Source organism: Phyllobates terribilis, unplaced genomic scaffold (assembly GCF_046119375.1).
Source record: "Phyllobates terribilis strain yellow unplaced genomic scaffold, ASM4611937v1 Scaffold_5__5_contigs__length_657084704, whole genome shotgun sequence".
NCBI lineage: Eukaryota > Metazoa > Chordata > Amphibia > Anura > Dendrobatidae > Phyllobates > Phyllobates terribilis.
Window position 1 is genome coordinate 134,837,982 of NW_027362765.1, and position 72,089 is coordinate 134,910,070.

Consider the following 72,089-nt stretch of genomic DNA (forward strand, 5'->3'; position numbering starts at 1 on the left):
AGATCTTGGAATAACAATAAGTTCCATAATTGGATGTGTTAATAAAAATGTTCCTGTGCCGAGATAATCTTATAAATGTCCCCTGCTGTGTACTGTGTAATGGCTGTGTCTGATCGTACAGGAACATGGTCTGATCATACGACATCTCCTGGGCAGGGGAGGAAGTAGAAGAGAGTATACAGATATTACACCATGAGATTGCGGGACTGTGAACCACGAAGGGTCTCAAACTCTTTCTGCCTTATGGACTGTGTAGCTGGAAGGGACTGTTGTTCACAAAAGGGGGAGGGGAGGAAACGGATGATCCGAAGATTCAAGCCGGGTCAGGACTGTATGGACTGTGTTCCAGAACTGCTGCAGCTACTGAAGTGTTGGCCAATGGGTCTGTGATTAAAAGGAAGTTAGACATGCAGTGTCAGGATCTCCAAGCTGGCAAGACTAGGGTCATGAGGATCAATGAAGAAACTGGACTATGCCCATGGACTGTCAGGCAAGTGTTAATGTGTGGCCTGCTCCTGGCTTCTAGTAGCATCCAGCTCCCTGATGTCTTCACTGCAGTCCAAAGTGCGGAGGCGTAGCCAACTCCCTGCTTCTAGTAGCAGCCAGCTCCCCAATAATGTCTCCTTGTCTGCATGGCTACTAGCAGGGAGCAGGCCCCCTCACCTAAGGTTCCCTTTAAATGATTGCTCTCGCCATGAAGCACCTAGTGCTGGGAATAAGTGTAAATAGTCAGTCTGTGCTGACAGAGTCCGTTTTTAGCTTCTCAAATCAAACAGTCCGTAAAAAACAGACAACACATGGATGACATTTGAGACAACACCCGTCATGTGCCTTTAACAGCCCCGCAGCTGATAACAAGTTAAATTCCGCTGTCAATCTCATTTAGCATGCGCCAGCAGGGGCGCAGGACATTCCACGCGCCTGTGACGTGATCGTGGGGAGCCGATAGGTTGACATGACAGCCAGGGTTCTGCTGAAGACCCCCATGCCTGTCATTACAATCCTCCTGTGAACACCGGCACGTGGCTGGTGTTCATAGAAGATTGTGGTTTTATCTATACATAGCAGCGCTGACGCACAGCTATTTATAGCACAAATGAATCCTTATGTTTGACCCCAATAGTACAGGGCCCTCCTTAATAACTAGAAAAAACGATATAATAACAGGAGTTTACAGGCCAAATAATAAAAGATAAACCCTTATTAATGAGATAACAAACATGATAAAAACAAATAAAAGGAGAATGTCAGCACATTCTGCATGGGCCAGTGTGCAATTTGGCACTCCTCTCTGGACTTTCTTTGATCATTTACATTGTTTATGTCTGTCTGTTTAGGCTCAATAGCCGCTTGGCATTTATATTTAGACTTCAATCACACTTTTTTCGATTTGATTCCTTTGATAATTTAGTGTATTTTTTTTTTTTTTTTGTCGACATTGTTGACATAATTTATTACTCATATGTTTTGCATGATACCAGTATTTGGGCTTACCTGTTGGAATAACCTCCTGTACTGACAATCTCCTTTTATTTGTTTTTATCATGTCTGTTATCTCATTAATAAAGATAAATAATAAAGCTCTTTTATTTGGCCTGTAAACTCCTGTTATTAAATAGGTTTTTCTACTTATAGCACAAGTGATCAGATGATCGCAGCTTCAAGTCCCCTAAGGGGACTATTAAATAAAAAAAATAAAAAAAAGTTTTAAAAATATGAAAAAAATAAAAGTTCAAATCACCCCCTATTTGCCCCATTAAAAATAAAAAAAATAAAAAATACACATTTTTGGTATTGCTGTGTTGATAAGTCCGATCTATTAAAATATATAATAGATTAATCCGAGAGGTAAACGCCGTAAGGGAAAAAAAATCGATCAAAACGCCAGAATTTCATTTTTTTGGCCGCCACAACATTGCAATAAAGTGTAATAACAGGCGATCAAAACATCATATCTATCTCAATATGGTATCAATAAAAACATCAGCTGCAAAAAATAATCCATCACAGCCCCATATCCGAAAAATGAAAACGTTACAGGTATTGGAAAATGGCGACAAAAGCAAAAAATTTTCTCTTACAAATTTCCAAAAATGTTTTCACACGTAAATAAATAAAAAACTATAAATGTTTGGTATCTGCGTACTCGTACTGACCTGGAGAATCATATTGCCTGGTCAGTTTTACCAAATAGTGAACATGGTAAATAAAAAAAAAACAATTGTGAAATTGCACTTTTTTTGCAATTTCAAAGCACTTGAAATTTTTTCCCAGCTTTCCAGTACATCACATGATAAAATGAATGGTGTAATCCAAATGTACAACTTTGTCCCGCAAAAAAAAAGCCTTCATAGGGCTAAATTGTTGGAAAAATAAAAAAAGTTATGGCTCTTGGACAAGCTAAATGCCACTGTCAATCACTGACAGCAGCATTTAACACGTTTCGGACGGCAGTGAGTCACAAGTCCTGCCCATCAGCGTCCCTGTCATGTGATCGCGGGGCGCAGATGGGTTGTCACGACAGCCAGGGGTCTGTAGAAGATCCCCATGCGTGTCATTATGATACTCCTGTGAACACCAAACAATCGCTGTTTCAAGTCTTCTAAGGGGACTACTGAATAAAGGAAAAAGTGAAAAAAAAAGTTTTAAAAAATATAAAAAAAAAACAACAAAAAAAAACCACAAAAGTTCAAATCAGTAGTTACTAGTTATTGCAATCAGGGCTGTGGAGTTGGAGTCGGAGCCCATTGTGGTGGAATTGGAGTCGGTATAAAATGGACCAACTCCGACTCCTAAAATATATAAATTGGGTACAGTAGTTCAATGCAGTTTTTGTTGAATATATTTTTCATAAGAATTTGGGAAAGTTATGAAATGTCCTATAAATGTCTGTCCTATTCCTGATCTAAGGGTCTAGACTTTTAGCTGAGATGAATCTGTGCTACAGTAAATTTACCACTTAAACATGAACCATGTATGAGGGAGTCGGAGTCGTGGAGTCTGAGTCGGTGTCATGGAAATTGAGGAGTCGGGAGTCGGATGTTTGGCTTACCGACTCCACAGCCCTGATTGCAATAAAATGCAATAACAGGAGATCAAAACATCGTATCTACCCTAACATGGTACCAATAAAAACTTCAGCTCAGGGCGCAAAAAATAAGCCATCACCCAGCCCCAGATCACGAAAAATGAGAACATTAAGGGTCTCGCAAATGGGGACAAACGCAAAAACTTTTTTTCATACAAATTTCTGATTTTTTTCACCGCTTAAATAAAAAATAAACTATACATGTTTGGTATCTGCCTACTCGTACTGACCTGGAGAATCATATTGCTAGGTCAGCTTTACCATATAGTGAACATAAATAAAATAAAACAATTGTGAAATTGCATTTTTTTGGCATATTGTACAGGAAATTTTAGTCTACTGCGTTTTCATACCGAAAACAACCCACACATTTTTTAACAATGGGACCTAAGGGAAAACACATACCAGTGTACAGTGGTATCCTTCGTAGCTTTCCATCAGAGGTGTATGCATCTTACGTTACATTCATACAGCTGTTTTCGTTTTTACATCCATCAAAAATGGATTGTTTTCCTCTCTTGTGTCACCCGCTTTGTCTCCATTTTTACAACCTTGTTTTTAAAAACTGAAAGCGGTAAACAGTCTAAACTTTCCTTTTAATTGACACTTAGCAATGGATACCGGAAATGAGGTTGGAAAACTAACAAATAATGGCTGAGCCTAATCCACACAAACTGAGAATAGGACATGCACTGAGTTTAAAGGGGTTGTCCACTACTAGGACAACTCCTTCTCATACCCCACGCTTGGCCCCGATAAAATAATAAAGCTTATACTCACCTTCCGTGCCAGCTCCATTCCAGTGGTGTCGGCACTCGCGTCCTGAGGCTCTCGTGCTGTTATGGTGACACGTTATCCAGGCACCCAATCAGCACAGGCATCACTGTCTCTGCTTTCGTAAGTTTGAACATATAGAGGAAGTCTGGGATGCAGCTGATCTCTGACTTCCTCTTGATGTTCAAATGCTATGAAGGAGGGGACAGTGATGCCAGCACTGATTGGGCACCGGGGTCACGTGTCAAACGTACAAGATCCCCTGGGAGAGCGAGTGCCAACACCGCGGCAACGAAGCCGGCACAGGTGAGTATAAGCTTTTTTTATTTTATCAGGGCAAAGCGTGGGGTATGAGAAGGTGTAGTCCTAGTAGTGGACAATCATATATCTTAAAGAAAAGAATAAAGGTAGCACTCACCGATATATCTGAAGAGATCCTTTTATTACCACCAGTAAAACATGCTGGTTAGTGGCTTGGGATGACAACCCCGAAGGAGTGACCTGGGACCCGTTGAAGCGCCGGAAGACAGCGAAACGGCTGTCGTCCTCAATCTCACTCCCCCGCACACCCTTTGGGGTTGTCATCCCAAGCCACTGACCAGCATGTTTTACTGGTGATAATAAAAGGATCTCTTCAGATATATCGGTGAGTGCTACCTTTATTCTTTTCTTCAAGATATATGATTGCTCACTTGGTGATGCACCACCGTTGATCTGGGAGCTTACTGAAAGGTGAATTAGATTGGAACAGAGGTGGTGCCGTTTTTACTTCTCTTTGCACGTGAATCGCTAGTAGTGGACAACCCCTTTAAAGAAACAGACATATGTATCTGTTAAAAAAAAAGTGTAACTGGTTCCATCAAACTCTTAAGGTCAGTGTGCTGTCTGTAATAAAAACGGTCAGCACATGGAAGAGAAACGTGGATGTGGGTATGTAGCCTAAGAGAAAGTACAGACGTGATGTGAACTTAGCCTTATCTGTAAAAAGTGATTTCTGGTTTCCCTATACTTAAAAGAAGCAAGGTAGACAACGCCATGTATACTATGTTTTTACTTTAGATGACAATATTTAGTTGTTACTTTTTTCGTTCTGATATACAATGTCTATTTGTGACATGATTACTGACTGACAGTTCACTTTTCCTTATTTTGCCAGCTTTTGTCTGCTTTGGGATGCTTTCAGCACTACTGGAAACAAACGTTTGCCTCTGGGGTCTAATATTGCCAGCACACTGTATCTTAGGATCACTGATTAACACATTCTTTGTTTGCTGACAGTTTGTTGATTTTTTCTTACATCTAACATCCTGAGTTTGTTTTGGTGCAGATTGGTGTATGTCCACTGTTCCAGAAACTTTTGAGCAGTTTTTCCGCAAACACGTTGCACCATAAGGTTCCCGGTGGGTATATTTTTTATGATAATTTTTATCTTGTCCGGTGCTTGTTTTGGTGACATTGTCTGAATTAGATACATTTTTACTGGGCAATGAACTGGGCCATGGTTTACATTTACCTGGAGATTTTCCATTCCGGCATGGTGCAGGAACTGTCTGAGGTCTCGACTTTCCCATTTTTGTCTTTTCAGACTGCACAGTTTGCCTTTGAAGACATTCTAAATGGAGAAGACGGTCAACATATCTTTCTAGAGGGGCTGAAGCTGTGGATTGTAATGTATTTTTACCTTCTTTATTTACATACATGGAGACCTCAGGAAGGTTCCAGGTGTTATAAGGCGGAGGAAGGAAATCAGGATACTCATATTCTTTGCTCTTATGTTCTACATATTGACTGAAATATTCAGGTTTGATCTCTTCAGCACGTAAATTCAGTTTAGGAGGTGTAAGTGGTGATGGTGGGATGGGAACTCTTTCTGAATCTGAAAGGTCACTGGCACTGTCCTCATCTTCTTTCGAGAGCCGGACCGATTCAAAGTCCAGGAATAGTTTTTCCAAAGATTGTCTTCTGTACTGAGAGCAAGTCACATTCTCAGCGGATGGCATATTCCTTAGAGCCCATGAAGCCCCCGGCTGCTCCCAGGATTCAACAGGTTGCAGCAAGCTACTGTCTGCAGTGTTGGAAAAATGTTGTAATCTGTTTTCTAGAGAAGGGGTGTCATTTATATTCTGGTTTCCATAACAACATTCATTTAATGACTCCTTTTTCATCTTTTGCACTTCACTTTTTTCATAAGAAGAAAAAGCAGAACTGGGGAAAAAAAAAACATCTTACATAATAGTGAAAACATCAACATTTTTATATTTTTGTTTAATCAGTTCTCTTTATTAAAACTCATCATCTCTGGTGCCTACACACTGTACTCTTATGTCACACATTGGTTCAGTTATAGAAAATCTGTCTGTACAACAAATATCACAAATGATCATTTTCACATGGTGGTTATTTCATATACATTGAAAAAAAAGAACAAATAGATTTTATTATTTAAAACAAACCAGAAAGGAACACACTGGCGCTTCACACAACAAAACGTGGGAAAGCTGCTGGTAGTGAGTGGGCCCTGTGTGTATGCCCGCTTAAGATAATGCAAATAATAACAAACAACTACTACCACGCTAACCCAAGGATCTCCTCTATTAAACTGATTAGTTGCTTACAGAAGCAAAAAAGAAGGTAGTGGTAAATAAACAGGTACAATAGCGTCCTAATGTTCACCTATGAAAACTAAGAATAGTTCTGTCCGCACTGTCACAAGCCTATACTTAAAGGAGATGCACTTTAAATAGGGATTGGTGTTCCCTTAAAACTGCTGATATTAGACAACAGATGCTGGGTACAGTGTAAACTGGGAACAGTAAATAGAACTACTTACTGAGAGAAGACAGGTTAGCTCCTAGAGAAGATTGACCCAGGTAATCAAATCCCAGGGAGGCAGGGGATGGCTGTCAAATGCAGAGATGCGACTAGAATCCACGGTAGAGACTTTGGTCCATAGAAGGCCCGCAGTGGATATGTGCAAGTAGGCTCAGGCCGGCAAAGTGGAGACGGGAGCGTCCTTCCGTGGAAGTTGCTCCCTGCAGCTCTACTGAGATGTGTAAACAGCAGCGCGCTCCGGCAGTGAAGGGGGACAGCGTCCTGCCCGGGTCTCTGCACATTCTAATTTATGGCTCATCTTTTTGCTCAATTTGGATCAGGTATATGATTTTACTTATATCAATTATGATATTCTCTTCATATATTCCTAATGTTTATTTCATTATGATTGGTTAAACTAATCATGCTGCTTTAAATATTCACTGCATATACGGATTTCATATTAACTAAGCTGGTTTTCATGTATTGGGGCTTATTTCATTTCCTGAAGGGGTTTGCGTCCCCTCATTAATTTTATACCCCATGCAGGTCTTTTTAGCTAGGTTGTCCTAAATGTCAGTTTGCAGATGTAATTGCAGCACATATTGATATCTCATGACCATTACGATTAACTGTTTCTATTGATTTTCTGAGCCTACTATATGTGATACTATTGTTATATTCTGGGCAGGAGCTATTCCCCTTATACTGGGCACTCTGTTCCTCTATTTTAATTATATGTTGTATTTATTACTTAGTCTGGTTTGATATTTTAATTGATTGACTAAATAAAACCTTGTTTTTATATTAATAGATCTCTTTGATTTTTCTGCACTTAAACGCAGTGTGGATGTGGTGATTTATGGAGAAAAAACTGTAGCCTCTCTGGACAAAACAAAATAAACATAGGAGACATCTACACAGCATAAAAAAGAGAATATAAAGTTAAAAAAAAGGAAAAACAAAAAAGAAAGCCTCCAAAAAAAAATTAGAGAGATGATTAGTATCGGAGGAGAGGGTACAGTCCACCGAGTGGGAGACTTGATATTCTACATAGTGTCAGCCTCCTAGTAGCAGATCCTATACCCACAGTGCTGTGTCCTCCAATGTTAATGAAGTGAAAATTAGATATGTATTGAAGATGCAAAATTTACCTGAGCAAATAAATAAAGTTCTAATCTATTTAAATTATATTAAAAGGGTATTCCCATCTCAGCCATTCATGGCTGGGATGGGAATATTTGTCACCATGCACTGGCTAAAAGTAGTTGGAGCTAAAGAAACAGTTGAGCAGGCTGATACTGTCCATAACTCCCATAGAAGTGAATGAGAATTACGAAAACAGAGTAGCACAGTGAGCCCATCTTTTATTCGTTTGGCAGATAAGCCACTTCCAGAGTTTCTTTTAATGTGACATGCACTATATATAAGATGTGCTCTCTATGGAACTATTGTTCAACTTATACCATTGCCAGGAAGTGTTATTCAAGTCACAATTTCTCTATTGTATATATTTTTCTATTGTATATATCGCTTGTTTGTTTCCATCTACAGTATGTATAATGATTTTGCAATTATTTTCTTGTTGTAGTATTTGATGAAGGTCCAGATTTTGGGGGCGAAACTAGATCGACGCTTTTTTTTTGATTGCTAACAAGAATTTAAAAAACCCTGAATGTACATTTTTTTATTTTTTCATTATCCTGTTGAGCGCTAAGAACTCTTCTATTTTTTTCCACTTCCAGGGTAGTCTAACAGCCTACTCTATTCTCCCATTAATATGAACATGCTTCGTTGTTTAGGCATAAAGCAACTGTAATGAGAAAATAACCTATTTTTCCCAACCCAGAAATCCTGTTAGTCTGCTCCTGTTTCCATTGCTAATAAACGTTCAGACCAAAGAATATATGACAACATCTGAATTTTCATGGTTTACCTTTACTAGACAAGATGTGATAATTCAGCATGAGGTTCCAGATTTTATATTGACTTTACTGTAAGTAAATGCTGTCTAATAAAAAAGTAAACAGTTTTGGTTCCAATTGCAACCTTAATTGCTAATGTGCCCAGTACAATTCACACTATACCATAGGCAATTGATTTCAGAACATTATCCCCATAGCCTGATACTCAAGAGCTATAATGATGACATTGTTTAACAAAAAATCTCCAATTACAGGTATATAAAGTGGTGAAACAAATTGCTTTATGGCCTTTCATTCATGAATATAATATGAAAGTGGTAATGAATGCTTTATTGCGGTTCACTCAAGCAAGGGAGTAACAAGACATGAGATACGGATAGAGGACGGTCAGCAAGAATACATGCGATATCAGCTGTTGAGGATTATCCAGATAAGACTTCATGTTCACAGAAGGTTTAGTAGGGAATGAATTAGGAGTAACTTAAACAAGCCTCCTTTTGAACCATAGAATGTGAACATGAGCATAATATTATAATTTTAGATTCAGACATGGCAGTTGGAGGTTATGGGCCAAATCTTAAGACTGTAGTGCTGAGAGATTCTGCAGACAACATGTCCTTTTGTGATGTCTATAAAGGTAAGGGTGAAATCAAAATTATTCACCTCCCTTGTAAATTAGGTTTATTAGCAAAACATTCAAACTTTCTTCTGTTTGGAATAAACCAATGAAAGAAGAGCAATTTCAATATCTCAATAAATCTAATATAACAAGTGGTTTCATCAAATTCATCTGAAAATGCCACTTTTACTGAACACCGCAGTCTCAAAATTATTCACCCACTTCATGACAAGCGTCTTTAGTACTTAGTCGAGCCCCTTTGGCTGTTATGACCTGCTGTAAAGGTGATGCATACCAGACACCGGCTTCTGGCAGCATTCCTGGGTAACCTTGGCCTATTCGTCATCGACAATGACCTCGAGTTCTCTAATATTCTTGGGTTTGTGTGCTGCAACCACCTTCTTCAAATCCCAGCAAAGATTTTCTATGTAGTTCAAGTCAGGCGAATGTTACAGGCCACTCCAAAATGTTTCCGGACTTCTTCTAACACCTTGGTGGACTTTGAGGTATACACTAAAACTTCAGTAAATACTGCCACCAAATATTGCTGTAGGTCTTTTGCAATCACTTGATGGTTTTCAACCACCAGCCTCCTCAGCAATCTTGTCCAATTAGTGTCTGCAGCCACTCAATGTGCCTACAGACTTCTGAACCATAACATTGTGTGATGAGAACACTGTCATGATTCTCCTATAGTCCCTATGCGAATGCGTAGGTCATACTTGCGGGGATACGCCGACTAGTCTCATATGGCTTCTCTTAATAGAAGAGAATTGAGAGAAGTTGGATGAGACTAGTTGGCACATGACTGCGAAGTGCATACTTGTAGTTCTGTGACTGCTCACTTGCACAGGGCATACAGTGAAATCATGACAGTGCATCGCACAATGTCATGGTTCAGCAGAATTCTTCTAAGACCGGACCAACACGTTTTACTTTAAAGGGAATCTGCAAGCTTTTCACAAAAGTCTGTAGTCACTCTATGTGACTGCAGACTTGTGAATCTTCTCACATCACGCACACCACATGGTGTGAGGGTTTTCCAGTGCAAGTGAATTGAGCGATGCCGCGCACGTCTAGTTGGAATGTGGCCGGGATTATGCATAACCTATACTTGTGGTCACATGACCTCTCAGTCTCATCGCTGGCACCGGAAAATTATGAAAGTGAGAGAGATATGAGGATTCACAAGTCTGCAGTCACAAAGAGTGACTGCAGACTTTTGTGAAAAGCTTGGACAAGCCGACCGAAGCCATTTCCGTTTTTGCATTTTCGCTTTTTGCTCCCCTTCATCCCTGAGCCACTCCCCTTCATCCCAGAGCCAGAACTTTTTTATTTTTCATTCAATATGGCCATGTGAGGGCTTATTTTTTGCAGGACGAGTTGTACTTTTAAACGCCATCACTGGTTTTACCATATCATTTACTGGAAAACGGGAAAAAAAAATCCAAATGCAGTGAAATTGCAAATAAAATGCAATTCCACAGTTGTTTTTTGTTTGTTTTTTTTTACCAAGTTCACTGAATGCAAACATGTATAGGTCCTTTTTTATTTAAGTGGTGAAAAAAAAATCCAAAGTTTGCTAAAAAAAAAAAAAACGGCACAATTTTCGGAGTCCCATAGCGTCTCCATTTTTCGAGGTCTGGGGCTGGGTGAGGGCTTATTTTTTGCGTGCAGAGCTGACGTTTTTATTGATACCCTTTTGGGATAAATCCAATGTTTTTCATCGCCCATTATTGCATTTTAATGCAATGTTGCGGTGACCAAAAAAACGTAATTCTGGCGTTTGGAATTTTTTTATCGCTACGCCGTTTACTGATCGGATGAATTCTTTTTTTATATTGATAGATTGGGCGATTCTGAATGCGGCGATACCAAATATGTGTATGTTTTTTTTTATTATTATTTTATTTTGAATGGGGCAAAAGGGGGGTGATTTAAACTTTTATTTTTTTTATTTTTTTATATTTTTAAAAACATTTTTTTTACACTTTCAGCTTGCTTCAATAGTCTCCATAGGAAGCAGCAGTTTTCTGATTGCTTCTTCTGCATATAGGCGACGAGCAGATCGCCTGTATCCAGTAGAAATGCTCATGTGCTATGAGCGCCGACCACTAGGTGGCGCTCATAGCAATCTTTACATGACAACCACTTGAGGCCTGCTGCAGACCCCGGGTTGCCATGCTCACCCATCAGTGACCTGCAATCACGTGACAGTGTCACTGATGGGTGGAGTAAGTGACGCGCTTCCAGCGCGGCGCTGTTAAATGCCGCTGTCAAAGATTGACAGCGGCATTTAACTAGTTAACAGCCGCAGGTGGTTCGCGATTCCACCCGCGGCTGTTGCGGGCACATGTCAGCTGTAAGAATCAGTGCAGGCTCACGGCCGGAGCCCCAGCTGAACTGGCCTTTCCGACGTGGTGCGCACTATTACTGACCACGTCGGTAAGGGGTTAAACAAGCTATGCTTCCATCTATATCTCTAGAAACATTCAATTTTTAGCTTTTTGCAACTTTTTCTTATTGTTGTTCAAGGCAATGATCTTTTCTAATAACATTTTGTAACTCTTGGACCACTTTTTGGTCATATTTCTAACTCGCAATCAAGCATCACAGTCAGAAACCCCAAGTCAGTCTAGGCATTTAATGTGTTTGTTTGATGATTGGCTAGTCTCTAGATTATTTACATCAGTCAAAACCTGATTTGCTAATGTGTTCTGTTATGAGGGCTTCTAATCATGGGGTTAAATAATTCTGAGACTGCAGTAGTCATTAGAAATTGCATTTTGTGTCAAATTTGTCAAAGTGTTTCTAGAAGGCTAAAACTACATAAAAAGTAGGAAAAACTACCTTGTATGCATGCCTGAAGATTTTTCTTTTTTTCATAGCAGTTACAATTGAACTCTTTCCTGGAAAAAAAAACTAAATCAGAAAGCAGGATAACCTTTGACAATAATGTTCTTTCATCTTCATCACATAAAAAGGAAAGCAATGAAACACTTGCAATAACACTGCATAAATAACACACAAGAAAGAGAGGGCATTAAAAGCATTAAAGGCTATATTCAAACTCCACTTGCAATGTATGTTCAGTATATGTGACCAAATAAAAACTTCCATTTACTCAACAAAAGAATACCTTTTTAGCATCCATCAATCTGGTGCTCCTTCTCTTGAACTGTAAGGAAAAACATAGTTGACTACACTTACCTATGCAAAGGTATTTTACAAAACACGTACAGTACAGACCAAAAGTTTGGACACACCTTCTCATTTAAAGATGTTTCTGTATTTTCATGACTATGAAAATTGTACATTCACATTGAAGGCATCAAAACTATGAATTAACACATGTGGAATTACATAGTTGACAAAAAAGTGTGAAACAACTGAAAATATGTCTTATATTCTAGGTTCTTCAAAGTAGCCACCTTTTGCTTTGATGACTGCTTTGCACACTCTTGGCATTCTCTTGATGAGCTTCAAGAGGTAGTCACCGGAAATGGTCTTCCAACAATCTTGAAAGAGTTCCCAGAGATGCTTAGCACTTGTTGGCCCTTTTGCCTTCACTCTGCGGTCCAGCTCACCCCAAACCATCTTGATTGGGTTCAGGTCTGGTGACTGTGGAGGCCAGGTCATCTGGCGTAGCACCCCATCACTCTCACTCTTGGTCAAATAGCCCTTACACAGACTGGAGGTGTGTTTGGGGTCATTGTCCTGTTGAAAAATAAATTATGGTCCAACTAAACGCAAACCGGATGGAATAGCATGCCACTGCAAGATGCTGTGGTAGTCATGCTGGTTCAGTATGCCTTCAATTTTGAATAAATCCCCAACAATGTCACCAGCAAAACACCCCCACACCATCACACCTCCTCCTTCATGCTTCACGGTGGGAACCAGGCATGTAGAGTCCATCCGTTCACCTTTTCTGCGTTGCACAAAGACACGGTGGTTGGAACCAAAGCTCTCAAATTTGTACTGATCAGACCAAAGCACAGATTTCCACTGGTCTAATGTCCATTCCTTGTGTTTTTTAGCCCAAACAAGTCTCTTCTGTTTGTTGCCTGTCCTTAGCAGTGGTTTCCTAGCAGCTATTTTACCATGAAGGCCTGCTGCACAAAGTCTCCTCTTAACAGTTGTTGAAGAGATGTGTCTGCTGCTAGAACTATGTGTGGCATTGACCTTGTCCGAATCTGAGCCGCTATTGACCTGCGATTTCTGAGGCTGGTGACTCGGATAAACTTATCCTCAGAAGCAGAGGTGACTCTTGGTCTTCCTTTCCTGGGGTGGTCCTCATGTGAGCCAGTTTCTTTGTAGAGCTTGATGGCTTTTTCAACTGCACTTGGGGACACTTTCAAAGTTTTCCCAATTTTTCGGACTGACTGACCTTCATTTCTTAAAGTAATGATGGTCACTTGTTTTTCTTTACTTAGCTGCTTTTTTCTTGCCATAATACAAATTCTAACAGTCTATTCAGTAGGACTATCAGCTGTGTATCCACCAGACTTCTGCACAGCACAACTGATCGTCCCAACCCCATTTATAAGGTTAGAAATCCCACTTATTAAACCTGACAGGCCACACCTGTGAAGTGAAAACCATTTCCGGTGACTACCTCTTGAAGCTCATCAAGAGAATGCCAAGAGTATGCAAAGCAGTTATCAAAGCAAAAGGTGGCTACTTTGAAGAACCTAGAATATAAGACATATTTTCAGTTGTTTCACACTTTTTTGTTAGCTACATAATTCCACATGTGTTAATCCATACTTTTGATGACTTCCGTGTGAATGTACAATTTTCATAGTCATGAAAATACAGAAAAATCTTTAAATGAGAAGTTGTGTCCAAACTTTTGGTCTGTACTGTACATAGTGCAGTATAAGTTTTCTCAATGTTAAGGCTTATGGCAATTTATACCACTGCAGGCCTCAACAGTGGTGATATATGTCACAGCTATCCATTACAAAATCAGTAGTTACACGTAACAGTAATTTTCTTTCCTCGAAAAATAATTCCAACATCAGAGAGGTTACGCCACCTGCTCACAAAGACTTTCTGCAGGCAGGTGATCCACAAATGAGCTCTTGACGAGACATGCATGTCTATTGGAAGCCATTCCAGCTGACTACCTGATGAAGCTGCTTGAAAGAATGCTAAAGTTCTGTAAATAGTCATCAGAATAAAAGGAGGGTACTTTGAGGAATCTAAAGTTTAATACACATTCTGGCGTGTTTCTTTACTACTTGTTTCCATATGTGTTCCTTAGTGATTTTGCTGCCTTCAGTCTGAATCTACAATGTGCACAATCCAATAGAAAAGAAAACAATTACATGAACAAGTGTTCTAAACTTTTAACCAATACTGTACATCTATCTTCTGAGGGTCCAGCCACTAGAGAAGAAACTGAAGAATATGGGGTAAGAGGAAACTCGGAATCCAGATCCTGAAAAAAACTGCTCTATCTTTTTAAGTTGAAAAGGATGAGAATGGAACTAAACCCAAGGTAATGCTGGAATACATGCTGTGAATTTACCCAGAGGATACATAACCTTCCGTATTGTTATTCTTGGATAAAGGAGAATATTCATGATGGGTTGGAAAATATTTTACCCCCTTTATTGAGGAAAGAATGATTTTTGAACTCTAGTGTCCAACAGAATACATAGAAAGAATCTGTAACTGAGAGGCAATTAGAGAGATGTATTAACCGTCCTAGCTTTTACAAAATACCTATGGCTCTTTGTAGCAGGCAAGTGACTGCCTCCTGAAATTCCCCTACATAAAGGAAGTTGTCTTAAAAAGGTTTGAAGATTCCTTGCACCTTCCCTAGTGTGATCCACCATTTAAGCAACACCCTTTGTGAATACAATGGAAGCAATGGAGATTCCAAAAGGATGGACACAAATTAAAGGTATAGAATCTGAGAATTTCATCTGGTACTCGGAAAATGTGTTTTTTTTTTTTAAATCAGATACATTTTTACACATATTTTCAATTACAGTGCATCCCCTCTCTCCCCTCCCTTATAAACATCAACAACAAATACTCAGAAGTACATCCTCCTTTAAGGATCATCGTCTCTCCACCCACGGTGTCCACAATGTATTGAACGTTTTTTCCCTTTTTCTTTTGGCATAAATACCTTTTTCCATATTTACAATAAACCGCTGTCCAGTATAAGTCCAGTCTGGAGCACTGCCACAACATATGTAAGATCCCGGCCTCATCAGCCTGACAACAAGGGCATTCAGAAGTCTGTCTCAGTCCAGACCTATATAGTCTTTCAGGGGTCTGTATACTCTATGGAACACATATATTTGTGAGAGTCTACCTGGCTCACTCAGTGACAATTGGGGTATGTATTCCATAATCGCCTCCCACTTATCCTCTTCTATCGGTCCCAATTCGTCTTCCCACTTTCCTTTACCCTTAATCGGGTAATTGATTAAAAAGGTGTGCATTAAGTCCTTATAAATACCTGATATAACTCCTTTTGTTCCCCCATCACTAAACACATAGTCCACCAATATGTCTTTTTGGACCCTCATAGAAACCGTCTTACCCTGCGCTATGTAAGCGTGACAGAACTGTCTATACTGGAATCTACAGATCTCACATAACTCATATTCCTCCTGTAGTTTCTCAAAAGTCACTATTCCTCGCGAGTCCTGTAATTGGGCCATGTATAGAACTCCTTTCCTCGTCCAGTTTTTAAATTAGCCAATTTTGTCAAACTCCGGCAGTTTTTCATTTTGCCATATAGGGGAATAATTAGTCAGGGCCTCCACTCCCTTAATCTTTTTAATCTCCTCCCATAGCTTGTGTATCAGGGCCGGAGTGGGGCATGACAGTCCCAATTTCCTAAAACTACCTATCTCCAGTCCTTGAACTAATGGACCTATCCCCAGTACCCGAGTCAATATCCACCACACTGAACCCGTGCCCCCTGTCTTTCTCCATCCCCTCAGCTGTTGACCCTGAGCTGCCAGATAGTAAGTCCATGGGCTCGGGAGTGCCAGCCCCCCCTCATCTTTGGGCCTCTGTAATATTTCCAATATAATCCTCGGTTGTTTTTACCCCCATACAAGATCCCTAAATACAGAACACCGTTTAGGTAACCATATGGGGGCATTGTGCAGCACGTACAACACCTGGGGCATCAGCACCATTTTAATCAGATTTTTCCTTCCCACCACTGATAGATGTAATTTACACCACGCCCCCACTTTGCTTCTGAACTTACACAGCAGTGGGACCAGATTCAGGTCTATATAGCTCGAGAGTGGGAGCAATACCTAAATGCCCAGGTACTTGAACTGCCGCACAACCGCCAACCTACTACCATCCCCCTCTATCGTAAGGTCTTCACCACTACCGTCCAGAGCTAGAATGTTGGATTTCTCCCAATTGATTTCCAGGTCCGACATAGCCTCAAATCTCCCAAGAATGCTCATCACACCGCGCAAAGACTCATCAGGGTCTTCCAGGAAAAGCAGCACATCATCAGCGTATAAAGCTATTTTTTCCTCTATAGATCCATATTTATACCCCTTGACCGAGGCTGCCTTTCTAATTGTCTGCGTCAAGGGCTCCACTGCCAACGCAAAAAGCAGTGGAGACAGCAGACACCCCTGTTTGGTCCCCCTATGAAGAGCGAATTGTCTGGATGTCTGCCCATTAACCCTGACCCTAGCAGTTGAGGATGTATACAACAGCCGTATCCACAATATGAAGGTTGATCCAAATCCCAAACACTCCAACACCTTCCAAAGATAGCTCCATTCGACGCTGTCGAATGCTTTAAGTGCATCCAGTGACACTACCACCCTACGACCCCTGTTATCCGACGGCAGCTGCAAATTAAGGAAGAGTCTACGTATGTTTATTGCTGTAGACCTATCCGGCATAAATCCGGATTGATCGGGGTGGATAAGATCTTGCACCACACTCACCAGTCGGTTTGCCATAATTTTGGCCAGAATTTTAACATCCACCGTCAGCAACGAAATGGGCCTGTAGGACTGTGCCAACTTCGGGTCTCTACCTTCCTTAGGGATAACAACTACCACAGTCTCCCTCATGGACAACGGCAGTGCACCACATTCCAAAGCATCCTCAAATACTGCCTTTAGTCTAGGTGCTACCATCTTTACCAACTGTTTATAGATCTCACCCGGGAGTCCATCTGCCCCTGGGGCCCTATTATTTGTCATAGACATTATAGCTGTTTCAACCTCCTCCTGTGTTGCAGGCTCTTCCAGTCTCCTCCTGTCACTCTCTGCAATCCTAGGGAGTCCCGCTGCCCCAAGAAACCCTTCCATCTCTGCTGATGAGGCTCCTGATTCAGAAGAATATAGCTGCTCATAAAATCGTCTAAAATTTTCCAGTATATCTTCCGTATCCACCACCTCTTCCGTCTTCATCTTGTGTACAAATGAGGATTCCCTCTGTGCTGCCGCCACTACTGATAGCAAATGCCCCACCCTTTCACCTTTATCGTAGAATTGTGTCTTCTGGAAAGCTCTTTTCCTCTCTACTCTCTTTATATATAGTTTGTTGACTCCCTTCTGAGCTTCCTTGAGCCCGTTCTGACTCTCCACTGATGGGTTCACTATCAGTTCCCTTTCCGCCCTTTCTAAAGCCTCCATCACTGCCCTGACTTCCGATTTAGTTTTAAACTTACATCTAGAAATTTCTCGAAACAACAGACCCCTCAAATATGCCTTCATGGCATTCCACACCACTCACCTATCAGCACTACCTTCATTGATCTGCCAATATTCGTCTAACTCCCCCTTTATTGCTTCCATAGTAATATGTTCCAGCCATAGTGGCTCAAGCCTCCACCCGCACCCCTGTCTAGATCTCCCCCCTCCGTCTTTTTAATAAGCAGCTCCAGAGGTTTATGGTCCGAGAACACTCTAGGGAGATATTCCACTCCATAAATCAATTGTGTCAACAATTCATTACCCAGCGCCAAATCAATTTGCAAAAGAGATCCATAAGTAGCAGGAGTAACACACCACATCCTTACCCTCCACAGGTCTACCATTCCAAGCTCTTTCACATAGTTCCAAATTATGTCAATTTCCGGCCACCTTTTCCTATTCCCTGTTTATGCCTATCCCATCCCTCATCCATCACATTATTAAAATCGACAATAATTAATAACAGTAGTCCCATATCCCTTTTGTACAACTCTTATCACCTCCTGGATCTTCTTCCCCGAGTATGGAGGTGGTATGTACATGGCCACTATACATAACAATTGTTCATAAATTTTACAGATTACAAAAATGTATTGGCCTTCACTGTCGATATGGCTTTCAATTTCCTCAAAGGGTGTGGACGCTCCCACCAACAACGACACCCCCCTGGCATATGAGGAGTACGTGGAGTGATATGCCCTACCGATCAATCTTCTCTTCAACACCTCCACTTTCTTTTTAATCTAATATGTCTCTTGAAGGCATATCACATCCGGTCCCTCCTTCCTAATATAGTCCATAATCGCCGCTCTTCGTGTTCCATCAGACAATTCCCTTACATTCCAATTAAGAATTTTAATCTTATCACCCACCATATTTCTCTATACGTATCCATTCCCAATCCCGTAGAGGACAATAATTCTCCCAAGAAACCCTAGAACTAACCCACAGCCTAAAGGGCCTCCCCACTGTTGTTGAACATAATAAACCATTACCAAAGACTCCCAATATGTTTCTCCCCTCTAAACCAGAGAGTAAGTGACTCTATACCTAGCAAACTTACAAACGCTATCTCAAAACCGTGAATTACTTTCAATCCCTCCATTTCTCCTCCGCTTATATGTGCTATCATCTATCTACAGTCCCTCCATTAACCATGAAAACTAGAAGTAAGTAACAAAATGTTTCTATATAACAGCATCATGCATCTTTCCTACTTCACAAGTATACAGCTTGCCAAGTCTGTCAGCACGTCTTCTCACTTCTCCCTTTCTTTACCAGCTCTGATCTTTTTCTCGTTCAAATCCAGCCACTTGGTGGCCTCATCCGGAGTTGGAAAAAAATGAACAGATCCCAAGGCCACAAGCTTAGCAGGATACAAAGTAAAGTACGCCAGTTCCATATCTCTCAACCTTTTCTTCACCCCACCGTACCGCATTCTTTGCTTCTGAATCTCAGCAGAGTAGTTGGGGTATATGGATACTGTTTGGCCATTAATACTCACATCCTTAGCCATTCTTGCCTTCCGTAGGATAATGTCTCTATCCCTATAGTTAAGAATCCTGGCCAGGATGGTACAGGGGGAGGAACCCGGAGGGAGGGGCCTCATGGAAACGCGGTGCGCTCTCTCCACTGCAAACAGTTTGGTCAGATTGTTAGCGCCAATTTTACTGCGGAGCCAGTCCTCAACAAATGGTGTAGGCAGAATGTCCCTTCTGCCTTTTCAGGGATACCCACCAGCCGCACATTGTTCCGGCAGAGCGGTTTTTCAAATCGTCATTTTTATCAGCCAGAATGGCACACCGCTGCAGGCAGTTAGTATGGGACTTCTGCAGCTTAGAGAGCTGGTCCTCCAGTGTGCTCACTCTTTCTTCCACCACCCCCACTCTGGTATCAGCCTTGTTAATGGCTGTCTTCATATTGATCATTTCTTCCTTTATACTGTCCACTCTTTGTAAGGGTAGTTAATGCAGTTTTGCAAAACTTAACCAGATCATATATGTCCCTCATTGTGGGCTCCCCTACTACAGGCTCCTCAGGAGTCTCCTGCATCATGCTTTCCGGCTCCTGTCGTCTCTCCTCTCCCTCTGGCCCCTCCTGTACTGCATAGTCCTCCAGATCTTCTCCATCCAGTTTCTCCCCAGTCTCCTCATTCCCTTCGGCCACCTCCTGTGCTGCTCTGTCCACCCACGCAAATCTTTCAAGTTTAGCAGTGATTTCAAGCCGCTTTGTGTATTCTACATTAGCTGCACCGGATTTCTCCACTGCCTCCTCACTGTCGGCGCCATCTTGGGCCTGGCTCCCTGCTCCCGCGTCCCTCTGCCTTCTTCTCACCATTGCCGCAGTCCTCAGTTACACCGCACGTCAGGGCCGGTTCCTGCGATCTTCTGCCACCGGTACAGGGCGGTATCGGTACTCTGGAGGTACTTTTAACCGGATAAAATCAGGATTACAGCAGAGGAGTCCTGAAAGCAGTCTGCTCACATGGAGTGCTAGGCCACGCCCCTCCGGAAAATGTTTTTTACATTCTTCATATATAGGGATGCGATAGTAGCATCCATCAAATATCTTGGTGCCAGGTAACATGCTGGGAAAAGATTTACCAAAATGTTGACTGTTTCCATTTTTATTTTTTTATATTTTAGAAACTTGTGTTTGAAGGTTTTCAATTGAGAATTTTGCAAACACCCTTCTTTGTTTGTTTGGAATTGAAATCCTCTTCTTTTCTTCAGGTGGTACAGGAGCTAGAACTTTTTTTTAGAAGGGATAAAAAATGTTTCTTTTTTATGGTGGACTTGCCTTGATAAGAGAACTGGGATTCCGTCTCCACAAATCGAGTAGGAGAAGAAGAAACTAATTCAAATTTTAAAATTTTAGTCTGAACTGAGTGATATTGGAATTCAGACTTATGGGACCAGTCTCTGTTTTTTTTTTTTGTAGAATCTCCATTTATCTGTTTTATCTCTTTGCCTTGGCTGAGATTGTTTCGGAGGACAGAAAAAAATATAAAGGGAAAACCTTCCTTTTTATCTCCAACTTTAGCCGAAAGGTCATATATATGTATATATATATGACCATATACATATATATACATATATATATGTTTTATATGAACCTCTGAATTATAAAGCGCTGCAGAATATGTTGGCGCTATATAAATAAAGATTATTATTATCATTATCTAACACTGATTTGAAGAGATAACTTAGAACCCATGTTGTCTGACCAATTTTTGAGGCATAATGCTCTAGTTGATGAATTTGATGGAGTGGCTAGCAGAATGTCTGTTTATGCCTCTCCCTCCACTTTCCATAGAATCTTATAATTAGCAGCTGTCATTTTCTATCTCAGTTAATGTGAAAATCTGTATTTAGATCTGAAGACAGATTTTATCTGTGAATTGAGAGTGAAAGATTAATCCAGGAGGAGTAAGCAGATTTCTCTGAAAATATATATTTTAATGTTGCTTATTTTCATATGTACTATTGATTTATGAAATAAAAATTAAAACAACAGTTACTCTTTAAAGGGAATCTGTCAATAGGATCAACCCTTCTGAGCAGTCTATATGGGCATGCAGGGCATAGGAAGCTGAATAAAATGATACCTTAATATTTGTAATTTGATGTCTTAATACACAGAAATTCACGTTTTTCTTATATGTAAATGAGCTGTTCGAGGCTACGAGTTCGACACTGATCTCAATGAAAATCTGCCTCCAGACATTATCGTATAAAAAAGGAGACGGTACCAGTGTGATGTGCAATGGTTACCAGTGTTACCTGTGTGAGACATATAATGGCCGCTCTCTGCTCTCCTGAACTCACTGCAGAGTAGTGTGATTAGAACTGACAGACCTGCAGGTTCCTCTCCGTTTCAGCTTCCATTAGACAAGCATGGTTGTAACATTGTTGTTATACAGCAGAGCTGTGAGAGCTGCAGCAAATGTGTTTGTAAGGAGACAACGTTCAGTTTTCCTGTTCTGTGTTACTTACTTGTCTCACACTGATAACTCCTCCTTTCATTAAAAATAATCTCTGGATGAGTGTCCGGCCTATATATTTTACCAGCTCATTTACATATAAGAAAACATGCATTTCTCTGGAATAAGACATCGGATTGCAGATATCAAGGTATCATTTTATTCAATCTCTATGACATACCTAACCCGTCAAACAAAATACCTACACAGTCCTGTCTTCCTCTGGTCCTTCTACCTTCATAGTAGTGCCTGAACCAGTTATTTTCCATGTAGGAAATATAGGCTTACCAAGATTGTCATTGTTATCAAAAGATAAGTTTGAACACACTTCTCTGCTTTCTTTCATCTCTTTCAAGGTATAGATGGCAAAAAGAGTCAGGATAACTACCTTTTTAGAAAAAGACTTTACAGCATTTCAAACCTCATTTGCTATAGATTTTATAGACATGAGAAGGAGGGGGACTCTATTTAGTTTTTTTCAATATGGGATGTGTGCCCAGATTTTTCATAACACTGTGGAAGTTTTTTGTTACATAATTTAGAAAGGCTATTTTTCCTTGCTGACTTTCTGTGCACCCCTTGCCTCTAAAATACAAAAACACAAATATTAAGGTAATACGAAGGAGCAAATATAACACACCAACCCAGAGGAATGCGCTTGGTGTGAATGGGATCAGGAAGATCTCTCTAGCTGCTATCACCAAAAACCTCAAATTGACTCAATGTTTCTAGACAAAAAAATTGCTGACACATTGGCCAGGACTCAACAGTTCAATCTTCATCTAGAACTTCCGCATAAAATAATCTAAAGCCAGTCTGGGTTTGGCCCTTGATGCCACTGCCACCTTATATCATCAACTCCCTTATTTCCTGGTACAGATGCTACACTTAAATAAGTCCTTCACCAGGCCAACACCTAGGAAAAACAGGACCATGCGAGGCCTAGCAACGGTATATGGATAGCTATTTAGATGAAGTAGATGATCTTCAGTGTCAGGAATTCCTGCATGAGAGCGGAAGATAGAGGGAGCAGAGAACCCAGTCTTATACCGCAAACCCACAGTTTTAGAGTGTTCTCTAAGGCAAGTCAAAAAAAGATTGCACCTTAGGCTCAGGAGAGCTCCAGCACCATGGCAGTTACTTCCAGGTATGTCCCACAGAGACAGGAAACCACTGAGGCTAGGGAAGGCGATATTTATCTCCAGGTTTCCATTCCCAGTGGCGTACCCTCTCTCTCATGGTGCTGTTGTGGTAAGGGAGAAAATGTGTTAATTCTTCCCAATTGATGGCTGTAAATATTACACAACTGCTAAACAAAAAAACATATAAGAGGCAGGCTGCTGAAATCAGCAAGTGTCGCTGCTGTATGCTACATTCAAAAGTGGGAAACATTACAGGCCTAAAAGGTTTGATTAAAAATACAAATCTCATTTAATTCATTTTAGAACCTAACAGTGTGAAAATCACTTACACTAAGGGCTTGTGCAGACAACGTAGTTTTGGTCCGAGTGCAATCCATCAAAACATCGGATCATACTCGAATCAATGTCATTCTATGGGGCCGTGTACATGTCCGATGTTTTCCTCGGTCCAAGTGGTTCGATGAAAAAAATTGCAGCATGCATGAATTGCTTCCAATAATCGGATGGCACTCACCCATTTATGTCTATGGGTCTATGGAAAACATCGGACCGCACTTGAATGACAGCCGAGTGTGGTCCAATTTTCACGGACAGACTGATCAGACTGAATTGAGAAACTTTTTTTTTTAATTCTCCACATCCTAGAAAAACGGATCCCACGCTGATCAGAATCTGATTAGCATACGTTTTTCTCATCCGCACCTGCCCTAAATATCAGGCAAAGCAACCCTTTTTCGAGGATGACCAGCGGATACTTCACATGTATTATAGATATTTCATGTTGATTATTGCAAAAACATGAATGCAGCTCCATAATAATGATTTTTCAGTCTTTAGGAAAACTGGACTACAATCTTAACAACAAGCCCTTCATTTCATGTGCACCATACTGTCATATTAAAAGAGAGAGAACAGAAAACACAGCTGATTTATCAACATATCCATGCTCAGTCTACAGCAATGACGCAGCATGTAGGATACCATCATTCACATTACCATGCAGTGCATCCTATAAATTGTCAATCCTGGACCTCAGATCCCATCACAGATTGCAGGAAATATGCCTCTCTATTGCAAAATCTAGAAAAGATACATAATAACATTACACTTCCTGTGCACAGACACAATGTCAGCACAATGTGCACTCTTTACTTGCCTGCCCATCTTCGTTATGTGCCATTATCCTGCCACTATTTGTTGTGCTGTCACCGGTGAAATTCTCGCTGGGAGATGAGTAAATAAAGCACACAACTCCTCCCCTCCAACCTCAAAGGGACAGGGCTGTCATTACCAGAGCAGAGGATTATGGGTTGTGCCTGGCATAGTATAGCTGGCAGGAGCTGATACCTGAGACAATGCCTTCTGCTGCTTTTGCAGTGTGCACACATAGCTGTAAGATTCCAGCATACATATGTAACGTGATGGCTCTGCAGCTGCTCTTGCTCGTTTCCTACAATCCATTTTGGTGAACATGCCAGGGGGCACGTATACGTTTCAAAGGAATCCCTAGTCTACATCATACTGATACCCAGTGACTACATGCTGTATATAATCGGGTTTTATCAAGTAATCCATTTAGCACACAGAAGATTGGATAAGAACTGCTTTTGCAAGATTCCATTTCTTGGCATCAGAATGAGGAAGGGTTCTACGCCTATGGAGGCTGGGTCAGCACAGTGTGAACGTGCCCTGTCTGATCCAATCACCAGAAAGGACATGTTTCACACAGCTGCCACAAAACAATACCATGCCCTCCCCTACAGAAGGGAAATGCGCTGGGTTGTATTCTAGCTGCTCTTCCTGACTGCAGTCCAGTGACTGCTGGTCCTCCAATGCTGCTTGCTGTCTGGAAGGTGGGAGTGTTCATTCATAAGGTCATCTGTCTGCTGCTAGTGCCTCCCAGCCTAGGGGTGTGAACAGACTGCTGCAGCTAAACCCGGAATTGGAAAAGGTGCGTTAACCCTCATGCAGTCTTCCTGATCAGGAATTAGAGGAGCATTGGTACAGATTCTGAGACTAAAGTATCTGCTGCCTTCAACTTTTCACAGGTCAGCCAAATGGGAAATGAAAGCTACTGGATAAATCCCAGCATGTAAAGATTTCCAACTCATCATCATGTCTTTCACCTTGCATCCTTCTATAATGGCTCGCAAAGAAAAAGCGGAGTTCAGCATCCCACGCAGCTTAAGTTATATCAATAACCTTTACCAACATGCACAATTGGCAGAAGGATTTGGTGGGCCAAGAGTTTCCTTTATCAAAGAGCAACATAGATCAAGCCGGCCGCCTCGGACAGAGAAAAAGGTGAGCAACAGCTGCGATCCAGAACTGCGGCCTATTATGCGGCGCAGAACTAAATCTCTGCCTAGTTCTCCGGAGAGAAAGAGTGCTGCCAAATGTCGGCCTCAGTGCCATAAAGTCAGGTTTGCTGATTCACTTGGCTTGGAGTTGGCTGAAGTGAAGGTATTCAACACTGGTGACAACCCATCCATCCCTCTCCATGTTCTCTCCCGGTTATCCATCAACTCGGACTTGTGTTGCAGTCAAGATTTCGAAGTTTCCATCCAATATTTGGAGCCCGACTTCAAACACCCTGTGGAGTGTGGAGATTTTCTGGAGCGTCTGCATCAATATTGTGTCTGCTTAGAGCAAGTTACCAGCTCGGAGGAGCTTGGCATTTCTGGCACCATTCGAGTGGTAAATCTTGCCTTTGAGAAAATGGTTTTAGTGAGGTATTCATTCACCAACTGGAAAACTCATTATGAAGCAAAAGCTACTTGGCAAAACAGCGACATCACGGTTGTTCCAGCCACAGATGTATTTTCCTTTGTTATTCCATTACCACCCTTCCTCCAGCAAATTTGCTCTGTGGTACAATTTGCCATAAGGTACCAGGTTGCTGGCAAAGATTATTGGGATAACAACTATGGGAAAAATTATTCCTTTATATCAAAAAGCCATAGACTTAAAATGCCGAAAGACTGTGAGCAGAGTTGGATCCATTTTATCTAATGTATTCAATCTACTACTGGAGAAAATGGCCCGGATACAATAATGTGTGCTTAGGTTTGTAGCCCGCGGCTTCTGAGGTCACACAGGATCATCACTCACAATCTAGAATAAGCCGTGTCATTGACAGCACTGACTGATCAGGTGGATGGAGCTGCTGGACTGAACACTGGGGTTTGCACATGATTTTACATGCCTGCTGTAACTTGCTGTCAAGGAAATATTTGTTGAATGGTGTTGCTTGGTTATAGTTAGATAAGTCTATAGCAGCTATAGGTGTTTAATAATTTGTGATAAATATGTCAGATATGTGCTTTAATTAAAGGGAACATTGTGCATACATAGGGTCTCAGCTAGATGTGCTATTGTAAAATTTTGGTGTCAAATGGCATTCACCAAGACTCCTATTAAAAAATCTGTCTGGTCAGCCAAAACTTCCCTACAGTGATATCAGCTCATTGCTGGAGTTTCAGGGGAAATCAGCTGATCACTAGGACATTGTGTCCAGAGAAGGGGGTGTCTTGTTGACTCACATATTTAAGCCTTATTTATAGGAGGAAAACCCCTTAAACTCAAAAATATGATCTGAAAGAATCATTTCCAGGTAATGTTCATTGCAAAGGTTTCTTCAACAACTATGAGGCAGTTGTGCCTCTTTTTTGATAATTAAATCATCAGATTCAACATATTAGCAATTTCTATTTGTATTATGGAGAAAACATGGGTAGTCTAAAACAAATCTCAGGTTAAAGGGAAACCTTTGATTCATGCTGCCCAAACCACGAGCAGCATGAATCAGAGCCTGGCAGCTAGATATGTTTTTCTCTTAAATTCTGCATTGTTTCAGATACGACATGGTTTGAAGAGCCAGATGGATACTGTAGGTAGAGAGATGAGTTAGTCCGGGTTATCCTCATGCCGCTACAGTTAATTGACAGGTCAATGGCTACGTACAAACATATGATCAATTAGTGTGGGGCGACAAGAAGCCCGATTAGTAAAATCTCTCACTATAGTCCCCAGCCGCCTCCTCAATCTGTTTTCTATGAAACGTCAGAGTGTTTCCGAGAGAAAATACCTGGCTGCAATCGTGCTGCCAGCCTCTGATACATGCTATCCGTGGTTTGGGCAGCATGAATTGAGTGACAGGTCCCCTTTACAGCTACCCATAAACAGTTTCAGGAAAAATCTGAGTAGTGTGAACCATTTCCTACAGTTTGTCTTTACCATGCAAATACCTCAGATGATACAACCAATCAGTATTTTATTACAAATATGATCTTAAACTATGCAAACTATGAAAAGTTTTTGTATTTGTATAGTCCCACTATAAAGCAATGTACAATGTCCCTGCCTATACACAACAATCATAATAAATACAAAGTCTTTACTGCTCCGCAGGGGAAATCCATATATTGCACCTCTATAAAATCTTTAGGACATTGCATATTACAGAATATATACATGTCATCTAACATACACAAATCAGTAGTCACTGATGGTCGTTTGCTTTGGAGCCTACCACTGTGGTTAGAACTAGAGGCCTGTTTGGAGCTGCCAAGACTACATGTTAATAGTCAAGTAGCTTATATATGATATGTGGATAATCCTTGCAGGAAAGGGAGAGAAGGTAGGGCTTTCTGAGCATAATAAGTATGAAATCAAAATGATAATGGCGAGTAAAGTATCTCACCTGATGAAGTTGTGCAGACAGGGCACAACTCCATATATGTGTGTGTTAAGCAAGAGTGGTTGCAGCCGACCTGATGTGCTGTAAGGAAATCCTCCAGGATGGATTCCAGCAGAAAGCAATCAGAGATGAGGGATCCAGGTCGTAGACGCTCCCAAATAGAAAAAAAAAGTTTAAAAATGTATTTAAAATCGCAGCGCGTTTCAGTTGCCAGCAGCCTTCCTCGTGTGTATGGAAAGCCTCATAATGAGATCATTATCCTTGAGGCTTTCCAGACACCTGGGGAAAGCTGTTCGCAGTCAAAACGCGCTGTAATTTTAGATACGTTTTTAAACTTTTTCTTCACTTTTGGATGATTTTTTTTCTATTGTTTGGGAGTGTCTACCACAGGGATTGCTGATCTATAATCATGTTGCTGCAAACTACAACTGGGACCCCAAATTGTGACTACGTTAAAGCAATGGCTGATAGTTGTTAGATTAATGAAAGTCCAACTACAGGGACCCCCACTGATCACTAGGAGGGAGGAATAAAGGGAGGAACTATGTGATGCACCATGTGCTTTGCACCTTACACAAACATGCCACAGTGTCGTAGTTACATGGCTACATTAACCAATTAGCCTTCTCAAGTATTACCACTTGTTCTGTCACATGTTTAAGGAAAAATCACCCACTTCAAAAGAATTGCTTATAGTATTTGTTTCAGCAATGTAGCATTTCACCGCATAGTGCTATAAGACTAAAGTGGTATTTCCCTTTTAAAGCTTGATCTTCTCAAAGTTTAATCTCCTTACAAAATATCACAACTCCAACATCACCTCTTGCTGTTCCCTGATAGTCTTTGCTGACATAGCTGCAGGGGTGACATCACATCTACGGCACATGACTGCTGCAGCCAATCACTGAGCTGAGCGAACATGACAAATTTGATGGCAAGAGACATTTGAGCTCAGTGATTAGCTGCAGCGGTCATGTGGTGTAGAGGTAAAGGCAACGATGTAACCATGTAAACATAGACTGATGGGAAGCAATGAAGAGGCGGCACTGGAGTGGCCAGTAGGGCTGGTTTTGTTATTTGCACTGTTATTTGCATAGAAAGCTAGCCTTGGGACAACATAAATTTTTAGCCCTTCCACCCAAGACATTAAGTTCTCCATCTTCTCAGCACCACTGCTCTTTCACACATCCGGATATTTTAGTACTGGAAAAAAACAGTACCGGAGATAGCCGTGTGTATGATACGTGTGGCAACAGTGGGCTGCATCAGTATCACAAGTACCAGCACCTGGGAGTCAGCGGTACAGTTAGCGCTGTTCCCAAGTGCCAGGTGCTGAATGCTGCCCTCATCATTGTCCCCTGCCGGCGCCGTGATCAGCGCTAGCAGGGGACAATGTTGATAGTAGTATTCTGCTCCCGCTGTCTCCAAAACCTGTAAAAATAAGAATAAAATAAAAAAATCCATATACTCACCTGTCCAAAGATGAAACAAGTGTCCCACACTGTAATCCAACTGACTACACATGCTGAGGAGCAGAGGAAAATGACCCACTGCAGCGAGCCGGCCACTGCACTGTGCTGAGCTCACTAAGCGGTGTCCTGTCACTCAGTGAGCTCAGCGCAGTACAAGGGCCCGCTTCCTGCAGCGCATCATTCTCCTCAGCGTGTGCGGTTGCCTTAAGCTACCGCAGATGCTGATGCAGAATTGTCGGTCAGATGGATTACAGCGTGGGACAGTATGTCGGACAGGTGAACATTATGGTTGTTTTTTATTTTATTTCTATTTCAAGGGACAATGGCTGCAGGGAATTGGGTGTAAAGGTGAGTTTAATGTTTTTTATTTTATTCTTATTTTACACTTGCTGGACACAGCGTTGTCAGAATACTACTCTCAACATTGTCCCTTGCTCACACTGATCTCAGCATCGGCAGGGGATAATGATGACAGAAGAACGAACTGTACCGCTAATTCCCAGGTGCCAGTACATGTCACATGGATGACGCACGGATGTCATCCGTGTGTCATCTGTGTGCATGTGTGCGGGATGTTTTGCGGCCCGTGCTGTGGGTAAAAAATGGACATGTCAGCGTGTTTTGGCCACGGACACACGGTACAGACCCATTCATTTGAATGGGTCTATGTGTGTCAGTGTCTCCAGTATGTGTGGAATGTGTGGAAACGGACACAACACGTACTCGAAAGACGGATGTGTGAAAGACCCCTAACATTCTTTCGCATGAGAGAACATATGCCCGTCTGACCCCGGCCTTATTGTGACAAAGGGATGTTCTCATGATAGATCTTCACTGCACCGCTCTCCTGCCTAAACAGATGCAACTGTGCCTCTAAAGCAAAGGAGAAGCGTTGCGGGGGCTCTGAAACCTCTTGCAGGCTCCTTGCCTAGGAAATTGGACACATCAGTGGCTGGTATCCTAGGCAATGAGCAGTAAACAATGTAACAAAAAATACTTTATTTCATGATAACAGAGAGGATTTTTAATAAGAGTTACTGTAAATTTGGAAATTTGTTTTTACAAGCACTTTACAATTTTGCACATTTAGGCTAGGGTACTACGAGTGTATAGTCTCTCATCTGAAAGAATCACACTGATTATATAAATGACACTCTGATCAAACTGTGATCATAGTGTGATCTGATTCTCTTGGATGAGAAGATGGAGAAAAACAATTTCTCCATTGTGTGAATCTGTGACAATCAGACTGCACTTAGGTGTCATCCGAGGACAGTCAGATATTTCCCTCGCACTCATTGACTTGTATGACTGAGTGCGATCCAAATATCGGATTAAACTCGGGCTTGCAGTGATTTTTTTCCCCATAATGGGTTTTTCTGAGAAAAAAATCGGACATGTGAACGGCCCCATAGAATAACACTGGTCCAAGTGCGATCCGTTATTTTGTCGGCTCGCACCCGGACAGAAAATAAAGTCATGTGAGCCCTTATGTGGATGAGTAAACCACTTTAACAAGTGGCCAGGTTTAGCGCGGTTTAGAGCTGGTTGTAAAGCATAAAACCTGCACGCTCCTTGACCATAACAAAGGCCATAATGGGACAGCAGGGCGGCTGGTAACTATGCAACGAGCAGCACACAACAGAATTAAAAATCCCTTCACTCTTGAGAACGAAGAGGAATTTTAATAGGAGGTAAATTGAAAGTTGTTAGTTTATACAAGTACTTTGCAATTTTACCCATTTATGAGGATGAGAAAACTGCATTAACGAGTCTGCATGCACATGGAGTATGTATTCACTGATACGAAGGTGTAGCTGGAAGCATCCCTGCTTTGCTTCAAAATCTATACCTATGCCTCCTAATTATTCCTCTCAGGGCGCCTGCAGATGAGCGTATGAAAAATGGTCCAAGTGTCATACAGGAAAATATGACAATTTTTTTTTCTAATTTTCATCAGATTTTCATCCATGTGCCATGCGTATGTTTGTTTTTTATGTCTGTGTTACATCTCTGTGACGTCCGTGTACTATCCGTTTTTATACAACTACTTTAAAACATGTACATGATCACATACAGTTTCTTAGGTTCATAACAGAAATCTATTGGTACAAATTGGATGCCACTATGATGGTCCATGGGGGATCCGATTTTTTTCTCGCATCCATAGACTTGAATTTGTGAGTCTCGGATGAAAGTAGTGCATGCTGCGAATATTTTCCCACGGACTCTCAGACCAAGAAGGATAAACATTCATCTGAACAGACCTACTGAGTAACATGGGTCAGTGAGCTATCAGATTAAAAATCGAATAGCACTTGTCCAATTTCTACGCTCGTCTGCAGGCACCCTAACATGAAGTAGCATGACACCACAATATACTGGACTGGGTCGCAATACATGATTACGCGATTGTGTTATGATATTTTGATAACACTATTGGTTTTAAGAGATATGTAGAAATATAGACAACAGGTGTTGGAGCCAGTAGCAACTACTGAATTAAAACCTCTACAGCTAAACTATCATTTCAGGGGTCACATTAGCGTAGAGCATCGGATGAGATGTGCTAAAGACACTCGGCTCAAACTCTGCTGCGAGTGTGAGCCGAGTGTCATGCTACTGTGCTCCGATTTTCTAGCATGAGAGAGTCGTATCACAGGAGCGGAGGAGACGGAGGAAGTAATTTCTCCATCTCCTCTATTGCCGGAGTCTGTGGTAATCGCACTGCACTCGGATAACACCTGAGTGCAGTCCAATGTTTTGCACGCACCCATAGACTTGTATGGGTGATACGATACCATTATAGAATGCAATCACAGCATGCTGCGATTTTTTTCTCATGTTGACTCGGGATTAGAAAATAAACGCTTATTGGCAATGCTCCATAGTATAACATTGGGCCGAGTGCTATCCGATAAAACATCGGATAGCACTCGTCCGAATTATACGCTGGCTATACGCCAGTCTAGGCGAGCCCTAATAGTTGATTGCACAGTAAAATTAAATAGTAATCTTTCTATGCATGCCTTAAGTACTAGATGCCTATCTGTGTGTTCAGGACAGAAATAATTAGGTACAGTTGTAAGGACAGTTTTCAAAATAGCAAAAGACTATCATTAAAGGGGTATTCCCATCTCCAAGATCCTATCCCAATATGTAGTAGGTGTAATAATAATAATATTAGCAAATACCTCCAATTAGAAATGTAGTATAGTATTTTTGATTCGCTATGCCACTTACCTCATGTGCAGGCATCGCAGGACCTTAGGTATCCACGGTTACGACCACTAGCAGCTATCTAACTAGCTGTCACTTTATCAGTGGACGTAACCATGGATACCTAAGGTCCTGTATTGCCTGCACATGAGGTAAGTGGGATAGCGAATCAAAAATATTATTATTATCATTACACCTACTACATATTGGGATAGTATCTTGGAGATGGGAATACCCCTTTAAAGATGTTATCCTTTTCCGAAAAAGCTTTTTGAGGCTGTTACCTTTAAAAAACAAACCGAGCTTTACTTATCTTCCCCAGGACCAGCTCTGTGTCTCCGCCACAGCTCTATTGCTTGGCTGCAGAGGTGATGTGATGTTAACAGCGCTGCAGTCAGTCACTGAGATCAGCGACTCTGCCGGTGTAGACTGCACAAGCCACTGAGCTCAGTGACTGGCTGACGCACTGGAGACATGACATTACTATTGCAGCCACACAGCAGAGACCTAGGCTGCGTTAGAGACATCGATGAGCTCATTGAAGGCACACAAAGCTTTAAAAGGTAACTCAGACTATGGGAAAATCATTTTTCGAAAGGGGACAGCCCCTTTAAATAAAAGGTCACTGTGAAGAATTCCCCTTACTGCTTCAGCAGCTGAGAAATGTGCTTTGATTTATGAAGGGACGGCTGTTGTGTATAAAATCACAGATCAAACGCTGCCCATGATACATCAGATATTGCCCTGATTATATATACCGGTGTGTACAGGAATCAGATTAACCCTCAACTGGTGAGGTGGGGTTTTTGTCACGCAAATTGTGATGTGGGGTTTCCTATACCCCAGTGTTTAGAAATCTCTTATTTTTACAGAAAATGCAAAGATCACGTTTGTTTTAATCGTTTTCTTATTGGCGATTGATTACACATGAGTATAACAAATTTTTGACACCCACAAATGGATGGAAGCTAGTGAGACACGTATCCTCATACCAGCATTTTTCAAAGAATGGCAGCCGAACAAAAATTCCCTGGGGTGTGGCAAATCCCACCTCACCAGTTGAGGGTTAAGTATATAGAGCGATGCGTCTTTATCAGAAAAATTTACAATGCCTAAACTAAAAATCTGAGTGTTTAGAAATAAAAATAGAAAAAAAAATTGTCATGGTGATTACAGACTCAAAATTGAGAAGGATTTGTCTCTGACCCCTTCATATTCATATGTAAGTCAGTATTATTTCTTTATTGATTTCCTCTTCATCTGATATTCAAGTCAATGGGGCTGAGTTGTAATACTTGACTAATAGGGGTTACGTGGCGACAGTAGTGACACAGGTCACGTGGCAAAGGATCGCTCTGTGCCATTACTGCATTACAACATTATGTACGTAAATGGGGCGGCATTGCAACCCTCAAGGTGATTTTGACAAGTCATAAAAAGGTGTAACCAATTGGATTTTTTGCAATTTGCCTTTTGCGGTTGCAGTACCTCGTGGTTCACAATGAGAACCCATTCACTTTCATTATGCTGCAGTGCAGTAGCAGCAATCTTTGGCTGCGTGACTTGTGTCATGGCGAACGTCACCGTGTACCCACAGCCTAATTTACAAGAGTGATCATGTTTTTGAAAAATACTTTTTTTCACAGAAAATCTTTTAAGCGCCTTGTCATCTCAGTGCTTGACCTCTCATATCATATTACCGTATATTGGCTCTTATGGAGATGGATGTCTGAACAATGCAGTTTACGTGAATGAAGTGTGAGTGGCTGCACTGAGATTAGCATCATGCACAGGAACTGCTGCTTGTGTGACAAAGGTCACAGTACACAGTATTGCCGGCTGATAAAGCAATGGGTAAAGTTCTGAGCGCAGAGGGGAGCGCATTATTCCTCTGTGACAGTGTTTCCTCTCTGAACAGAGTAGTTATTAAATGCTTGTCTTCTGTAAGACTTCTCATTTATAGGAAAATAGGCAAACAGGTTCAGAATTTTGTGTAACTACTACTGCAGTTTGTTCACATGTCACAGTGCAAATCCCTATTCTGTGCAGTACCAGGACATTCACATGTTCTTATTACCTAAAAGGCTTCTGGAGTTATAGAACTTTTGCCAAAAGTGTACAATACAAAATATCAAAAGCTCATAAAGGTACATTAAAGGGTTTTCCCACGAATGAAAGTTCATTTTAAAAATTGTCTGTGTCTGACCGTGTAGGGAACATACCACATCTCCTGGGCAGAGGAGGAAGCAAAAGACAATACAGACATTACAGCAGGGGATCGCAGAGGATTCATTTTGTGAGGTAAAACATACTATTTTGCTTCCTCCCCTGCCCAGGAGATGTGGTATGATCAGACCATGTTCTGTACACGGTCAGACACGGCTAATTTTTTAAATTAACTTTTGTTCGTGGGAAAACCCCTTTAAGTTACAAGTCTATGTGACTGCAGACTTGTGAATCCTTAAACTGCGTGCACTGCGCGCTGTGAGGATTCTCCGGCGCGGCGAGCAGGCAGTCATGTTAAGACAAGTATGTGATTTGCATACTTCCGGCCACATTCTTACTAGACTGTATCTAGCCTTGTTCAATACACTTGCAATGAGCAAGGCTGTGCCCATTTAGTCAACACGTGACCGCCTGTATGCAAATCACAAACTTACAGTCATGCGCCTGCCACTCCCAGCGCTGACACCGGAGAATCCGGTCTGCATACAATGGCTCCAGACTTGTAGCTTAAGATCGGACAACTCCTTTAAAGGCTCCATGCACCTGAAACCAATTATGGCGTTGCACAATATATACCCAAGTGATTGAATTTTCCAGGGGTTGTCCGCTACACAGATTTTGATGACCTATTAATGACCAGTGGGGGTGTGAAACCCCCATCCCCATCAATCAGCTGTTTGCAGTGCTGTGGCCTCTGGATATAAACAGTGTAAGGAGCTAGAACAGCTTGTATACTCAGTAGTGGCCGTTCTTTGGTACTGCAGCTCTCACTGAAGTGAATAGGAGATGAGCTGCAGAAACCAAAAATGACCACTACAAAGTGTACGAAGCTGTGCTGTTCCAGCTCCGTGCATGCTTTATATCTGCCCAAGATGTAGGGAGCATAAAACTCCTTAAAAAAAGCGAGTCTACAAGAGTTCTCGTTGATAATGTATTAAAAATGATAAAATGTCATATGGTTGTGTAACCGAATAACAGACGTTACGGTGGTCTGCAATCAGACATTGTACCCTTATTGTATACACAGTGAGAGGCTTCGGCACTGGGAAAGAATAGATTTGATTTTTCACTTTATGTCTCTCAGGTTGGTAGATTTACCGTAAGTAGATTTATCCAACTCTCAGATAACATCTAGAAAGTGTTTTACCTCATGCGTAATAACATATAGTCATTTCTCATTTTATTTTTCAGTCATATAGAGCTGTTGTAAGGGATCTTATGTGTAACATACCTCTCTTACATTGTGAAACTGCCAAGTTTGCTGTAATCAGGGCAAAAAGACCGCCAGCAAAAAAAATGTACTGTGGCCTCGACATGTGAACATAGTCATAAAACTTCCGATAGAAGAAGTAAGGGCTCTAATAATGTGACAGCTTTGTGGTTGGGTGATCTGGACCAAATTTGCTTTGACACTCGGAACACTATGGGACATGTCTCTTGGATTGTGTGCGGACCGCTCAGTCTGCACCATAGACCACACAAGGTACATCTGAATGACATGAAAAACAAATGTCTGAATGAGCCTTTATATTCTGTATTAGGCCATATTCACGCGTTCAGTATTTGGTCAGTATTTTACATCAGTATTTGTAAGCCAAAACCAGGAGTGGGTAAACCAGGAGTAGGTGATAAATACAGAAGTGGTGACGTGTTTCTATTATACTTTTCTTTTGATTGTTCCACTCCTGATTTTGGCTTACAAATACGGATGTAAAATACTGACTAAATACTCAACGTGTGAACGAGGCCATATGCTGCAAAACTGTAATCACAATTCAACAAACTTCAGGTTTATATAGTTAACAAGGATGAAAAAAAGACTAATGTGTTTTGAGCCCACCCTACAATTCCATGGTTGATTTAAAGAAAGGCAAAAAATAATTAAGAAAAAATATTACTTCCTGTCCACAAATATCAGAATAAGAAGTCTCCTACCTGACACAGTTTGATAACTTGTCTTTGTAGTGTTATCCACCCACATTTTCAAAGAGGACCTTGTTATAGCAGAAGATGAGGTCCCCCAAGTTCAAAGACCCCATCTATGCTATATAAGTCTAACGGTTACCTTAGGTCAAAAACAACAACTAAATGTTCCTTCCTTGTATCAATAGAAACTAACGTGTCCTTGCTAGTCATCAGAATGTGTCTGATTAAATGTTTCAACACAAGCATAGGCATCACGAGAACAGACACCAGTTTTTGTTTGCACAGCTAAATTGTATGATCGGACCATATATGGTAAATCCGTTTCTGCCTCCAGGGTGTATGTAAACCCTATGCTTTGTAATAAAGTTAGAGTCTGTTGACGCATACTACCTGTCTTGTGTCTTATTTTCTCCGGGCCTGTATACTAAAGGATAGAAGAACCAGAAAGCAGTGACGACAAGCTGGTGCCCGAACAGGGACCTGAGTTAATCTGCCCAGGGGTGCTCGACCGGTCCGAGATGTGGGACGAGCGAAGCTCTCTGTTGGTGATATGTACAGCGCTGAGGTAAGAATAACTGTTATATTCTACCTAAATTATATCACTACATAGAAGAGACTCCCTCACCCCCGAGCGGTCGGCTCCCAGGTAATTCACAGATTGTTGTCTGGCTCAGGTCCCTTTGAACCAGTAGAATCCCCTCAGATAAATTGTCAATCTTGCCTTCTATCCTTTGGAAAAACTTAAGAATGACAGCATGGATCCGATGATTGTATTGTGGGTGTGTCTCTGGATCGGTGTTTTTGGTCTGTTTTTCTGGTTGGCGTATAAGTCCTGGAGGGCAAGTAGTGGCGTGGTTCAGAAATCTTTGTGGCCCATTGTCTAAGTGATTGAGGAGTCTACTCTGAGTGAGGAGAACCGAAAGAATGGGGAACCAAAATGCCAAAGAAGGCGTTACAGCCAAAGACTTAGTAGTACGCAGAGAAGGGAAACAGGCACTGATTGGAATTGACAAAATATTGTGTAAGGCGGGAATGAATGAAAATGGAGAGATGAACGGAGAGAAATGGAAATCCTTCTTTAACTCCTATCATGGATGGCTGAAAGATAAGGGGTCTGTTGGAGACAGTGGATGTATGGATGAATGCATGCGCTCATTTTGAAGGAAGAATTGAAGAATTAGGAAAAGGATGTTACAGACTGACAAAAACCGGAATGACAGATTTTCCTCCCTATCTGCCCCCGACGTCACCCCCATCCCAGTACCAGAATTCCCAGGAACCCAATTGCTGGGTTTGCCCCAGATGTGGACAGCAGAATCTCTTGACTGTAGATATCTGTGTGGCATGCAGAGGACCAAGACCCCACCCAGCTAGACTATTCCCAATGAGGACGGTAGTTGTGCCAGGAGCACCGGGAGCAGCTGCAGCAGCAGCAGCAGTAGGGGACGCAGTTGTTCCAGGTCAAGAAGCCCGTACAATGTTAATGTATAGACCATGGAGTCCCTCAGAACAATTGGCGTTGATTTCCCAGTTGCCAGATCCGTCCCAGTCCCCGATGGGTTTTGTCAGAATGATAAGAACCATACAGGATACGTACAATGCTACTAGGTTGGATTTACAAGGGGTAATTAAGGGAAAATTGGCAGATGAAGCCCGCTATGATAGGTTGACAGACGAAACGTACAAGCAGTATAACAATAGAACCGGACCCGAAGACGCAGAACCCAATAATGCAGCGGCCAGAGTCCTGTTCACAACAGCATTGGTAAAAGCATGTAAAGGCAGGCAGGGAGAAAGGCAGGTTACACTAGAAGACCGAGTTCAGGGTAAGGAAGAGGACCCCAAAGACTACTTTTGGGCTCTAAGGAAGACTTGGTCGGAAATGGGGTTCATTCCTGAAAATAAGACTAGTGAGAGGGTATTAGCAAGTGCTTTCATGAACGGACTAAAGAAAGAGATTGCAGAAAAGGTAAAAGCAAGAATACATATAGTAGAGACGACCAACAGAAACAACAGAGGCAGAGGACGGACTGCAGAAGGGGGACAGAGACTATGTTACGGATGTAGAAAGCCAGGACATTTTAGAAAGGACTGTAGGACCAACCCGTATCCAGATGCTCAGAGTACGGGTCCTCCAGTCAACTAAACAACGCCCCCATAGGATGAGGGTAGCTTGCACATGAACCCCCTCATCCCTTTACCCCCAACTCCCAGTTGTATAGTGCAGGTGAACCTACCAGGGGGACATGAAATCGATTTCCAAGTAGATACGGGGGCCGACAATTCAGTAATTACGCGAGGTGATTGGCCATACACTGACACTGATTTTTCACATCATGTCATTGCCACCCCTTTCAATTCCCCGTCTGTCCTGCTCCCTGTCACTAAAAAAATTCCCCTGCAAATTCAAGGAGCTACTGTACATAGCCAGCTCATGGTATCGCCCCGAGGCCAATGTAACCTTTTGGGAAACGATGTATTGTCTCAATTACAAGCACATATCGAATATCATCCTGATGGCACCGTCACCATGACCCCAGGTTTAAAACCAAGCACCCTTTGCAAAATTATGTCACTAGATATTGCCAGCATAGAAGAGACAAACGATTTTCCCCTGATATTGGAGCAGGCTGTACCCTACGACTTTTGGCCAAGCAATGTGAACTGAGGTCTAAGATGGTAGACATGCAAGAAATAGGAGCATGTTCACACTAGCAAAAAAGAAGCAAAACCTACAAAAGACAAAAATATATCTCATACCCTACCATCATTATATATAAATGTAAAGCAAAGTTGCATAATAAATATAGGGTACTTAGTGAACTATTTTTGATCAAAAAAAGTATACAAGCCGTCCCACCAGCGGCAAGGTGACCCTAAATTGGGACGGTACCTATACTGCCTATATTAAAAACCTTACTGTATATCAAAGTTGAAGTAATGCATATAAAAGGGTAGACAAATAGGACCGGGTCCCAACTCCAGACCACCTAGGCCCGTGGTAAGCTACATATATACTAATCAGCTCAACAAAGGGGATGCCACACCCTTAAATTGCACAGAATGCAAACAAGACAAAAAACCAAGCAATGTGAACTGAGGTCTAAGATGGTAGACATGCAAGAAATAGGAGCATGTTCACACTAGCAAAAAGAAGCAAAACCTACAAAAGACAAAAATATATCTCATACCCTACCATCATTATATATAAATGTAAAGCAAAGTTGCATAATAAATATAGGGTACTTAGTGAACTATTTTTGATCAAAAAAAGTATACAAGCCGTCCCACCAGCGGCAAGGTGACCCTAAATTGGGACGGTACCTATACTGCCTATATTAAAAACCTTACTGTATATCAAAGTTGAAGTAATGCATATAAAAGGGTAGACAAATAGGACCGGGTCCCAACTCCAGACCACCTAGGCCCGTGGTAAGCTACATATATACTAATCAGCTCAACAAAGGGGATGCCACACCCTTAAATTGCACAGAATGCAAACAAGACAAAAAACCAAGCAATGTGAACTGAGGTCTAAGATGGTAGACATGCAAGAAATAGGAGCATGTTCACACTAGCAAAGAGAAGCAAAACCTACAAAAGACAAAAATATATCTCATACCCTACCATCATTATATATAAATGTAAAGCAAAGTTGCATAATAAATATAGGGTACTTAGTGAACTATTTTTGATCAAAAAAAGTATACAAGCCGTCCCACCAGCGGCAAGGTGACCCTAAATTGGGACGGTACCTATACTGCCTATATTAAAAACCTTACTGTATATCAAAGTTGAAGTAATGCATATAAAAGGGTAGACAAATAGGACCGGGTCCCAACTCCAGACCACCTAGGCCCGTGGTAAGCTACATATATACTAATCAGCTCAACAAAGGGGATGCCACACCCTTAAATTGCACAGAATGCAAACAAGACAAAAAACCAAGCAATGTGAACTGAGGTCTAAGATGGTAGACATGCAAGAAATAGGAGCAAAAAGAAGCAAAACCTTTTGGGCCTCAGATAACACAGATGTTGGTAGGTTAAGTGTTCAACCAGTAATGGTGAATCTAAAACCAGGAGCCATCTTGCCTCAACAGAAGCAGTATCCCCTTAGCTCGGCTCAGGAGAATGCCATAGCCCAGCAAGTCCAAAAATTACTACACAGGGGAGTCCTAGTCAAAACCCAGTCGCCTTGCAACACTCCCCTGTTCCCAGTAAAGAAAAAGAGTGTGCCAGGACAACCAGACGCATATAGAATGGTCCATGACCTCCCCTTGGTTAACAAAGCCACAGAACTTCTAACACCAGTTGTGCCCAACCCGCATACTCTTCTGTCACAGATACCTTCTAACTCTCTTTGTTTTTCAGTGGTCGATTTGGCAAATGCATTTTTCAGTGTACCATTACATCCTGACTGCCAGTACCTCTTTGCTTTCACGTTCCAGGGCAGTCAATATACATGGACAGTGTTGCCACAGGGTGCCCAGAACTCACCCACAATGTACACTGCAAGTCTGCAGGAAATACTGGAGGGATGGTCTGAACCACATATCGTTGTTCTGCAATATGTCGATGACCTGCTCATTTGTGCCCCCTCCAGGAAACAATGTCATAACGCAACTATATCACTTATGTTGTTTCTCTATCACGCTGGCTGCAAGGTGTCAAAAGATAAGCTTCAGTTTTGTAAATCTTCAGTCACCTTTTTGGGTCATTGCATTACACCAGGAGCCCGCCATTTGACAAATGCACGTAAACTAGCAGTACAGGCATTCACCGTCCCCATTAATGTAGGAGCCATCAGAACTTTTCTTGGACTTGTTTCCTATTGCAGACAGTGGATTCATGCCGTCTCTGTTTTAATGCAGCCCCTCTATGACTGTCTTACCCCAACACCTTTTGTACTAACGCCTGAGGCAATAGACTGTTTTTATTCTCTCAAAAACCATATTTTGGCCGCTCCAGCTTTGGGTACACCTAATTATGAGCTCCCATTTACTCTGTACCTTCACGAGCAAGCTGGACATGCAGCAGGAGTTTTAACTCAATCACATGGTGACAATCAGAGACCTGTTGCCTATTTTAGTGGCAGATTGGATGCGGTAGCCAGAGGTGCACCATCCTGTGTACGTGCTCTGCATGCTGTTGGACTGCTACTCCACAAATCTGCAGACATTGTTCTAGATCATCCGCTCACCGTGCTAACACCTCATGATGTCTATACTATACTGAATCAAGTGCAACCCGCTCACCTCTCAGCAGCACGTCATCTCTGCTGAGATCCGTTTCTGCCTCCAGGGTGTATATAAACCCTATGCTTTGTAATAAAGTTAGAGTCTGTTGACGTATACTACCTGTCTTGTGTCTTATTCTCTCCGGGCCTGTATACTAAAGGATAGAAGAACCAGAAAGCAGTGACGACAGACCTGTAATCACAGACAAAGATATCAATGAGCAGCTAGTGGACAGGTAGTTGTAATGCACACGCCCGGGCTGAGCGGCGTGTGCGTGTGATTGTAGTGATTCCACTGGACCGTGCCGGAGAGTGAATGCCTGGAGGGGCGTAACTAGGTATTCACCCGATCCGACCAGGGTCGCACGACGGCATACGACGCCAGTGCACCAAGGAGGAACCGAGCAGAGGGACCAGGTGCTACTCCAGGACAGACCCCGGACACGGCTGTTGACCCACACAGGGGAATACAGGAACAGACTGGGAGGCTGGCACACAGACTGGTGGGTATAGGCAGGCTCAACTGGGATGCAGGCAGGCGGGTATGCAGGCAGGGGGGTACAGGCAAGCACAGCTAGAGTGCAGACAGGGAGGCACTAGCAGGTAGGAACACAGGCGGGATAGGACCCAGTACACACTGGGACTCAGGAACAATACAGGCAGAGGGGTACAGGCAAGCACAGCTAGAGTGCAGACAGGGAGGCACTAGCAGGTAGGGACACTGGCGGGATAGGACCCAGTACACACTGGGACTCAGGAACAGAACCACAGATGTGGCGGACAAACACAGCAGAGTGAGGCCGCCCAGAGAGGTGAGCGAGAGCAGGGCAGGACGAGGCCGCCTGGAGCGGTGAGCAAGAGTAGAGCAGGACAAGGCCGCCAGGAGCGGTGAGCAAAGGGTCAGAGCTGAGCGAGACTGCCGGAGCAGTGAGCAAGAGTAAAGCAGGACGAGGCCGCCTGGAGCGGTGAGCAAGAGTGGAGCAAGACTGCCGGAGCAGTGAGCAAAAGGATAAGAGCGGAGCGAGACTGCCGGAGCAGTGAGCAAAAGGGTCAGAGCGGAGCAAGGCTGCCGGAGCAGTGAGCAAAAGGGTCAGAGCGGAGCAAGGCTGCCGGAGCAGCGAGCAAAAGGAGCCAGAGCAGGCTGGAACCGCCGGAGCGGTGAGCAAAGGAGCCAGAGCAGGCTAGAACCGCCGGAGCGGTGAGCAAAGGAGTCAGAGCAGGCTAGAACCGCCGGAGCGGTGAGCATAGGAGTCAGAGCAGGCTAGAACCGCCGGAGCGGTGAGCAAAGGAGTCAGAGCAGGCTAGAACCGCCGGAGCGGTGAGCAAAGGAGTCAGAGCAGGCTAGAACCGCCGGAGCGGTGAGCAAAGGAGTCGGAGCAGGGGGGACAGGGCTCTGTTCACACGGAACAGACAGGAAGAGAAAGGCAGAGCCAGATACCCACAGGGTACATGCAGTGAAGTAGCGAGTGGACCACAAACTCACAAATGGGAGTACAGAGACAACAAGCAGGAGTTAGGTACGAGTTCAGACTCTGCAGAAAAAGGAAGGGAACGGACATAGAGGCAAAACAGGTAAAGGATAGGAGAGAGTTCAGACTGGAACTGAGTGTACGGAGGAGACCGACACTGCAGCGGGATACAGGAGCGGGTCTGGGAATACTGCCCCCAGAGAGGCGGGACGAACAGGCAAGGAGCGTGTTCAGACAGGACAGACAAGATACAGGAGCGGGTCTAGGTAATCGGCCCCTAGAAGGCGGGAGGAACAGGCTAGGAGCGTGTTCCGACAGGATAGACAAGATACAGGAGCGGGTCTAGGTAATCGGCCCCTAGAAGGCGGGAGGAACAGGCTAGGAGCGTGTTCAGACAGGCCTGGAAATACAGCCTCCAGGATAGGCAGACAACAGAACACAGAACGGGACCTGGCACCTTCAGAGTGCAAGCACACACTGAATGAAACACTATGCTCAGGCAGGGATTGAATGAAGCAGCTGAGCTATATACCAGGTGACAGACAGCAATAGGCTGAGGACGCACAAGGGGTGTGACCCACAGCAGGTACAAAAAGCAGGAAGTGATCGGGCGCCGCCCTTAAGCAGCAGAAACAGACACAAACAGACAGCATGGAGGGAAGCCAGAGAGACATTCTGGACTGGAGATCAAGTGCGCGCTCTTGCACAGTGGGAGATGGACCACCATGCAAGGACGCCGCCAGGTATATTACAGTAGTGACATCTTATGAATAATCATGACACTTTTCTGGCGAGATTAACACCTTAATAATCAGGCCTGAAAGAGCCTTATTAACCGGACTTTTTTTTGTTCTTCCCTTTCTGTTTTTCAGCAGCCATAACTTGTTTTTAACTTTTTTTCACTGACGTGGCTGCATGAGGCTTTACTGAGTAATTTTTATAATTTTGTTTAACAATGCAAATATTAAAAAAAAATATATATATTTTTTTTATATTTTTAACTTAGAATGTTTACGTTTCACACTGAATAACCTGTTGAATGGATTTTCCGGTTGCATAGATACCTAATGTAAGTAGGCTTTTGTTATTTTTCTGACACGTGTATAATAAAATATATTTTATACGAAATAATCTGATTTTTTCTCCTTATTTTTTGCAATCTTACTTCTATAATTTTTTTACATAATTTGTGACCCAAAGATTATCAAAGATATGTGGAGTACATTTTTTTTTTTAATGTAATTGATCACTTTTTCCATGGTAACTAGGGTATCCATGGTAGCCCCAGTTAGAGAGGAAAAGAGCTCATTACAGTGACATAAGTCAATGACAGAGCAGAATGAGATTTTCTAGGACCCAGCAGCTTGGCTTTGCTGCCAAACACTCAGCAATCATGTGATGGCCAGATTCTACCGAAGCATTGGCAGTGCTACTGCTTCTGCCACTCCGTTACATTCATTAACTGCTATGAAGCTGGTGAAATAGAAGGCAGCCAGTGTCTGACAGCCGGAGGCCACACCTGCTCCTGCTAGATTGCAGGAGCTTTGACCTTGGTCCCTGTCCCATACATTTATAATAGTGCAGGGGTTAAAGCCCAAGGCCATGCCCTGTAAATTTATGGCACTTGGTCCTTATGAGATTAAAGAGTGAGTTCTTCAAAATTACCTAACATCAGCGCATAATTGAGAGTCTGCTGAAAGCAGGCTTGCTGTAAAGCAGGAATGTCAAACTCAAACACACAGAGGGCTAAATTGCAAAACAAAATCACAGGTCAACCAGTATACAGTATAATGGGCCTCACAAAGTCTTCCATACAAAATAATGGGCCCCACATAGTCCTCCATACAGAATAATAGGCCCCACATTGTCCTCCATACAGTATAATGGGCCCCACATAGTCCTCCATACAGAATAATGGGCCCCACATAGTCTTCCATACAGAATAATAGGCCCCACATAGTCCTCCATACAGTATAATGGACCCACATAGTCCTCTATGCAGTATAATGTGCCCCACATAGTCCTCCATACAGAATAATGGGCCCCACATAGTCCTCCATATAGAATAATAGGTCCCACATAGTCCTCCATACAGTATAATGGGCCCCACATAGTCCTCCATACAGAATAATGGGCCCCACATAGTCCTCCATACAGAATAATAGGCCCCACATAGTCCTTCATACAGTATAATGGACCCACATAGTCCTCCATGCAGTATAATGGGCCCCACATAGTCCTCCACACAGAATAATGGGCTCCACATAGTCCTCCATACAGTATAATGGGCCCCACATAGTCCTCCATACAGAATAATGGGCCCCACATAGTCCTCCATACGGAATTATAGGCCCTACATAGTCCTCCATACAGTATAATGGACCCACATAGTCCTCCATACAGTATAATGGGCCCCACATAGTCCTCCATACAGAATAATGGGCTTCACATAGTCTACCATACAGTATAATGGCCCCCACATAGTCCTCCATACAGAATAATAGGCCCCACATAGTCCTCCATACAGTATAATGGGCCCCACATAGTCCTCCATACAGAATAATGGGCTCCACATAGTCCTCCATACAGTATAATGGGCCCCACATAGTCCTACATACAGAATAATAGGCCCCACATAGTCCTCCATGTAACATCTGCGTCTCTGCCTCCGGCCGGGCAAAGACGTCGTTCCCAGTCCCAGTCCGGCGTCCTCCAGCTCCCTTGCTGCTGTTGCGCGCACTACGCGCAGCTTTCCGGGCACTGTGCTTAGGGCGTGCGCTCCCTCCCTCTTAAAGGGGCCGTGCGCGCCGTCCTAAAGAGTCCTCGGCCAATGGCTGGAGGACCATTCCTATTTAAAGCACCTCCTCCAAAATGGTGGTGCCTGTGCAAGGTTGTTGTTCGTGTGATAACACTCTCCTCAGCCCACAGGTTCCAGTGCCCACCTGGTTGTCTATCAGCCGTGCCCGCCAGACTGTCTACCTGCCATGCCCACCGGCTTGCCTACCTGGATCACCTGTCAGGTTACCCGCTGTGCCTGCCTGCTTGTCTACCCAGATCACCTGTCTGGCTACCTGCCGTGCCCGCCTGCTTGCCTACCCGGATCACCCGTCAGGCTACCTGCCGTGCTCATCCGCTGTACCTGTCAGCCTCAGCAACCTGACCCGTGGGAGTCGCCTGCTCTCACACAATGTCGGTCCCAGAGTGGCACCTGGTTCACTTGCCCCGTCCCTCCTTGGTTCACGGAGTCGAGTAAGCCACCGTGTGGCCAGGGTCGGTCCGAGTTTGCACTTAGTTACGCCCCTCTGGTCCCTCCTTGCATCCCAGCACAGAGGTTCCACCAGCCAGATCCGTAACAGTTTGCACAGGCCATGGATCCCGGTGGCTCCCAGGCTCCTTCGCTCTCAGACCTGTACCAAGAGGTCTCTCGCCAGAGATCCCAACAGGATACTATCCTGTCCTATCTGCGGACAGTCAACTCCCGCTTGGACGCGCTGTCCACCCCGAATGTGTCCGCCTCTAACCGAGAAGCACCCGCTCCGGCGGCACCTCAACCCAGTGGCGCTGTGGCACCCGGCTTTGGACCCCGGCTTTCTGCGCCTCAACATTTTGGTGGTGACCCTGTCCTACTGTATGTCAGGGCTTCATAAATCAGTGCACGCTGCACTTTGAACTCCTGGCACACCAGTTCACCTCCGACCGGGCCAAGGTGGCATTCATCATGTCTCACCTCACCGGAGAGGCGTTGGCGTGGCTTAACCCTCTGTGGGAGAGAGGGGATCCTCTGGTCTCCGATCTCCAGGCTTTCCTCGCGGCTTTCCGGAAGGTGTTTGATGAGCCTGGACGAAAATCTTCTTCTGCCTCCTCACTTCTCCGACTCCACCAAGGGAGTCTCTCTGTGGGCCAGTATGCCGTGCGTTTCCGAACCCTCGCATCAGAACTTGCCTGGAACAATGAGGCCCTGGTGTCCACCTTTTGAGAGGGCCTTTCCGGACGGATCAAGGATGAGCTAGCCGGTCGTGACATACCTCCCTCCCTGGACGACCTGGTGTCATTAGCTACCCGGATTGACATCCATTTTCTGCAATGCGCTAAGGAGATGACCCGTGAGAGGAAACCTCTGCGCCTCGCTCCCGTCCTCCAAAGTCCAGTCTCGCAACCTGCACTCCCCCGGGTGTCTTCTCCAGAGCCTATGCAAATTGATCAAGTTAAGATGGTCAAGTCTCGCCAGGAGACCCGTCGTGCCGAGGGAAGTTGCTTCTATTGTGGCAATATAGAGCATCCGATCCGCTCTTGCCTGGTGAGACCGGGAAACTCCAGTGTCTAGGACAGCTCGGAGAGGTCGTCCTAGGCAAGAGTTCTTTCTCTCCACCCTTGACTCATTCCGTTTCCGTTACCAGTGGTGAGACCCGCTTCTTCGCGACTGCCCATCTGGATTCCGGAGCCGTTGGGAATTTCATCCAACAGGCCGTTGTGGAGCGTTTTCAAATTCCTACCATACGTCTGGCGGATCCTTTAGCAGTTTCCTCTGTGGATGGAAAGCTTCTCCCTCAAACTATCTTGTTGGTCACTGAGCAGGTAACTCTTCAGGTGGGAATGATGCACTCAGAGAATATCTCCTTTTACGTACTGTCCGGTCTCTCTCATCCCCTCTTGCTTGGCCTGCCTTGGTTACAGAGACATGAGCCCGTCCTGAATTGGAGCTCGGGTGAGGTGCTCCGTTGGGGTCAGGAATGCCATAAGACCTATCTGGTTCCGGTTCGTCCTGCTCGACCCCCGTCTACTCCGGCTAACCTACCTCGCCTGCGAGCACCCTACTGGTCCTATGCGGACGTCTTTGATAAAAAGGAGGCAGAGACACTACCACCTCATAGGCCGTATGATTGCCCCATCGACCTAATACCTGGTGCTTCACCTCCTCGCGGGCGAATCTACCGCTTGTCGCTGGCCGAGACCCGTGCCATGTCTGAATACATTGAAGAAAATCTTGCTAGGGGATTTATCCAGAAATCCACCTCTCCGGCTGGAGCAGGATTCTTCTTCGTCAAAAAGAAAGACGGTTCTCTTCGTCCTTGTATCGACTATAGGGGCCTAAACCAGATTACCATCAAGAATAAGTACCCCCTGCCTCTGATCTCAGAGTTGTTTGACCGCCTAAAAGGCGCAAAGATCTTCACTAAGCTCGACCTGCGTGGGGTGTACAATCTGGTCAGGATTCGCCAGGGAGACAAGTGGAAGACGGCAATCAACACTCGGGATGGTCACTACGAGTACCGTGTGATGCCCTTCGGTCTCTGTAATGCTCCAGCCGTCTTCCAAGAGTTAGTAAACAATATCTTTCGGGATCTCCTGTATTCCTGTGCGGTGGTGTACCTGGACGATATCTTGGTGTTCTCCCTTGATCTGCCCTCTCATCGGAGGGATGTTTGTCAGGTCCTGCTGAGGCTCCGGAAGAATCGCCTGTATGCTAAGTTCGAGAAATGCCTCTATGAGCAGACCTCCCTGCCGTTTCTGGGGTGTATCATCTCTGAGACCGGACTGCGGATGGATCCTGAGAAGGTGTCTGCCGTCTTAAAGTGGCCCCGACCGGAGGGCTTGAAGGCTATTCAGCGGTTTCTGGGATTCGCTAACTATTACCGCCTGTTCGTTCCTCATTTCTCCTCCCATCTCTGCTCTTACCCATAAGGGATAAAATCCCAGGGAGTGGTCTTCCGAGGCAGAGAATGCCTTTATCTCTCTTAAACAAGCCTTCTCCTCCGCTCCTGTGCTACACCGTCCGGATTGCAATAAACAATTCTTCCTGGAGGTTGATGCCTCTTCCTCCGGAGCAAGAGCAGTGCTTACCCAGAAATCCTCGTCCGGACGAATGGTGACCTGCGGCTTCTTTTCCAAACTCTTCTCTCCGTCCGAGCGCAATTACTCCATAGGAGATCAAGAACTGCTGGCCATCAAATTAGCGCTGGAGGAGTAGCGCTACTGGCTTGAGGGGTCTCTGCACCCGGTGGTCATCTACATTGACCATAAAAACCTCGCTTATTTGCAGACCGCCCAAAGACTAAACCCGCGTCAGGCAAGATGGTCTTTGTTCTTTGCTCGATTCTGCTTCACTCTCCATTACCGCCCGGCAGACAAGATCATTAAAGCCGACATTCTATCCCGCTCTTTTCTGTCTTCCGACCTAGAGGAGGAGCCTCTACATATCATTGACCCATCCAGAATTATGACTGTTGCTCCATTTGACCAGTCTCATCTACCTCCTGGTAAGACCTTTGTAGCGGCTCAGGATCGGAAGAGGGTCTTACTCTGGGGCCATTTGTCCAAACTGGCTGGCCATACCGGCCAGAGGAAGACGCTTCTGTTCATTGCCCGGCATTATTGGTGGCCAACCCTGCGCAAGGATGTTGCGGATTTTGTCGCGGCTTGTTCCTCTTGTGCCCGTAACAAGATACCTAGGCACCTTCCAGCTGGTCGTCTCCTTCCTCTTTCCGTGCCTTCCGCTCTGTGGCAACATATTGTAATGGATTTCATCAGGGGTCTTCCTGCATTGGCCGGTTGTACTGTCATTTGGGTGGTCGCCGACCACTTCTCCAAGATGGCTCACTTAATCTCTCTGTCTGGTCTTCCGTCTGCACCTGTGCTGGCTAAGGACTTCATCCGTCACATCTTCCGTCTCCACGGCTTACCCCACCACATTGTCTCGGACCGAGGAGTTCAGTTCACTTCTCGCTTTTGGAGAGCCACGTGCAAGCTGCTGAATGTCTCTTTGGATTTTTCTTCGGCCTATCATCCTCAGTCCAATGGTCAAGTGGAACGTATCAATCAGATCCTTACAAGTTTTCTTCGGCACTTTGTCAACGCTCACCATAGCGATTGGGTTGAGCTCCTGCCCTGGGCCGAGTTTTCCTATAACAACCATGTGAGTGAGTCTTCTGCTAAGTCTCCGTTTTTTGTGGTCTACGGTCGACACCCCCAGATTCCGTTTCCCGTCTCCTCTTCAGTGGACAATCCTGCCGTGGAGTCTCTCGTCAGTGAATTTTCTGCGATTTGGGAAGACACTGGATCTGCGCTCCTTCAGTCCTCCGAGCGGATGAAGAAGCATGCTGACAAGAGATGTCTGGATCCGCCTTAATTCCGTCCGGGACACGAGGTCTGGCTTTCCTCCAAATACGTCTGTCTCAAGATACCATCATACAAGTTGGGTCTGCGGTTCATCAGTCCGTTCGAGATTCAGAACCAAATAAATCCAGTGGCTTACAATCTGAAACTCCCGGCCTCCTTACGGATCCCCAACTCCTTTCACGTGTCTCTCCTCAAACCGGTTGTCCTTAATTCTTTCCCTGACGATCCAGGTACCACTCCAGCTCCCGTCTAAGCTGAGGAAGTCTTTGAGGTAGAAAACATTTTGGCTATCAAGAGTGTAAGGCTGCGTGCCCACTATACGTTTTTCAAGCGTTTTTTGCTGCGGAATTTCTGCAGCGAAAACGCTTAAAAAACGCTTGATAATACATGCCCCATGGTCCCCAATGATAATCCGCATGTGCTGTGCACATGCTGCGGAAATTTCCGGTGCGGATTATCATTGCGGAAAAATACACAGCATGTCCATTAATTTTGCGGACACGCAGCGTAATCGCTGCCATTGACTTGCATTGGACCGTGTGACATCCGCATCACTGCATCTGCACATGCGGATATCACACGGTTCAATGTGCGGATAGTACCCATGTCTGGAGAAGAAGAGACTCTCATCCAGACCTGGGTACCATGGCACCTGTAAAAAAAAGAATTTAAAATAAAAAATAAAGATTATACTCACCTTTCGATGTCCTCCCGGTGTTTTCTCCGCTCCATCTGGTCTGCTGTATGGGTCGCGGTGTTGTGAAGGACCTGCCATGACGTCATTGAGTCATGTGACCTGACACATGATTCAATGACGTTACCGCAGGTCCTTCACAACACCGCGAGCCGCCTAAGACACCGGACGGAGCAGAGAAAACACCAGGAGGACATCGGAAGGTGAGTATAATCTTTATTTTTTACCATTCTTATTCTTTTTTTTTTTTTACTAACTTGGTCACACTACTATAAATCCATGCCGTTTGCATGGATTTATATAGTGTGACCAAGTTGACAAGCACTTTTCCAAGTGATGCTAAAATCGCTTGGAAAAGCGCTTGATAACCCGCATGCAGAAATGCATGCAAAAACGCATGACAAACGCGTCTACCTGGCGGGAAAAATGCATGTAAAATCCGCATGCGTGTTTCCTGCCAGGGAGAAGCGGAAAAAATATGCAGCATTTCTGCATCGTGGGCACATAGCCTAAGAGGAAAGACTTTCTTTCTTGTGGATTGGAAGGGGTTTGGTCCTGAGGAGAGGTCTAGGGAGCCCAGGGAGAACATTCATGCCCCTCGTCTTCTAGAAAAAATTCTTGCGGGCCTAAAGAAGAGGGGTCGTAAAGGGGGAGGGTACTGTAGCGTTGGCGTCTCTGTCTCCTGTAGGGCAGAGACGCCGTTCCCCTCACCGCCGCGGTCCCGGTCCGGCATCCTCCAGCTCCCCTGCTGCTGTTGCGCACACCGCGCGCAGCTTCCCGGGCACTCTGCTTAGGGCGTGCGTGCGCTCCCTCCCGTCCTAAAGAGTCCCCGGCCAATGGCCGGAGGACCACTCCTATTTAAAGAACCTCCTCCAAAATGGTGGTGCCTGTGCAAGGTTGTTGTTTGTGTGCTACTCAGCCCTCAGGTTCCAGTGCCCGCCTGCCTGTCTATCAGCCGTGCCCGCCTGCCTGTCTATCAGCCGTGCCCGCCTGCCTGTCTATCAGCCGTGCCTGCCAGCTTATCTACCTGACGTCACCGCCGGTTTGCCTACCCGGATCACCTGTCAGGTTACCTGCTGTGCCCACCTTCTTGTCTACCCGGATCACCTGTCTGGCTACCTGCCGTGCCCGCCTGCTTGCCTACCCGGATCACCCATCAGGCTATCTGCCGTGCTCATTCGCTGTACCTGTCAGCCTCAGCAACCTGACCCGTGGGAGTCGCCTGCTCTCACACAAGGTCGGTCCCAGAGTGGCACCTGGTTCACCTGCCCGGTCCCTCCTTGGTTCATGGAGTCGACTAAGCCACCATGTGGCCAGGGTCGGACCGAGTTGACACTTAGTTACGCCCCTCTGGTCCCTTCTTGCATCCCAGCACAGAGGTTCCACCACCCGGATCCGTAATACTCCATACAGTATAACGGGTCCCACATAGTCCTCCATACAGTATAATGAATCCCACATAGTCCTCCATACAGAATAATTACCCTACATAGGGGTGACAGTTCTGGTGTCGCGGGCCAAATAAAACCACATTTGACCCAAGGGCCACAGTTTGACATGTAGGCCACGGCCCCACTATCAGTACTTGGTCAGTATTCGGTCAGTATTTTTTCTAAGGAGTGGGAGCGAAAACTAGGTGAGGAATAATCAGAGAAAAGGTATAATAGAAACAAGTGAACTAATTCTTCATTTATCTCCCACTCTTTGTTTTGACTCCCGCTACTGACAAAATACTGATAGTGGGGTGTGGCCGTATGCTGTAAAGGGATTCTGTCAATAAGATCAACCACCAAATACACATATATGGGTATGCAGGTGTTTGAAAGCTAAATCCATCAACACCTTTATATCTTCTAACTGTTGCGGCATTCCTGAGAAATCAGTGTTTTAATCCAAATGCAAGTGAGCTGTTAACTGCTTTGGGTGTGACAGATTCTCTGCTCCAAGAGGTTGTTTCCCTGCCTAGATCCAGCCTCCCTTCCTTGATTGGTAGCTCACTGTCTAATGTCCGTGCCTGTCCCCTGACGTCACACACACTGAGCTATCAATCAAGCTAAGGAGGCTGGTGCTTTGTGGAGAAACAACCTTGGGAGTGCTCTGTCATGCCCAGAGCACGTTATGCTTCATTTGCATATTGATTAAAACTCTGATTTCTTGTAAATGCAGCAACAGATAGAAGGTATAAAGATGTTGATGGATTTAGTTTTCAAAAACCTTTATGCCTATATATGCAATTTGGGGGTTGATCTTACTGACAGACTCCCTACCTTAGTTGCCTTCCTTTACAACCAGTTTAATTCAGCTACCTCTTTCCTTCATGTTCAAAATGTGGCACCCAAAATCTCTCAACATCCCTTCTTATTTGGTGTCCGCAAAAAAGCTTGCTCTGGGAATTTACATTCAGAGAAGTATCCTGTTTAACCCAGGTACTGTATAGTAATCTGATATAGGAAGATGAACTGCTGCTTTGCATTATAAGAACTCATCTAAGCAGCTGGGTGTGCCTGTGAACAAGCTTCTTGACTGTTTCCAGTGACAACAAGTATCCACGTGAAGGCCAGTTTACATGGGACAGTAATTGAATGGTTCATGTAAACATGCCAGGGTGCTCAGACCTGTGTTCAGCAGTAATTACTGTGATCTGAGCATCTCAATTACATGACTACTCTGAGCTACAATAAAATGAACCTGGGTTCCACCTACAGCTGAGAACTGGGTATATACACATATAAATCTGTGTTTATGTTTTTGAAGTGTACTGTGTTTGTGTTAATATACTCACCTACCGCCGCCTTCTCCAGGATCCAGCACCATTCTGCTCCTTTTCTCAGTGACGTTACCACTTTTCAGACTAGCCGGCTCATTCTCTCGTCTCTTTTACAATACAAGTCTATTGGGCCTCGTTCTGACGCTCCATGGACTTACACTGTAAAAGTCTCTTCTAAGTCACACAGAGAGAAGTGTGACCCGGAGAGTGTGAAGCGCAGAACGTCGCTGGATCCTGGAGAGAGCTGTAGAAGGTGAGCATTTTAATACACACACTACACTATGTATACATACAGTGCCTACAAGTAGTATTCAACCCCCTGCAGATTTAGCTGCTTTGATAAGATGCAAATAAGTTAGAGCCTTCAAACTGCAAACGAGAGTAGGTTTTATGAACAGAAGCATAAATCTTACAAACCAAAAAGTTATGTTGCTCAGTTGAATTTTATTAAATTTTAAACATAAAAGTGTGGGTCAATTATTATACAACCCCTATGTTTAATATTTTGTGGAATAACCCTTGTTTGCAATTACAGCTAATAATCGTCTTTTATAAGACCTGATCAGGCCGGCACAGGTCTGTGGAGTTATCTTGGCCCACTCCTCCATGCAGATCTTCTCCAAGTTATCTAGGTTCTTTGGGTGTCTCATGTGGACTTTATTCTTGAGCTCCTTCCACAAGTTTTCAATTGGGTTAAGGTCAGGAGACTGACTAGGCCACACCAACACCTTGACTTTTTCCCTCTTGAACCAGGCCTTGGTTTTCTTGGCTGTGTGCTTTGGGTCGTTGTCTTGTTGGAAGATGAAATTACGACCCATCTTAAGATCCTTGATGGAGGAGCGGAGGTTCTTGGCCAAAATCTCCAGGTAGGCCGTGCTATCCATCTTCCCATGGATGCGGACCAGATGGCCAGGCCCCTTGGCTGAGAAACAGCCCCACGGCATGATGCTGCCACCACCATGCTTGACTGTAGGGATGGTATTCTTGGGGTCGTATGCAGTGCCATCCAGTCTCCAAACGTCACGTGTGTGGTTGGCACCAAAGATCTCGATCTTGGTCTCATCAGACCATAGAACCTTGAACCAGTCTGTCTCTGAGTCCTCCAAGTGATCATGAGCAAACTGTAGACGAGCCTTGACATGACGCTTTGAAAGTAAAGGTACCATACATGCTCGTCTGGAACGGAGACCATTGCGGTGGAGTACGTTACTTATGGTATTGACTGAAACCAATGTCCCCACTGCCATGAGATCTTCCCGGAGCTCCTTCCTTGTTGTCCTTGGGTTAGCCTTGACTCTTCGGACAAGCCTGGCCTCGGCACGGGAGGACACTTTCAAAGGCTGTCCAGGCCGTGGAAGGCTAACAGTAGTTCCATAAGCCTTCCACTTACGGATGATGCTCCCAACAGTGGAGACAGGTAGGCCCAACTCCTTGGAAAGGGTTTTGTACCCCTTGCCAGCCTTGCGACCCTCCACGATCTTGTCTCTGATGGCCTTGGAATGCTCCTTTGTCTTTCCCATGTTGACCATGTCTGAGTGCTGTTCACAAGTTTGGGGAGGGTCTTAAATAGTCAGAAAAGGCTGGCAAAAGAGATCTTTAATCCACACATGTGAAGCTCATTATTCTTGGTGCCTGAACTACTTCTTAATACTTTAGGGGGACCAAACAGAATTCTTGTGGTTTGAGGGGTTGAATAATAAATGACACTCTGAATTAACTTTTAACGTTTTAAAAAAAAAAAAAAAAAAAAAATTGGTGCAGTACATTTCCCACTTCCAGGATGATCTACAGTACAAATGTCACAATGCCAAGTTAATTCCGCATGTGTCAACCAGCTAAATCTGCAGGGGGTTGAATACTACTTGTAGGCACTGTATTTACCGATGTAGTAAAAATAAAAAACTTCATGAGAGGGTTCCTTTAACATAGGAAACTGAGTTTGGTCTTTTATTATTTATTAAATAGTTCCTGTAAAAACTAGATGCCATACGGATGTACAAATCAGACATGGATTACATATGGATGTCAATACGGATGAAAAATCTTATGTTTTTTTTCTGGATGAAAAACAAACGATATGGCATTCTCTCGTGTGAGCCCAGCCTAATTCAGGATTAGTAGGGGATACTGTATGTAATAGAATAGTCATGGCGCTCGGTAGTTTCTGTTCCTGAGTAAGGCTAAGTGCCCACGATGCAGAAATGCTGCGGAGCGTTTCTGCATCTCCCTGGCAGAAAAAACGCATGCGGATTTTACATGCATTTTTCCTGCCAGGTAGAACGTTTGTAAAGCGTTTTTACATGCGATTTCGCATGCGGGTTGTCAAGCGCTTTTCCAAGCGATTTTAGCATCACTTGGAAAAATGCTTGACAACTTGATCACACTATATAAATCCATGCAACCGGCATGGATGTATGTTGTGTGACCAAGTTACGATGCTGCAAATACAGGATCAATAGTAAAAAAAAAGAATAAAAATGTTGAAAAATAAAAAATATTATACTCACCTTCCGATGGCCCCCGGTCTCCTTCTCCAGTGCGTCTGGTGTCTTCGGCGTCTCGCGGTGGTGCCGATGTCAGCAGTCGCGTGACCTGTCACATGACTAAATGACATCATGGAAGGTCCTTTTACCACCGAGAGCAGCCGAAGAGCCAGCAGCACCGCCGGGAGCAGACAGGGGGCCATCAGAAGGTAAGTATGTTTACTTTTTATTTTAATTCTTTTTTTACTACAGGTACTATGGTACCCGGGTCTGGAGGAGAGTCTCCTCTTCTCCAGACCCGAGTACCATCGGCGCATTAATCGCATAAGATCCGCATGACTACATGTAGTCATGCGGATCTTATGCGGTCCAATGCAAGTCAATGGCGGCGATTTCGCAGCAAAATCGCCCTAGAATTGGTCTTGCTGCGGTTTTTACAGCAATGCGAATTCGCAGCAGAAATTTCCACTTGATGTGCACAGCACAATGCAATTTGCATTGCAGTAAATGGCAGACCTATTACAAGCGATTTTAATGCGTTTTTGCAGCGAAAATACACCGCAAAAACACATTAAAATCGCTTTGTGTGCACATAGCCTAGTACCTAGATTTCAAACACTTTTCGCCTATAAAAAAAGCAAAAGGAGCATACTGCCAAAAATAACAAACATAGTATAAAACTCCGTGATCTCCCAGAAGTCTTTGTTTATTTGGCAGAATTGATTACATACTATCCACACGGTCATCGGCTCTGCGGTCAGTGACTGGTGGTAGAGGTCACATAACAAATTAATCTCTTAGACCAAGTAAATAAAAACAGTCAAAAACATTCATGTGTGAAGAGTTCAATTAAAGGGGTTTTCCACTACTATAATATTGATATAATTTGAATAGGAGCTGAGCTGCAGTAGCCATGAATATAAAGAGGTTGTCTGGTCTAAAATGACAAGTCTGCAGTCACTGTGCACTGTAAGGATTCGCCAGTGTTGAGAATCGAGAATGGCGGTCACATGACTGTGAGTATGCGACATGCGTACTCCAGCCAGAATCCGACTGGACTGTTTCCGTGCTCGCAATGAGCACACCGCAAACAGTCTAGTCAGGTTCTGGTGGTCACGTACCCGACATATGTCATGTCCCTGCCTTTGATGCGGGCTCACTTGCATCTTTTACTGCACATGATGGGTGATTTAATCAGAGCTCTACCCACAGCTGTTAACCAGTTAAATACCGCTGTCAATCTCTGACAGCGGGATTTAACACGTCGACAACGGGATTTAAAATGCGCCCGTGACATGATCTTGCAGGGCACCGATAGAATGTCATGACAGCCAGAGGTCAGCAACTGCTATGTATAGCACAAGCGATAGGACAATCGCAGCCTCAAGTCCCCTAAGGCAGGGGATGGCAATTAATTTTCCAAAGGGACCACATGAGACTGTGACTGTTGTGGAAGGTCAAACCAATAGACTGAAATTAATTCTGCTCAATATTAACATATTAATTATAATTTTATATTAATTGTATAACTTAATATTGAGAAGAATTATGTATGCTGACATCCCCCTATATACCATATGAGCATGAGCACAGCCCCACTATATAACGTATGAGCCCACACACCGCGCCCTGTATACTGTAAGAGCCCCCACAATCTCCTATATACAGTGTGAGCCCTACTTAGTCTCCATATATACAGTATGAGCCCCCACATATCCTCCTATATGCAGGATGAGCCCCTACATAGATTCCTATATACAGTATGAGCCCTCACATAGCCTCCAAGATACAGTATGAGCCACCACATAGCCTCCATATGTACAGTATGAGCCCCACATAGCCTCCTATATACAGTAAGAACCCCCCATAGCCTCCAGTATGAGCCCCCACATAGCCTCCCTATATATAGCATGAGCTCCGCATAGCCTCTCTATATACAGCATGAGCCCCATATAGCCTCCATATATACAGTATGAGCCCCCACATAGCCTCCAATATACAGAATGAGCCCCACACAGCCTTTACATATACAGTGTGAGCCCCATATAGCCTCCATATACACATGGTGGGGACAGGGTTAAATTATTACGGAAAAAAGAAGCACAGTGGATTTTGAAATTAAATACTAGATATCCAACAGGTTTAAATATGATAAATTAATTAATGTATTTGTATTAATATTCCAGTTATTTCCACCTGCACTATTTTACACTAGCTGATTTCCTGCTATATTCATTATAACTATCTGTTTCTAGGTCAATATTATGTGACTTATATTTAGCGAGTTATATTTATGGAGTTTGTAATTGTTTGGCAACTTTCCCCAAAATTTTTTTCCCCTTTAAAATAGAAAGTCAGTTCATTTAGGGTTAAAACTGAGTTTTCTGAGACTCTGGACTCATGTGTAATTGAGCTTTTGAACAGGTGATGTTGGTGGGCGGCTACTTTCTCCATATGCCTTAAAAGTTTTTCCATTTCAACATTGTATTATGTTATGAATAAGGATCTACGTATCCGAAACGAATAAGCCTCTGTACGCTTTTATTTGCACCATGGTCTCATGGTTTTAATTTTTTCAAAATAAAGGCTATTTTTTAAGTCACTTTTACGAGTTGCTGAATAACTACCTCTTCATCACCTCCATATACAGTATGAGCCCCACATAGCCTCCCTATATACAGCATGACCCCACATAGCCTCCCATATGCAGCGTGAGCCCCACATAGCCTTCCAAATACAGCGTGAGCCCCCCATAGCCTCCTATATGCAGTATGAGCCCCACATAGCCTTCATATATACAGTGTAAGCCCCACATAGCCTTGTATAGGCAGTATGAGCCCCACATAGCCTCCATATATACAGCGTAATCCCCACATAGCCTCGTATAGGCAGTATGAGCCCACATAGCCTCCATATATACAGCGTAATCCCCATATAGCCTCCTATATTCAGTATGAACCCCATATAGCCTCCATAAATACAGCGTGAGCCTCACATAGCTTCCTTTATGCAGTATGAGCCCCACATAGCCTCCGGTGGATGGACGGCGGGCGGGCATGGTGCGGTCTGTAAGCCACTGTTTCAGCCCTTCGGCTGTCTCGGTTCATGGGCCAGCCAGAAGGACTAACAAATTCAGTAAAAAACAAAAATTTTTTTTTTAACAATATGAAAAAAAAAACAAAAAAACACAAAAGTTCAAATCACCCCATTTTGAGCCACTGAAAATAAAACAATGAAAAAAAAATACACATATTTGGTATTGCTGCATTCAGATATGTCCAATCGATCAAAATCTAAAATAAATGAATTTGATTGGTAAACAGCATAACGAGAAAAAAATCGAAACACCAGAATTACATTTTTTTTGGCCACCGCAACAATGCAATTCAATGCAATAGGAGGTGATCAAAACATTGTATCTACCCAAAAATGATATCAGTAAAAACGTCAGCTCAGGGCGCAAAAAATAAGCCGTTACACAGCCCCATATCTTGAAGAATGAAAATGATGACAAAGGCAAGAAACATTTTTCATACAAATTTCCGAATTTATTTTCACCATTTAAATAATAAAAACCATATTTCAAGGTCAATTTTAGTATATAGTGAACATGGTAAAACAAAAAATTGTGGAATTGCACTTTTCTTTGCAATTTCTTCAAATTTTTTTTTTCTGTTTTCCAGTACACTATGTGGTACATTGAATGGTGTCATTCAAAAGTTCCCACAAAAAACAAGCCCTCCTACGGCTATTGATGGAAAAATAAAAAAGTTATGGCTCTTGGAAGAAAAACGAAAAAGCGGAAAATGACGTGGGGTGAAGAGGTAAAAAAAAAAAAAAGGAACCGTACACATTTGGTATGGCCTGCAATTGTAGACTTAGAGAATTGAGTTGCCTGGTAATTTTTACACCACAATGAAGGTTGTAAAAACAAAACATAAAAGAGACAATGGTATAATTGTGGGTTTTTTGCGCAACTGTGAAATTTTCCATTTTTCAGTAAAATCAATAAAGTCATTCAAGTAAAAAACAAGCTCTCATACAACAATGTCATGGGAGAAATAAAAATGATGTCTGTTGGAGAAGGGGAGGAAAAAAATGAATTTTTTAAAATTTTACTAATGACACATCAAACCCGACATGCCGTGAATGTCTGATACAGGGGTCCGCGCCCCGTAGGACCACCTCACATATGACCCTCATTCCCAGTTTGAAGCAGTAATTTGTCTGGTTTCCTATTTGCTATGGACCTCAATGCAGAAGGGACCACATTATAGCACAGCTAGTGGCCATTGTCGGCTAATCCTCTGACCCTCGCTCTCTTCACAGTTGTGGCTCCAAGTGAGCCCAATTTAAGAGCCCACCTACAGTCCTGTTAGAAGATTGTGAAACAGCAGCGCACACAAATACACATACTATGGAGAACCATGTATGACATAACAAGGCTTCCATATATTATCTCTGTGCAGTCATGACGAGGCAGAGAATACACAGCGGTACAGTGCTGACCGGTAACATCTATCTATATAAAGAGACAGCGGCTACACCTGCGGCCGTCACACTAACAGGAGCAGCAATTTACCTCAGCATTTTAAAGCGCGGCCATCATAACGCTGAAAGAACACGACGCCTGATTGGCTGGATTAGGCGGAGACCTGCAGAAGGCCACGCCCCTCGGTACTGACACAATTTTTGACTGCGCAATGGCGGGAAACGCCTGTAGTCCTCCCCTGAGGTAACGGCGAGGTAACGAAGAGATAACGTCACAGGCGCCGGACACCGAGAGATCTGCACCGGAGAATTGGTGGCTGGGAGTGTGTGACTGCGGTAGGCTGTCAGAGAGCACGTATAGACTGTATTAATGGTCGCCTTGTCCTATGTCACCCTAGAGTCCTGCTGTTTATCTGCCTCAGTGTGACTACCACTATGGCGGTCACTGTGTCGTGTTGTCACCCAACTGTCCCATATAATTGCTTCCTAACCGTTTGCTGCTGTTATTGCTTTGTTTCCCTCCCCCCTCTAACAAGAGCCATCACTTCCCTATCTCTTTCACTAACACTCCTGTTTTTTTTTTGTTTTTTTTTATGTCTCCACATTTTACCATGTCATATACTAAAAAAAAAAATATCCTAGGTTGGTGAGCTCCGTTACACTTTTTGGGGGGTTTGTTTCTACTGGGTTCGTTGCACAATATTATTCTCGGTTCGATTATGAAATTTTAGGAAAAAGATAGTTAGTTTCACCATTTTCGGAGATCCATAGCGTTTGTGTTGGAGGAGCTGTGTGGGGGCGAGCTGCAGCTTTCATTGGTATCATTGTGGGGTATGTACCATGTTTTGATTTTTTTTTTAATTTGGGGGGGGAGGGGTGCGGCAACTGAAAAACGGGAATTCTGGCGTATTAATATTTTTTCTCTTTTACTGTGTTTATTGCACTCATGAGTTAATTTTATAATTTGGTAGATTGGATTTCTACACATGCGGCAATGCTAAATCTGCTTTTATTTTTGTCTCTATTTTTAACCCCTTCACGACATTGAGATTTTCTGTTTTTGGGGTTTCTGTTATTTTGCTCCCCTTCTTCCCAGAGCCATAACTTTTCATTCTTCTGTCAATATGGCCGTGTGAGGGCTTGTATTTTGCGGGACAAGGTGTACTTTTGAACAACACCATTGATTTTACCACAAAGTGTACTGGAAATCAGGAAGAAAGTTCCAAGTGCAGTGAAAGTGCAAAAAAAGTGCAATTCATTTTTTTTTATTTTTTTTTTACCATGTTCACTGAATGCTAAAACTGACCTGCCATTTTATTTCTCCAGGTCATTAAGGGTTTGTAGATACCAAACATGTATAGGTTCTTATTTATTTAAAACGCACCTGTCAGCAGGATTGTGCTTAGTAAACTACATACACTGTCAGGTGGGCGCCGTTACACTGAATAAAATGATACCTTTGTTGATGAAATTTGTCGAGTGGTTCTTTTATAATCTTTATTTTCAGTTCTGCCATAACGATATGCTCGTGCTCTGGGGCGGGACTTTAGGGAGGGGCTGTAGCTGGTGCTCTCATTTTGTATTCGTATATCTGGCTTCTGACAAGTCACTGTGCTTTCAGTGACCTGCCTACTATTTTAAATATGGGCTTTGTAATTTCTCTACCAATGTGAAATTTACATGTCCCAAAATGGCCACCGACAGTAGCATCTTTCGGTTGCAAGAGATGCTAGTGCGCACATGCTGGTGCCATTTTGCTTTTGGAAAAAGAATTTGGGTGCAGCAATATGGCGCCGCGCATGCGCAGTAGCATCTCAAGGCAACCGAGAAATGGTAATGTGCGGGCGGTGGGGGCCATATTGCTGCAGGAAAGCTTATTTTTCCTCTAGCAAAGTGGCGCCCACGCGTCCGCAATAGCATCGGAAAGCGTCAGATGTTACTGCGCACTCGCGGGTGCCATTTTGCTTTTGGAAAAAGAATTTGGGTGCAGCAATATGGCGCCGCGCATGCGCAGTAGCATCTCTCGGCAACCGAGAAATAGTAATGTGCGGACGGTGGGGGCCATATTGCTGCAGGAAAGCTTCTTTTTCCTCTAGCAAAGTGGCACCCACGCATCCGCAATAGCATCGGAAAGCGTCAGATGTTACTGCGCACTCGTGGGTGCCATTTTGCTAGAGGAAAAAGAAATTTGCCTGCAGCAATTTGGCCCCAGCCGCTTGCGCAGTAGCATTTCTCAGTTGCCGAGAGATGCTACTGCGCATGTACGGGCGCCATTTTGCTAGAGGATAAAGAAACTTGCTTGCGCAGTAGCATTTCTCGTTTGGTGAGAGATGCTACTGCGCACGCGCGGCACCATATTGCTGTACCCAAATTTTTTTTTCCAAAAGCAAAATGGCGCCGGCGGCCATTTTGGGACATGTAAATTTCACATTGGCAGAGAAATTACAAAGGCAGTATTTAAAATAGTAGGCAGGTCATGGAAAGCACAGTGGCCTGTCAGAGGCCAGAGATATGAATACATAATGAGAGCACCAGTTACAGCCCCTCCCTAAAGTCCCGCCCCAGAGCATGAGCATTATGGCAGAACTGAAAATAAAGATTATAAAAGAACCACTGGATGGAATTCATCAACAAAGCTAGTATTTTACTCAGTGTAATAGCGCTTACCTGACAGTGTATGTAGTTTACTAAGCACAATCCTGCTGACAGGTGCGCTTTAAGAGTTGAAAAAAAATTCCAAAGTTTGTAAAAAAATAAATAAATAAATGGCGCCATTTTCTGAGACCTTATCTTTTACGCGCCGAGCTAACGTTTTATTGATACCATGCTAGGGTAGATCCTATGTTTTGATCGCCTGTTATTGCATTTTATTGCAATGTTGTGGCGACCAAAAAACGCAATTCCAATGTTTTCATTTTTTTTCTCGTTACGCTGTTTACCCATCGGATTAATTATTTTGATATGTTGATATATCGGGCATTTCTGAACTCGGCAATACGAAATATGTGTATTTTTGACTTTTAGCTAAGATGAATCTGTGCTACAGTAATTTTATCACTTAAACATGAGCCATGTATGAGGGAGTCGGAGTCGTGGAGTCGGTGTCATGGAAATTGAGGAGTCAGAGGTTTTGGCTCACTGACTCCACAGCCCTGGGTATACAATATTTTTTGTTGTTCCTTTGTCTGTGTAGATATAGAGATTGTCTGGTTTGCCAACTCTAGAACATGCAACATATAATTGTCCATGTGAGATGCAATACGTGTCTAGATTTAAACCGCACAATTCTAAAGATTGGCCATGAGCTTTGTTGATAGTGATTGCAAGCGCCAATCAAATTGGAAATTGCAATCGCTTAAATTGAAATGGCATATCCATTGGAATCATAGGAATGCGAGGAATGATAACATCTTCACCTTTGAAAGGTCCAGTTAAGATTGTTTCTTCAACGATGTTGCTCATTAATTGTTCTACTGCAAGTCGTGTGCTGTTGCAAAGCTTTGGCTGGTTAATATTTCGCAACATGATAATTGGCACGCTGATTTTCAATTGCAGTACGTGCGGTGGCATCCCTGGCAGAGCGCCGAACAACGTCATTTGGAGGCATGAGTTATATTTCCTGATGTGAGATAGGAAATGCTTTGATTTGGCGGTATATCTGGCAAGCAAAGTTTTTAATGGCTTTGGTGGTTCTCCAAGTTGAGGCAGTTTAATTTTTCCGGCAGCGCAACACATTCCTTTCGTTTCTCCATTAAATTTCAGAGCCTTGCAATAAGGACACACTTCAGTCATAGTACCGATGAGAACATGCCGGCTCAAATTATAATCATCATCTGGGTTGTACCAGAATGCAAGGCGATTGTAATCACGTGATTGCTGAGCATGGAGTCGTGTTTGACGCTGATCTGTTGTTTCTCGTTGACGTCTTTCAGCCACTCTCAGCCTGTCGCATTCATTCTGTTGAGAACAAAGCAGATCTGAAGCTGCAGCACGCGATCGCCGTGCTCGCAACCATGCATCCTCAAGTCTGACTGCACGTCGCTCTGCTGCTTCCTCGGCACGTATTTGAGCCATTCTTTGTCTGTTTCGCTTGTTTGCTGATGTCCGTTCTTCCTCAGTTTGATTTACAATTACTCGTCGCACTCCATCCGCGAGTACAACGAACAAGGTTTGATCTTCTGCGAGGCAGTATTTGGATGAACTAAAGCAGACTGATTGCACTGAAAAAGAAGAAAGTTAAAAAAGGAAAAAACACGAACTAAAAAAACAAAGAAAAGACAAAAAAAAAGTAAAATATACTAACGAAATATTTCAATTCAAACACAGAATAAACTATACTCACGAAATGAACTCTATGGTAAACGGCACAACTCAATTCCAACGCAATGTCACAGATTAAATCAAAATGAAAATAAATCGAAATCTATGAAAATGAAATTTAACAATGCAATCGGTTACGAAAATTCAATTTCACAATGCAATCGGAAACATTGAAATGGAATTGTAAAATTGGGAATTTGAAAATCGTAAATGGATCGTAAATCGGAAACATTGAAATGGAATCGTAAAACATTTAGTATAGCGTGTGTTGCTTTTACGTCCAACAGCTGGTATATAAAAAACATTGGTGAAGAACTTTTGGAGATTCAAGATTTTGAACAAACGAACATTTTACATTTTTATTTCATATAGATTTAAATTTTTTCACGAAAATTTTGTTTTAGCCTCAAATTGTTCACTTTTGTAAGAGGTAACATGACGAAATGGATCTCTCAGTTTGTTACCCACTGTCTTCTGAGCGTGGTGATACCCCACATGTAATCAAAAAGTTCTGTTTGGACAAATGGCCGGGCTCGGAAAAACTATTTGAATTTTGTAATACATATTTGGTTGAAATAGATTGTGGGCACCATGTCGCATTTGGAGAGTTCTTGACATGCCAAAACAGCAGAAACCCCTCACAACTGACCCCATTTTGAAAACTGTTGCCCCTAAAGAATTCATTTTTGAGTGTAATGAGTCTTTTGAGGCCACATTTTATTAAAAAAAAAAAAAAGTTAAAAATGAGTGTGAAAAAATAAAATTTCATGAGTGTGAAAAAATAAAATTAAATTTTTTTCACACGTGTCATTTTTAGGTGAGTTGAGGAAATGGACCCCTAGATTTATAGAGCCATTCCTCCTGTGTTCAAACGTAACCAACCCCATTAGTATTCCTCCTGTACTCAAAACGTAACCAACCCCATTAGTATAGTTTGACTGAACGATTGGGCCCCAAAGGGATGGCGCACCCTGTGGTTTTTTAGGTCATAAATTCAAATACATATGAGATACAATGTCCCCAGCACCACATTTGCCAGTAAAAACGACTATACCGTGCTGACATACCATACCACTGTTATTTCATGAGAGCTGGAAAAAATTTAATTGAAATGAAAGGCAACATGTTTCAAAACGGAGATGTGTAACAGTGTTGCAAAGCTGAGCACATTACCGGGATAAAAGAACATCCAGCCTTGCTGCCACTCTTTCTTTTTTTTTTTTTTTAAAGGTGTTAGTTGTACAACATCTCTATAGCCCAATCAATCCCTATATGAGGGACGGATGTGCCATGTGACGCTAGCACACTATACTGTAACAGGTCCCTGCCCGGCAACGTAGGAACCAAAATGTGCGCAGAACATTTCATCCTTTTACAGAATATGTAAAGAGGCAGTATTCCACAGTACATGTGGACAGTTTTAGCAGGTATATAACGGGTTTTATAACACCCAAATAAAACAATAAGAAAGCCAATTCTTTATAGACCAGGAACAGCTCGTGTACTAGGTATCCTCTATGAAAAACCGACATGTCTATCAGAGCTGTGGAGTCTGTGTTCATTTTGGTGGAGTTGGTATAAAAAGGAACCAACTCCTAAAATAGATAATAAATTGGGTCCTGTAGTTCAATGCAGTATTTTCATAAGAATTTGGGAAAGTTATGAAATGTCTTATCTAAGGATCTAGGATTTTAGTTGAGATACATCTGTGCTGCATTTTATGTACATGCTCAGTAGAGAAGGCAGTGTGGTGGAGTCGAGAGTCAGATCCAGGGAAATTGAAGAGTCGGAGGTTTTATTTACGGTCTCTACAGCCCTGATATCTGTAACTCCAAACAATAGAAAGATTCAGAATGACTGCTTTAGATGGCACAGCATAGTCATAAACTGGCGATAAATAAAATTTATGCCATTTCAGAAAATTCCCTATCTACACTGTGTTCCAAATTATTATGCAAATAATATTTTCTCAGATTTTCCCAAATTACCGTATATTCCGGCGTATAAGACGACTTTTGAAGACTGAAAAATCTTCTGTCTAGTCTGGGGTCGTCTTATACGCCGGTAATGCTTTTGAACTTTCAGAAATTGACATGCGGGGATACTCTGGGGGTGTTAATAAGCTGCCGTGGCCGTATCCCTGCCATGTCGGAGTTAATATAAGGTGGAGGGAGTTAAAATACGGCGGCGGTAGGTCCAGACAGTCAGCGCTTCTGTGCTGAAACTGACACATCGCTGCGTATTCCCAGCTCCGGACACAGCGCAGGGCTTCTGTGCCGACAGCTTTCACTTGTCACAGAAGCGCTGCGCTGTGTCCGGAGCTGGGAAGTTCGCATCGCTTCTGTGACAATATATGAAAAGCCGGCAATTCAGCAGCGGCATAAGCCGGCACCCGACAATTTAGAATAGAAAGAATAGAGCATCACACATAGATTAGATAGATAGAAACATGTCAGTCACATATATATGAAGTACAGTGACAGTATTGCTTACTGTACTTGTCATTTAGTGTAAAGGATTTATTAAAACAAATATTAGTGTTTTCATGCACCGTCTCTTTAAAAAAGCCGGCCGGCAATTCAGCAGCGGTACCCGACAATTTATAACAGAAAGATAGAGCATCACACATAGATTAGATAGATAGAAACATGTCAGTCACATATATATGAAGTACAGTGACAGTGCTGGTTACTGTACTTGTCATCTAGTGTTAAAATAACGGATTTATTAAAAAAAAAATTGGCGTGGGGTTCCCCGTAATTTTAGGCTCTAGCGGAGGTTAAGCAGACGGCTGAGGCAAATGTTTGAAGCCTGGGAAGGGGGTAATACCCACGGAGCTTCCCAGGCTACTAATATCAGCCCCCAGCTGAATACCTAGCCTTTACTAGCTAATAAAATGGGGGATCCCAAAAAAATGACGTGGGGTCCCCCCTATTTTAATAGCTAGCAAAGGCTAGGCAGACAGCTGGAGGCTGATATTAATAGCCCAGGAAGGGTGCCATGAATATTGGCCCCCTCCCAGGCTAGAAACACCAGCCGTCAGCCGCCCCAGAAATGGCGCATCCATAGGATGCGCCAAATCTGGCACTTAGCCTCGCTCTTCCACGCTGCCCTGGTGCGGTGGCAGGGGGTAATAGGGTTGGGGTTGATGTCAGCTTATAATGCCAGCTGACATCAAGCCCAGGTTAGTAATGGAGAGGCGTCTATAAGACACCCCCATTACTAACCCCATAGTCAAAGTTAAAAAAAACACAAACACCCAGAATAAAGTCCTTTAATTGAAATAAACAAACAATTCTTTATTGTTCTAAATTAAACCATACTTACCATCACGCCCATTCCAGCTGAAGCCAACGATCTCCTGCAATAAAAGAAAAATAATAAACCAACCTCATCCTTACCTTTCCATGGTTCCCAGGACGGGTCCAGCTCTGCTACATCGAGATGACAGGCTGGACCGCAGCAGAACGCTGCCATCCAGCCTGTCATCCCGCAGACACTGAGAAGCGCAGGCATGCTTGCGCTCTGCAGTGTCTGGCTGTGACGGCATCCAGATGAGCCGACAATGAACTCAGCTCACCTCCTGGACGTCCGTCACTGACAGCGTGGGAAACTTCTACTGCGCATGCGGGGAGCAGGAGAATTTTCCCACGCTGTCAGTGACGTGCATGAGGTGAGCCGAGTTCATTGGACATGATCTCGGCTCATCTGGATGCCGTCACAGTCAGACACTGAGGAGCACAAGCATGCCTGCGCTTCTCAGTGTCTGCCGCATGGCAAGCTGAACGGCAGCGTTCTGCTGCGGTGCAGCCTGTCATGTGAATGTAGCAGAGCTGGACCGGTCCTGGGAACCATGGAGAGGTAAGGATGAGGTTGCTTTATTATTTTACTTTTATTGCAGGAGATCGTTGGCTTCAGCTGGAATGGGCGTAACTGTAAGTATGGTTTAATTTAGAACATTAAAAAATTGTGTCTTTATTTCAATTAAAGGACTTTATTCTGGGTGTTGTGTTTTTTTTAATTACTTTACTAGAAATTCATGGTGGTCATGTCTAATATTGGCGTGACCCCATGAATTTCGGGCTTAGGGCCAGCGATAATACCAAGCTGGCCCTAACCCCTTTATTACCCAGTGAGCCACCGCACCAGGGCCCTGGATGAGTTGGGTACAGCGCCAGAAGATGGCGCTTCTATGAACGCGCCATTTTCCGGGGTGGCTGCGGACTGCAATTTGCAGCGGGGGGGGGGCCCAGAAAGCTTGGGCCTCCCTGCGCTGCAGATTCCAGCCCCCAGCTGCCTAGTTGTACCTGGCTGGACACAAAAATAGGGCGAAGCCCCACGTATTTTTTTTTTTAATTATTTCATGAAATAATTAAAAAAAAAAGGGCTTCCCTATATTGTTGTGTCCGGCCAGGTACAAATAGGCAGCTGGTGGTTGGGGGCAGCCCGTTCCTGCCTGCTGTACCTGGCTGGACACAAAAATATGGCGAAGCCCCACGTCAACATTTTTGGGAAAAATTAATTACAAAATTAATAATTTAGGGACTGCATCTTTATTAACCCCTCAATTGTCATTTAGTGTTAAAATAAAGGATTTTTTAAAAAGAAAATTGGCGTGGGATCCACCATCATTATAGTCTCTAGCGGAGGTTAAGCAGACGGTTGGGGCAGATGTTTGAAGTCTGGGAAGAGGGTAATACCCACGGAGCTTCCCAGGCTACTAATATCAGCCCCCAGCTGAATACCTAGCCTTTACTAGCTATTAGAATGGGGGACCCCCCCAAAAAATGACGTGGGGTCCCCCCTATTTTAATATGTTTATGAGTGACAGTTTTCCTGCTATATACCTGCATGTCATAAGAATTGAAATTAAAAAAGGACCATGTTAAATTCAAATCTGTTTTTTTTTTAATTTTTACCGGTGTTTGGTATGCGTTGGAAAAGGGGTAGTCTTATACGGTGAATATATCCTAAACTCTATATTTTAACAGGAAAGTAGGGGGGTCGTCTTATACACCAGGTCGTCTTATACGCCGGAATATACGGTACCTATATGAATTGCTGTCATTGTAATTTTCCAGTCAAATAACTATTAGAGTACAATTGAAAGGTTTTTGTACAAACTGCCTATGATAACAGTATATTTTTAAAAAAATAAAAAACTCAAACTGCACTCAAAATGCATGTTCCAAATTATTATGCACAGCAGAGTTTTCAACCTTTTCATTTTAATAAAGAACAAAAAAATGGTCATTTTTGAAATTATAAGCATTAGCAGGTTATTACAAACTGAAATCAAACAGTTTTCAACTCAAAACTTTATTCTAGGTGATGTTACATTTGCACATAGGACCCCTTGTTCCAAAGGAGCTTCTGAACTCTCTCGTCCATTGAATTTGTCAGGTTTTGGATGGTTTCTGCTTTAATTGTTTTGCATGAGGACAGAATACCCTCCCAGAGCTGTTGCTTAGATGTGAACTGCCTCCCACCATCATAGACACTCCTTTTGATGATGCTCCAGAGGTTCTCAATGGGATTGAGGTCAGGGGAGCATGGGTGCCACATCATAAGTTTGTCCCCTTTTATGCCCATAGCAGCCAGAGATGCAGATGTGTTATGTGCAGCATGAGACGGTGCATTATCATGCATGAAAATGATCATGCTGCACATAACACATCTGCATCTCTGGCTGCTATGGGCATAAAAGGGGACAAATTTATGGTGTGGCACCCATGCTCACCTGACCTCAACCCCATTGAGAACCTCTGGAGCATCATCATATAGATAATTTGGGAAAATCTGAGAAAATATTATTTGCATAATAATTTGGAACACAGTGTAGGGGTAGAGTGAGCATTAACTTTTTCATTTTTTTTTTGTATTCCAATTTATAAATGAACGATGAAGAAATAAAAAATTAATAAAGAGAAAATGGCAGAAGGTGGCAAGGGTAAAAAATAAATCCAGTGATTCTATTCTAGTGATGTATGGTAGCGACAGAAACATTCCCTGGCAGAGGCCAGATTTATCAGGACATGTGTCAAACTGGTTAATGGTTTCCCTCCTAACTCCATCTTTGTAAAATACCCTGCATCTCTTTTGGGACCTGCCTTTTTTTGCTTGTAGGTGGCACTTGTGAGAAAAAAAGCTGACCGAAGATAATTCTGCTTGCCTCATAATTCTATCCCCAGCCCTCCAAATATCAGATGTTTTATTATGTCTTCTTGGAACTCAAGGTAAGATCCTTGGTTCCCAGTTTTTCACACAATGCAAAAGAATTATATAGTGCCACTTGGATTAAGTGTACTTCAAGTGTTTTGTACCATACACGAGACTTGCGAACAGCGCTGCATGGCTGTAGCATCTGGTCCGCAAGGTCCACACCACCCATAAATTTAAAGTAATCCTGTACACAGAAAGTCTTCCGGACAGTAGAACTTGCCTGCGTACAGAAAATTGTCTACTTCTGTCAGCATGAATTGATGTTAAAATGAGAACATCCTTCTTGTCACGAAATTTGTCAAGAAGCTTGTCCTCATTACAGGGGGTGCATCAGGTCCCAGACAACTTTCCCAGCTATGTTCAGTGAGGAGGGGGGGGGCATTCGGGAGGAGCAATTTGGGTGTCTTTCCCCTCATACACCCTGAATTTGTGTGTAGCTAGAGTCTTTTTCACACAATTTATAGATTTTCAGTCTGAATTGGGACCTTTTGTTTGGAAAATACTGCTTGGTATTCTGCCTGCCCTTGAAAAGGACCAGAGACTCACCCACACACATTTTTTTGGGCGTCATATATGTTGGAAAATTTATCATTTAAAAAAATTTATCAAGGGTCTGACTTTGTAAAATCGGTCATGGTTGGGGTCATTGGGAGGGAGGCAATTTGAGTTTTCTGTGAAGTGTAGGAATCACAGAA

At 43.3% G+C, this 72,089-nt stretch overlaps 2 protein-coding genes across 2 annotated transcripts; one reads left to right on the forward strand and one right to left on the reverse strand.

Moving 5' to 3' along the window:
- Positions 1-4,883: 4,883 nt before the first annotated feature.
- FAM217B (family with sequence similarity 217 member B) lies at positions 4,884-24,901 on the reverse strand. The gene is given in 6 exon segments (XM_073683026.1): positions 4,884-6,067; positions 12,068-12,095; positions 12,098-12,127; positions 12,359-12,395; positions 24,049-24,132; positions 24,209-24,901. Coding segments are annotated over 5 exon segments (1,236 nt in total). The 5' UTR covers positions 24,061-24,132; positions 24,209-24,901; the 3' UTR covers positions 4,884-4,938.
- On the forward strand, positions 24,741-34,073 carry PPP1R3D (protein phosphatase 1 regulatory subunit 3D). Its single transcript, XM_073683027.1, has 2 exons — positions 24,741-25,003; positions 25,101-34,073. Exon 2 carries the CDS (start codon positions 25,168-25,170, stop codon positions 26,062-26,064), a length of 897 nt encoding a protein of 298 aa, XP_073539128.1. The 5' UTR covers positions 24,741-25,003; positions 25,101-25,167; the 3' UTR covers positions 26,065-34,073.
- The last annotated feature ends 38,016 nt before the right edge of the window (positions 34,074-72,089 follow it).

Excerpts from the sequence above, each read along its gene's own strand:
- PPP1R3D (XM_073683027.1), top strand. The coding sequence starts at position 25,168 with ATGTCTTTCACCTTGCATCCTTCTATAATGGCTCGCAAAGAAAAAGCG.